Source organism: Ailuropoda melanoleuca, chromosome 1, assembly GCF_002007445.2.
Source record: "Ailuropoda melanoleuca isolate Jingjing chromosome 1, ASM200744v2, whole genome shotgun sequence".
NCBI lineage: Eukaryota > Metazoa > Chordata > Mammalia > Carnivora > Ursidae > Ailuropoda > Ailuropoda melanoleuca.
Window position 1 is genome coordinate 40600917 of NC_048218.1, and position 72089 is coordinate 40673005.

General features: G+C 37.1%; 2 non-coding genes across 2 annotated transcripts; both read right to left on the minus strand.

Annotated features, from left to right (window-relative positions):
• Positions 1-28274: 28274 nt before the first annotated feature.
• LOC117795560 lies at positions 28275-28344 on the minus strand. Its single transcript, XR_004619625.1, has one exon. It is a non-coding gene; the product is annotated as a small nucleolar RNA U2-30 (small nucleolar RNA).
• A 170-nt stretch (positions 28345-28514) lies between these two features.
• Positions 28515-28594, minus strand: LOC117795563. Its single transcript, XR_004619627.1, has one exon. It is a non-coding gene; the product is annotated as a small nucleolar RNA U2-19 (small nucleolar RNA).
• Between the last annotated feature and the right edge of the window lie 43495 nt (positions 28595-72089).

Consider the following 72089-nt stretch of genomic DNA (forward strand, 5'->3'; position numbering starts at 1 on the left):
GCCTGGGTTATGAAGGACATGATATATATGTCAAATATGTATTAAATCCTAAAAAAAAAGCGCTAATCAGTGATGTCTATTTATTGCCACTCTTTCTTTAATTAAAATTAAAATCTTTAAAATTATTATCAGAGACTCTCCATTTTTTAAAGTGAAGAATCAGTTTGTATTATTATTATTGTCATCATCATCATTGCTGTTGTTGTTACTCCTATTAATTCTGTAGTTCCTGATTTTTAAATAGTAAGTTGTTCCAATTTTTTAATTATAAAATACACATAACATCAAATTTACTATATTAACCATTTTTAGGTGTACAGTTCAGTGGTATTAAATACATTCATATTATTACACAGCTATCACTACCATACATGCCAGAATTTTGTCATTTGGCAAAACAGAAACTCTGCACTGATTAAAAGATAACTCCCCATGACCTGTTCCCCCGCCCTTGGGAACCATCATTCTACTTTCTTCTTCTCTTCTCCTTTTTTTAAATACCTCTATTCTCCCACACCCCAGCCTCTGGTTAATATTCTCATAATATTAGTTCAGGTTTTTCTTTTTCTTTTTGTTTTGATTCCACATGTAAATGAGATCATGTAATATTTGACTTTCTGTGCCTGACTTGTTTTACTTAGCATAATGTTCTGCAGTCTATACATGTTGTTGTAAAAGGAAGATTTTTCTTTTTAAAGATTGAATAATATTCTACTCTGTGTGTGTGTCTGTGTGTGTGACATTTTATTTATCCATTCATTCATTGATGAACATTTAGGTTGTTTTCATATCTTGCGATTGTAAATAATGGAACACTGCAATGAATATGGGAGTGCAGGTATCTCTTTGAGGTGGTGGTTTTATTTCTTTTGGATATATACCCAGAAATGGGATTGCTGGATCATATGGTAGTTATATTCTTAATTTTTTTGGAACTTCCATACTGTGTTCCATTAATACCTGTGCCAATTTTGTATTCCTACCAACAGTGCATAAGATTTGGGTTCCCTATTCTCCAAACCCTTGCTAATACTTATCTTTTGACATTTTGATGATTGCCATCCTAACAGATGTGAGGTTATATTTCATTGTAGTTTTGATTTGCATTGCCCTGATGATTAGTGATGTTGGCCATCTTTTCCTGTATCTGTTGGCCGTTTATATGTCTTCTTTGGAAAACTGTCTATTCAAGTCCTTTCCCCTTTTTTTATTTGGGTTATTTTTTTTAAATTTATTTTATTTTTTTGCCATTAAGTTGTAAAACTTCCTTATATATTTTGGTTTCCAAATATTTTCTTCTATTCTGCAGATTGCCTCTTCATTTTGTTGTTTCCTTTGTTGTGCAAAGACTTTCGTTTGATGTAGTCCCATTTGTTTCTTTTTGTTTGTTTGTTTTTTGTTTTTTTTGCTTGTACTTTGGGTGTTAAACCCAAAACATCATTGCCAAGACCAATGTTGAGCAGCTTTTCCCCTACGTTTTCTTCAGGAGTTTTATAGTTCCAGATTTTATGTTTAAATCTTTAATCCATTTTGGGTTTATTTTTGCATATAGTGTAAGATAAGGATCCGATTTCATTCATTTGCATGCAGCTGTTCAGTGTTCCCAGCACCATTTACTTAAGAGACTGTCCTGCCCCCATTGTGTCTTCTTGGTCCCTTTGTCAAAAATTCACTGACTAAATATGTGTGGATTTATTTCTGAGCTGTCTATTCTCTTCCACTGATTTATGTGTCTGTTTTTATGCCAGTACCATTTTATTTTGATTACTGTAGCTTTGTCATATAGTTTGAAATGGGGACATGTGATACCTCCAGCTTTGTATTTCAATAGTTATTCAGAGTCTTTGGTGGTGCCATACAAATTTTAGGGGTACTTTTTCTATTTCTGTGAAAACTGACATTGGAATTTTGGTAGGGATTGCATTGAATTTGTAGATGATTTGGGATAGTATGGACATTTTAACAATATTAATTCTTCCAATTCATAAGCATGGAATATCTTTCCATTTATTTGTGTCTTCTATAATTTCTTTCATTAAAGTCTTATAGTTTTCAGTGTGCAGATCTTTTACCCCCCTGGTTAAATTTATTTCTAAGTGTTTATTGTTTTTGGTATTGTGTACAGAATTTTTTTTTTTGGATAGCTTATTAGTGGTATCTGATTTTTGCATGTTGATTTTTGTATCCTGCAACAAAATTCATTTATTAGTTTTAACTTTTTTTTTTTTGTAGAGTTTTAGGATTTTGTGATATACCATCATGACATCTGCAGAGACACATTTTACTTCTCCCCTTCCAATTTTGATACATTTTATTTCTTTTATTGTGTTATTGCTCTGGCTAAGACTCGGTACTGTGGTTGAATAGAAGTGGTGAAAGTGGGCACACTTATCTTGTGTTTGATCTTAGAGAAAAATCTTTCAGTTTTTCACCGTTAAATGTGTTGTTAGTTGTGGGCTTATCATATATTGCCTTTCTTACATTGATTCCTTCTATTTTTAATTTGTTGAAAGTTTTTATCATGAAAGGATACAAAATTTTGTCAAACACTTTTTCTACATCATATGACTTTCATCCTTCATTCTGTAATATGATGTATTGATCACATTTATTGATTTGCAGATGTTAGACTATATTTGCATCCCGGGGATAAATCCCATTTGATGATGGTGTATGATTCTTTTAATGTGTTGTTGAGTTCAGCTTGCCAGTATTTTGTTAAGGATATTTACACTTATGTACATTAGGGACATTGGCCTATAATCTTTTTTCTTGTAGTGTTCTTGTCTGGCTTTGGTGTTAGGGTAATGCTGGCTTTATAAAATGATTATGAAAGTGTTCTCTCCTCATCAACTTTTTGGAAGAGTTTGAGAAAGACTGATATTAATTGTTCTTTAATTGTTTTGTAATATTACCAGTGAAGAAATTTGGTGCTGGGCTTTTGTTTTTCAGGAGATTTTTGATTACTGATTCAATATCCTCACACATTATTGGTCTGTTCAGATTTTCTATTTCTTCATGGTTTGTACTTACTAAGTTGTATGTTTTTAGGAATTTATCCATTTCTTCTAGGTTATCCAATTTGTTGGTATATAATTCATTATTATATCTGTTATGATCCTTTGTATTTCTGTGGTATCAGTTGTAATGTCTCCTCTTTCACTTCTGACTTTATTTGAGTATTCTTTTTTTTCTGAGTTAGTCTAGCTAAAGATTTGTCAATTTTGTTTATCTTTTCAAAGAACCAACTCTTACTTTCATTGGCTTTTCTGTTGGCCATCTACTCTATTTCATTTATTTCTACTGTGATCTTTGTTGTTTTCTTCCTCCTAACACTGGGCTTATTTTGTTCTTATTTTTTTCATTTTTTTAAAAAATGTATTTTATTTATTTAGAGTGCATGAGCAGGGGCAGAGGAAGAGGGAGAGAGAGAATCTCAAGCGGACTCTGCTCTGAGGGTGAAACCAGTGTGAAGCTCAATCTCACAGCCCTGTGATCATGACCTGAGCCAAAATCAATTCAGTGCTTAACTGACTGAGCCACCCAGGTGCCTAGGTTCTTATCTTTTCTAGTTCCTTGAGGTATAGGCTTAGGTTGTAATTTGAGATCTTTCTTTTTTGTTATGTAGGTGCTTATTACCATAAGCTCTTAGAACTGTTTTGATTGGATCTCATAAGTTGTGGTACAATGTGCTTCCATCTTTTTTTGTTTCAATGTATTTTTTTATTTCCTTTTTGATTTCTTCTTTGACCATTGATTGTTCAGGTACAAGTTGTTTAATCTCTACATTTTTTGTTTGCTTGTTTAATTTTCCAGTTTTCCTCCTGCTATATTGATTTCTAGTTTCATACCATTGTGGTCAGAAAAGATACTTGAGATGATTTCAGACTCTTAAATTTGTTAATACATGTTTTGTGGCCTAACACATGATCTATCCTATTGAATGTTTGTGTATACTTGAGAAAAATGGGTATTCTGCTATCTTGGGATGGAATAGTCTGTATATATCTGTTATGTCCATTTGGTCTATCATATAGTTCAAATCCAATGTTTTCTTATTGATTTCCTGTATGGATGATCTATCCATTGTTGAAAGTAGGTATTGGAGTACCTTACTATTAATGTATTTCTATCTATTATTTCTCCCTTTATACTTCTTAATATCTGCTGTGTATATATAAGTGCTATGATGTTAGGTGCATAAATATTTACAATTCTTACATACTCTTATTGAATTGAACCCATTATCATTATATAATGATCTTTGTCTTTTGTTACAGTTTTTGATTTAGGCTAGTTTGTCCGATATAAATGTAGCTACCCTGCTTTCTTTTGGTTTCTATTTGCATGGACCATCTTTCTGCATACCTTCACTTTTAGTCTATGCATGAAGTGAGTCTCTTATAGGCAGTATATAGCTAGGTCTTGTTTTCTTTTTAATCTATTCACATTATTTTATATCTTTTGATTGAAAAATTTAGACCATTTACATTTTTTAAAAATTTTTTATTATATGTTAGTCACCATACAGTACATCATTAGTTTTTGATGTAGTGTTCTGTGATTCATTGTTTGCATATAACACCCAGTGCCCCATGCAATATGTGCCCTCCTTAATACCCATCACCGGCCTATCCCAATCTTCCACTCTCCTCTCCCATGAAGCTCTCAGTTTGTTTCCCAGAGTCCATAGTCTCTTGTGGTTCATTCCCCCTTCTGTTTACACCCCCTTCGTTCTTCCCTTCCTTTCCCTACCAATCTCCCTGCTATTCCTTATTTTCCATAAATGAGTGAAACCGTATGATAATTATCTTTCTCTGCTTGACTTATTCCACTTAGCATAATCTCCCCCAGTCCCATCCATGTTGCTGCAAATGTTGGGTAATCGCTCTTTCTGATGGCTGAGTAATATTTCATTGTATATATGGACCACATCTTCTTTATCCATTCATCTGTTGAAGGGCATCTCGGCTCCTTCCACAATTTAGCTATTTTGGACAATGCTGCTATGAACATTGGGGTGCATATGGCCCTTCTCTTCACTACGTCTGTATCTTTGGGATAAATACCCAGTAGTGCAGTTGCTTTTTGAGGGATCTCCACACTGTTTTCCAAAGTGNCCTCCACACTGTTTTCCAGAGTGGCTGTACCAACTTGCATTCCCACCAACAATGTAGGAGGGATCCCCTTTCTCCACATCCTCTCCAACAATTGTTGTTTCTTGCCTTGTCTATCTTTGCCATTCTAACTGGCGTAAGGTGGTATCTCAGTGTGGTTTTGATTTGAATTTCCCTGATGGCTAATGATTTTGAACATTTTTTCATGTGTCTGTTAGCCATTCGTATGTCTTCATTGGAAAACTGCCTGTTCATATCTTCTGCCCATTTTTTTACTTGATTATTTGTTTCTTATGTATTGAGTTTGAGAAGTTCTTTATAGATCTTAGATACCAGCCTTTTATCTGTAGTTTCATTTGTAACTACAGATACAGATATCTCCTCTCATTCTGTGGGTTGCCTCTTTGTTTTGGTGACTGTTTCCTTTGCTGTGCAGAAACTTTTATTTTGATGAAGTCCCACAAGTTCATTTTTTCTTTTGTTTCTCTTGCCTTTGGAGATGTGTCATGAAAGGTTGCTCTGGCCGATGTCATAGAAGTTGTTGCCTATGTTCTCCTCTAGAATTTTGATGGATTCCTGTCTCACATTGAGGTCTTTCATCCATTTGGAGTTTATTTTTGTGTATGGTGTGANATCCGTCAGGCCCTGGACTCTTGTTTTTGGGAAGGTTTTTGATCATTGCTTCAATCTCTTCATAATTAATCAGTCTGTTTAAATACTCAATTTCTTTCTGTTTCAGACTTGGTAGTTTATAGGTTTCCAGGAAAGCATCCATTTCTTCCAGGTTGTTTAATTTTTTGACGTATAGTTGTTGATAATAGTTTCTAATGATTGTTTCTATTTCCTTGGTGTTGGTCATAATCTCTCCCCTTTCATTCATAATTTTATTAATTTGGTTCCTTTCTCTGTTCATTTGAATAAGTCTGGCCAGTGGGTTATTGATCTTATTTATTCTTTCAAAGAACCAGCTTCTAGTTTTGTTGATCTGCTCTACTGTGCTCCTGGTTTCTAATTCATTGATCTCTGCTCTAATCTTGATCANCTGTGGTTCTGGTCTCTAATTCATTGATTTCTGCTCTAATCTTGGTCAACTCCTTCCTTGTCAGTGGGTTAGGCCTGTTCTTCTGTTCCAGCTCCATCTTCTTAAGGTGAGAATATAAAAACTGCATTTTAGATTTTTCTATTCCTTTGAGTGAGGCTTGGATGGCTATGTATTTCCCCCTTAGGACTGCCTTTGCAGTATCCCATAGGTTTTGGACCGTTGTGTATTCATTCTCGTTGGTCTCCATAAATTGTTTAATTTGTTTTTTGATTTCCTGGTTTATCGAGTCATTCTTGAGCAGGATGGTTCTTAGCCTCCAAGTGTTTGAGTTTCTTCCAGGTTTTTCCTTGTGGTTGAGTTCCAATTTNGTTGGCAGGGTCCCATAGGTTTTGGACCAATGCATTTTCATTAGCATTGGTTTCCATAAATTGCTTAAGCTCATCTTTAATTTCCTGGTTTACCCAATCACTCTTAAGCAGGATGGTTCTTAGTTTCCAAGTGTTTGAGTTTCTTCCAAATTTTTCCTTGTGATTGCGTTCCAGTTTCAAAGCATGTGGTCTGAGAATATGCAGGGAATAATCTCAGTCTTTTGGTATCGGTTGAGACCTGTTTTGTGACCCAGTATATGGTCTATTCTGGAGAAAGTTCCATGTGCATTCGAAAAGAATGAGTATTCTGTTGTTCTGGGGTGTAGTGTTCTGTATATATCTATGAGGTCCATCTGGCCCAATATGTCATTTAAAGCCCTTATTTCTTTGTTGATTTTCTGCTTAGGTGATCTGTCTATTGCTAAGAACGGAGTGTTGAGGTCCCCTACTATTAACGTATTATGTTATCTATATGTCTCTTTATTCTGGTTAAGAGTTGGCTTGTGTATCTAGCTGCTCCCCTGTTAGGGGCATAGATATTTATAATCGTCATAACCACTTGTTGGATACATCCTTTACGAATAATGTAGTGTCCTTCTGTAGCTCTAACTACAGTCTTTAGTTTAAAATCTAAATCTGTCTGATATGAGAATTCCTACCCCAGCTTTCTTTTGAGGTCTGTTGGCATGAAAATTGTTCTCCATCCCTTCACTTTCAGTCTGTATGTATTGTTAGGTACAAAATGAGTCTCTTGTAGACAGCATATGGGTGGGTCATGTCTTTTCATCCAATCTGTAACCCTGTGGCATTTTATGGGAGCATTTAGGCCATTCACATTGAGAGTGATTATTGAGAGATATGATTTTAATGATGCCATGTTGCCAGTAAAGTCTTTGTTTCTATAGATTGTAAATTTCTGTTTTGTATCACTATTGGGGTCTTTTTGCTTTTATAGAACCCCCCCTTAATATTTCTTGTGGGGCTGGCTTGGTGGTCACATATTCTTTCAGTTTTTGCTGGTCTTGGAAGGTCCTTGTCTCTCCATCAATTCTGAATGACAGCCTTGCTGAATAAAGGATCCTTGGCCGCATGTTCTTCTCACTTAGTGCTCTGAATATGTCTTGCCAGGTTTTCCTGGCTTGCCAGGTCTCTGTAGATGGGTCTCACATTTATTTTGATGTTCCTCCCTCTTTTGTGAGGATTCCCTTCCCCCTGGCCGCTTTCAAGATTTTATACTTGGATCTAAGATTTGTGAATATTATTATGTGGTGTGGTGTTGGTCTGATCTCCTTGATCTTGGGAGGGGTCCTCTCTGCCTCTTGGACATGAATGCTTGTTTCCTTTCCAAGATTAGGGAAGTTCTCAGCTACAATTTGTTCAAATATCCCTTGTAGACCTTTCTTTTTCTCCACCCCCTCAGGGATGCCAATGATTCTGACATTGGAACGTTTCATTGAGTCAGTAATCTCCCGTATTCTACATTCTTGAGATTGGATTTTTTAAGCCTGGTTCCCATTTTTCCTTCTTTTCTATCATCCCATCTTCCAACTCACTAATTCATTCTTCTGCCTCATTTACCCTGGCTGCCAGAGCATCCAGTTTAGATTGCNATTCTTGAGATTGGATTTTTTAAGCCTGGTTCCCATTTTTCCTTCTTTTCTATCATCCCATCTTCCAACTCACTAATTCATTCTTCTGCCTCATTTACCCTGGCTGCCATAGCATCCAGTTTAGATTGCATTTGATAAATAGTATTTTTAATTTCTGCCAGATTCACTCTCATTTCTGCCCTTAGAGATTCTATATTCTTCTTAATATTTTCATTAATATTTTTTTCAAGCCTACACATCATCTTGACCATTGTTACTCTGAACTCCATTTCTGACAGTTTGGTTATATCCATATCCATTAGTTCTGTGGCAGAGGCCACAGTCTCTCTTTCTTTCCTTTGTTGGAGGTTCCTCCTCCTTGTCATTTTGATGAGGAGAGGTTGCGGGGATGTACAGAGCCCAAATTATTGACCAGGACCCAAGCAATGTGCACTTGTTTTATAGGGACGTTAGGGATGTGAGCTTCTTGATTTTTCAGTGTGCCTTCTGGGGGAGGGGCCTGCCACGCTGATACTCAGGCAACCTTGTTTGGGTAGAGTTGCCCGTTCCCTGTGGGGATGAGGGATGGGCACAATGTGAACTGGTTTTTCTGGGCTTTTGTTCCCTGGCAGTTTTCCCTGGTGGCTCTCTGTGTCTCTTCTGAGAGTCAGAGCAGCAGTGGCCATATCCTAGCCTCTCTCTCAGAACAGAGAGATTGCAGTCCACTCTCCACTGAGCTCTCTTGGCCACTTTAACTCTGTTTCTGTCCGGTGCTACTAAGAACCCTGCAGCATCCTGGGTTTTGCGCCCCACAGTCGCTCTCCCAGTCCTTGCTCCCAGGGCTGGCATGTCTCTGTCCTTTGTGCTTCTAACACCGCCAGCTGCCCCCAGTTCCCGCGCGTGCTCCTGGGCTCCCTGTTTCAGTGTGGTTCGCTCGTGCTCCGAGCGCAGGTTTTCCATCTGGTTGCATGCGCGCTCCCAAGCTCCTGGTGTCAGTCTCATTCCAGTGAGTGCTCTGGAGCTCCGGTTTTCAGTCTGGTTGCGCACGTGCTCCTGAATTCCTGGTATCAGTCCGGTTCCAGTGAGCAGGCCGTAGCTCCGGTTTACAGACTGGTCGCATGCGTTCCCAGGCTCACGGTCTCAATCTGCTTTCTCGTGGGTGTCGGTCCGTGAGTCTGCCCGGCTCCCCAGTGCAGGTGGCTACTGCTTCCCGGCGCCCAAGCATGGCGGCTCCCTCTCCCTTCTGTTTATCTTCCTATATCTGTGTGCAGATTCACGGCTTCCCGCTTGGTACCTCAGTACTCAGCACCGGAGATGTTGGTTTGTAGAGATCCAGATGTATCTTCCTATGTCTCAGGCTGATTTTGTGGGTGTTCAGAATGATTTGGTAGATATCCAGCTGATTCAGGAGACCAGCTGAAAAAAGGTCCCCTATCCTCCACCATCTTCTTCCAAGTCCTGTAGACCATTTACATTTAAAGTGATTATTTATAGGCAAGAGCTTACTATTGGCACTTATTCAATTGTTTTCTGGGTGTTTATGGATTTTTTGTTTCTTACTTACTCTCTTGCTGTCTTCGTTTGTGATTTGGTGATTTTCTCCTTTGATTCCTTCTTTATATTTTGTATATCCACTATAGATTTTTGCTTTGTGATTACCATGAGGCTTACATACAAACATACCAGTTATAAAATTCTATTTTCAGTTGATGACAACTTAACTTCAAATATATAAAAAAGGTCTACATTTTTTACACTCTTCCCCCACCATTTTATGTTTTTCATTTCATAATTTACATCTTTTTATAAGGTGGACCACTAACAAATATTGTAGTTATTGTTATTTTTAATATTTTGTGTTTTAAGCTTTACACTAGTGTTCAAAGTGATTTACACACCACCATTACAATATTAGAGTATTCTGAATTGGACTATATTTAGTGAGTTATATACTTTTTTATTTCTTAGTATAACCTTTTCATTTCAGCTTCAAGAACTCACTTTAGCATTTCTTATCAGGCAGGTCCAGGGGTGATGAACTTTAGCTTTTGTCTGTCCTTCAAATATGAATGACAAGTTTGCTGAATAAAATATTCTTGGTTGGGAGTTTATTACTTTCACCAGTTTGAATATATCTTCCCACTCAGTTATGGCTTGCAAAGTTTCTGCTAAAAAATCTGCTGTTTTATGGGGGTCTCCTTATATGGAACGAATTGCTTTTTCTTGCTATATTTGAAATTGCGTTAATCTCTTTAAATTTTGGCAGTTTGATTATAATGTGTATTGGTGTGGGTCTCTTTGGATTCATCTTAATAATTTTCTCTGGGATTCCTGGATCTGGATGTTTATTTCTTTCCCCAGGTTTGAGAATTTTCTGCCATTATTTCTTTGAATGGGTTTTTGCCCCTTTTCTCTTTCTGTTTTCCTTTTGGGAGTCCATGATGTGTATAGTGTTCCACTAATAGTATTCTATAAATCACTTAAACAATCTTCACTCTACTTCTTTTTACTTTCTCCCCTTTTTGTTCCTCTGATTGAATGATTTCCACTAACCTATCTTCATGTGTGCTAATCCTTTCTTCTGCTTGATCTAGTCTGTTGTTGAATTCTTCTATTAAATGTTTCAGTCCATTTAATGTATCCTTCAGCTTTATGATTTTGGTTTGGTACTCTTTTTATATTTTCTTTCTCTTTATTGGAATTCTCACTTGTTCATACATTGCTCTTCTGATCTCAGTAATCATCTTTATGATTGTTGTTTTGCATTCTCTTTTTTTGGGTTAATCACTTATCTTTGTTTCCTTAGAGTTGGTTTGAGAGAGAGAGAGACTGCATGAGCAGGGGTGGTGGTGCAGAGGGAGAGGATTGGAGAGAATTTTAAGCAGCCCAGCATGGAGCCTCACTGGGGCTTGATCTCACAACCCCTAGATCATGATCTGAGCTGAAATCAAGAGTAAGACACTTAATGGACTGAACAAACCAGGGGCCCCCTCTGAATTTTTTTTTATTAATACTATTTTATAAGAAACGAAATCATGCTCTAAATGTGGTCTTGCAACCTATATTTTAACATACATTCTATTTGAACATAGCTGTTTGTATAGATCCACTTTATTCTTTTTAATATCTGTATTTGTATACCTTTGTTTAACTGATTCTTTGCTGTCCGATGTTCTTTCCTCCGTCTTTGTCCATTACTAACATTTAATTTTTTTTTAATCTTATACATATATTTCACTCACTGGTGGGAATGTATCAATTTTATAAAATTCACTAAGTGAAGCTGATGTGTCAAATGATACAAAACATAATTTTAGTAGATTTTCAAAATTGCCTTTCAAAATGGTGGCATCCATTTATAGTTCTAATAACAATGTATGAAACTGTATGAGAATATTGATTTCCCTATTTCAATGATTGAATATTAGGTAGATTTAAAAATATGTCTCATTATGATTTTGTTTTGATATTTGTATGTTTTGGTATATGCATGTTTAAACATAATTTAATTAGTTAAACTGCTTATCTTTTTCATTTGCCTCTTTACATCTTGACACCTTTTTCTATTACTGTGTTTGATTTGTAGGAGCTCTTTTTCTGTCTTGGCTCTCTCTCTCTCTGTCTATGTATTTACATATATACATACACATGAAATTATTTATTGTATATGTTGCAATTGTTTTTTACATTTTCACTTTACTTTTAAAATTAATTTGAGTTATACTTTATAGATATAGGTTTTAAGTGTTTATGACACCAAATCTATCAATCTATTTTTAAAAGATCTCTTTACGGTTATAAACATCAAAAAGAATCTCTTCATTAATCCAAAAATGGAGAAATATTTTTCCACATTGAAATAAAATATAATACTTCTTGTTTTTTAATTTTATCTTTAGCATTAAGACTTTTATTCATTTGTAATTAAATTTATATATGCTATCCATTTTCTACTCTAGGCATTCCTTATCGTAAATAAAAGATTACATTTGAACCTTTATATTTATGAAAAAAATACACTAAGATTTAATAAGAAGTTTTTTCAGTATCAAACTCTGATAGTTTATCTAAAATATAATTTACCAAAATCCAAGTTATACTAAACTTTTCAGAATTGCATCTATTGAATAATTCAAGGTTTCTGCTTCAACTTTTGATTCCCGTTCTTTCTTGCCATTGGCATTTTTTCCTTCAATGAAATAGAGCTATTTCACATATTTTAAAAGACATTTCACCTTTATAAGTTTCAGCAAAGATAGAAATGAAAGACAATTAAGGGTAAAAGGTGGGAGAAGGAAGTGTAACCATAAAAAGTTCATTAACCCAACAAAGAACTAAGATTCATCCAGGAAGCTGATCACATTACTAGCATCTGCACTTCTTGGTGCCCACAAAACAATACTGTTGTGTACATTTTTCTGCTAAGAACAAAGGTTTACTCTTTAAAAACAATTCTACAATTTTACTATAAATAAACTAGAGCAAATTGTCTTGTTGCCAATTACCATTATAAAAAAAACATCTTTTGCTGTTGAAAGAGCTTGTCTAGATCATTTTCTTCTTCCTGTACCTGGCATAAAAAGTTACACACATTAAACAAGCATTGTGTTTGGGAACTTGCAAAAAAAATGCTTGTTTTTACAGCATTCTATTTCAATTCTCTTGGATCGTTCAGCATAATTAAAGTAAAGCTCTCAAACACAAACAGCTTGTCAAACACTTCTGGAAGTTTCTCCTGACTCAGGCCTGTGGTGGCAAGGACAGGTTATAAGCACTATAGATGCTCTCCATTTAAGGAAATATGTGCTCCAGGAAAGTTAATTTTGAAGAATCTTTAAATAAATTGAGTCATGCTTTCCTCTTGACTATATGTTTATAGAAATAAAATATGTAGGACCCTCACAATATAGTAATTATGATGATAAAAATGATGGTAATTATAATAATGTTATTGCATCACTATTTTAGGGGTTCTGGCATAATAATATCATATAATAATTGTCATTTATCAAGTGTTCGTGTTCCTCTCAATCGGAACTCCAGCCTGACTGTCACCATGGGGCTTCCCCAGCTAATGAGGTTGGATGTTCTAAGTACCCAGTTTGATGTAACTGTCTTATTCTCCTTTACTGCTTAGTATTGCCCTTATCTATTCATAGATTTTCCTTCTCTTCTTTTCATTTCCACGAGGTTTTTACTTTATAATATCAACAAAGTGTTTTTCCCCTTCAAAACTGAAAACACAGCTGTTGTGAATATTTGCTTTAGAACAGACAGCCGTCTTTTGAAGATGTAATATTCTACAATAAGAAATTACTTTTTGTTAAATACTTTACATTCAACATTTTAAACTTTACAACTATGACACTGGTCTCATCTTCCATTTCCAGGTGAGAAGCCTGTAAGATCAGAGAGGTTAAATAATTTAGGCAAAGTCACATAAGTAAGTAAAAAAAGCCACACTTCAAATTAAGGATATCTTATTCCAAAGACAGTGTGCTCACTTACTACATTGAAAGTGATCATTTATTATAAGTTTTAAAAAATAATTATCAAATAAGGGTTTATGTAAGGGTTTATGTGTTAAGGAATTGAGATATGCTTTGAATACTTTGGGTGATAGTTCATTGGAAAGATACACTGGAAAATAAGAAAGAAATGGAAGCAGCCTCTATAGTTTCAGGGCTGGATAAAAATCTATGGATAAATAGATTATCTTTGGATTCACCACAATAGTTTAGTGGCCCAAGAGCAGCTTTAGAAAACGGTCTTGTTTTTGATAGTCACTTTCTGTCCTTAGTATTTATTATGAGTTTACCTCTATGTTCTTACCAACAATAGCTGATCCTGGTGTGTGGATTCCTGCCAATGTCTCACATACAAACTCTCTGAGAGAAGGTCTGATTTTGTTCTAGTAGTCAAAATCCCACAGAGAGTGCCTTTATCCATCAGCATTTCGGGGTCAGCACCCACTCTTAGTCCAGTCAATCCAGAATTTCAGATCACATGACAAAATCATGACCATCAACCCAGCCCTTAGTTATTTTGCTAACATGGCAGCTTTTGGTGGGGTTAGCAGTCAAGGCATCATGGATTATTTAATCCTGAAACTGTAAATATAGGAACTTAAACTATTCCAGAGCATTCTAGCCCCCAAGGAAGCAAAGGACTTATCAAATGATGTATTTTCTGGACATATCAATTTCTGGACCTTTGTGTCACGAAGTTCTAGGTACTAGTCTTTTTAACTGGAGTTAACTGGAGTGGCTTGTAGGAGCTTCTTATAACAGGCTATATTCATTCTTTCTGGGCACTGAAGCTGATAACTTGAAGCAGGAATTTTCCCAGTTGGCGCTATAGTTGCCACAGTTTTCTGTGAAAAGCCCCGCAAAAGCCACTGAAAAAATTACCTACTTGAGGGCACTGGAAGGAACCATCATTGGAAGTAGCAGGTGAACTATCAGGTTTGAGGGTTGCCATTCTCTGATAATTCAGTGTGAGTGACTTTAATCAGTGTGAGAAAGAGAAGAACATTAGTCTTTCAAGATTTTCACATTAGAAGATGACTAGTTNTTTTCACATTAGAAGGTACGACTAGTTTTCTCTTAGGAAAGTTAGTTAAAATGTTCAGAAATTTTGGGAAGAAGATAAGGCATATATTGAAACTTTAAGGAAGCCGTTTCATTCCTTAGAATCTCTTTGTAGTATATAATCCTGGAAGAAATTAATAGAATTCAGACTGATGGGAGATGTATAAACTCTAGCCAAATAAACACAGATGCTAGAAATATTGAGAATGGGTTAGTTAACAGCAGATTGATTCTGTTGTCATTTTCAATTGATTGGGGCTGGAACCTAGCTTCTTATGAATATTTCTTTAAAAAATTACCAGAGGAAAATAGAATAAAATCAATATTCTATTCATTTCTCACAAATAACTTTATTGTCTTCAGTTAGTAATATCATTTAACTCAAAGAGGTGAGCAGATGTCCCTGAAAGCTCCCATTTGCCAGTGACAGAAGACAGCCATAAAGCCGACTTTTTTATTTGTGGTTAGATTCCAAAATGCTGAAACAGACTATAATAAAATGTGCTTTGGAGGAGGTTAAGATGGCGGAGGAGTAGGGGACCCCTTTTTCAGCCGGTCCCCTGAGTTGAGCTGGATAGGTACCAGACCAGCAGGAACATCCACGGAATCAGCCTGAGACGCAGGAAGATACATCTGGATCTCTACAAATGAACATCTCCAGCGCTGAGTATCGAGGTACGAAGCGGGGAGCCGTGAAACCGCGCACAGATATCGGAAGCTAAACAGAAGGGGGAGGGAGCCGCCGTGTCAGGGCGCCGGGAAGCGGTAGCCACCTGCAAGGGGGAGCGGACAGACCGCGGACCCGCACGCTTGAGACAGCAGGCTGAGAAGGGAGCTCCGGGAGCGCACGCGGGACGGCTGGCGGTTGGCGGGCCACCTGCACGGGGGAGCAGGCGGACTCGCGGACGGCACCCGCGAGACAACAGACTTAGAACGCGAGCTCCAGGAGCGCGCGCGCAGGGCGGCTGGCGGGCCACCTGCACCGGGGAGCGGGCGGACCGCGGACCCGCACTCTGGAAACGGCAGACTGAGTCCGTGAGCCGGGAGCGTGCACCACCAAGCATCTCACGGAGCTCCGGAGCTCCGGTGTGCTCACTGGATCGAGGCTGAGACCGGGAGCTCCGGGAGCGTCCGCGGGGCGGCTGGCGGCTGGAGGGCCACCTGCACGGGGGAGCAGGCGGACTCGCGGTCAGCACCCGTGAGACACCAGACTGAGACGGGGAGCTCCGGGAGCCCGCGCGGGGCGGCTGGCGGCTGGCGGGGTTGGAAACACAAAGGACAGAGACGTGCCGGCCCTGGAAGTGAGGGCTGGGACGCCGGGTGTGGGGCGCACAGCCCGGGATGCTGCAGGGTTGAGCAGCACCAACAGAAACAGAGTTAAAGTGGCCAGAACATCAGTGGAGAACGATCCGCGATCCCTCTGTTCTGAGACAGAGGCTGAATTTCAGCCGCTGCTGCTCTCTCAGAAGAGGCATAGCAAACCGCCAGGGAAAGCCGCCAGAGAACAAAAGCCCGGAAATACCGGCTCACAGGGTGCCCATCCCCATCCCCCCTCGCAAGGGACACAGAGACTCTACCCAAACAGGGTTTTCTGAGTACCGGCAGGCAGGCCCCTCCCCCAGAAGGCAGGCTGAAAAATCAAGAAGCCCACAACCCGGAGCGCCTGAGTGGCGCAGTCACCAAGCACCTGTCTTCGGATTAGGGTGTGATCACAACGCTCCGTAAGGAGTCCTTCATCGGGCTTCTCCACCGGGAACCTGCTTCTTCCTCTCCCACTCCTCTGCTTGGGTTCCCTTTCTTGCTGACTGTCTCTCTCTCTCTCAAATAAATAAATAAACTCTTTAAGGAAGAAGCCCACATCCCTAAGATCTCTATAAAACAAGGGCGCACGGCCTGGGTCCCAGTCAACACTTGGGCTCTGGACAACCCTGCAATCTCTCTTCATCAGAATGACGAGAAGGAGAAGTCCCCCCCAGCAAAGAAAAGATAATGAGTCTGTGGCCTCTGCCACAGAATTGGCCTCGGCCACAGAATTAATACATATGGATGTATCCCAATTATCAGAAATGGAATTCAGAGCAACAATGGTCAAGATGATGAGTAAACTTGAAAAAAGCATCAGAGAAAGCGTTGCTGAGAATATAGAATCCCTAAGGGCAGAAATGAGAGCGAATCTGACAGAAATTAAAAACTCAGTGGGCCAAATACAGTCAAAACTAGAGGCTCTGACGGCCAGGGTCACCGAGGCAGAGGAACGCGTTAGCGAATTGGAGGATGGGTTAGTAGAAGAAAAAACGAAAATAGAAGCTGGTCTTAAAAAAATCCACGCCCACGAATGTAGATTACGGGAGATTACTGACTCTATGAAACGATCCAATGTCAGAATCATCGGCATCCCTGAAGGGGTGGAGAAAAACAGAGGTCTAGAAGAGATATTTGAACAAATTGTAGCTGAAAACTTCCCTAATCTAGCAAGGGAAACAAGCATTCGTGTCCAAGAGGCAGAGAGGACCCCATCCAAGCTCAACCAGGACAAACCTACGCCACGGCATGTCATAGTGCAATTCGCAAATATTAGATCCAAGGATACAGTATTGAAAGCGGCCAGGGCAAAGAAATTTCTCACGTACCAAGGCAAAGGTATCAGGATTACGTCAGACCTGTCTACAGAGACCTGGAATGAGAGAAAGGCTTGGGGGGGCATTTTTAAAGCTCTTTCAGAGAAAAACATGCAGCCAAGGATCCTTTATCCAGCAAAGCTGTCATTCAGAATTGATGGAGAAATAAAGACGTTCCAAAATCGCCAATCATTAACCAATTTCGTAACCACGAAACCAGCCCTACAGGAGATATTAAGGGGGGCTCTATAAAGGTAAAAAGGCCCCAAGAGTGATACAGAGCAGCAAGTCACAACCGATACAAAGACTTTAAAGAGAAATGGCATCATTAAAATCATATCTGTCAATAATCTCTATCAATCTAAATGGCTTAAACTCTCCCATAAAACGCCACAGGGTTGCAGATTGGATAAAAAGACATGACCCATCCATTTGCTGTCTACAAGAGACTCATTTTGAACCCAAAGATGCATTCAGACTTAGAGTAAGGGGATGGAGTACCATCTTCCACGCAAATGGACCTCAAAAGAAAGCTGGAGTAGCAATTCTCATATCAGATAGACTGGATTTTAAACTAGAGGCCATAGAGAGAGATACAGAAGGGCACTATATTATTCTTAAAGGAAGTATTCAACAAGTGGATATGACAATTATTAATATATATGCCCCCAACAGGGGAGCAGCAAGATACACAAGCCAACTCTTAACCAAAATAAAGAGACATATAGATAAGAACACAGTAATAGTAGGGGACCTCAACACCCCACTATCAGAAATAGACAGAACACCCTGGCAAAAACTAAGCAAAGAATCAAAGGCTTTGAATGCCATACTCGACGAGTTGGACCTCATAGATATATATAGAACACTACACCCCAGAACCAAAGAATACTCATTCTATTCAAATGCCCATGGAACATTCTCAAGAATAGATCATGCTCTGGGACACAAAACAGGTCTCAGCCAATACCAAAAGATTGAAATTATCCCCTGCATATTCTCAGACCACAACGCTCTGAAATTGGAACTCAACCACAAGGAAAAACCTGGAAGAAACTCAAACACTTGGAGGCTAAGAACCATCCTGCTCAAGAATGACTCGATAAACCAGGAAATCAAAAAACAAATTAAACAATTTATGGAGACCAACGAGAATGAATACACAACGGTCCAAAACCTATGGGATACTGCAAAGGCAGTCCTAAGGGGGAAATACATAGCCATCCAAGCCTCACTCAAAAGAATAGAAAAATCTAAAATGCAGTTTCTATATTCTCACCTCAAGAAACTGGAACAGCAACAGAGGGACAGGCCTAACCCACTGACAAGGAAGGAGTTGACCAAGATTAGAGCAGAAATCAATGAATTAGAGACCAGAACCACAGTAGAGCAGATCAACAGGACTAGAAGCTGGTTCTTTGAGAGAATCCATAAAATTGATAGACCACTGGCAAAACTTGTCCAAAAACAAAGAGAAAGGACTGAGATTATTAAAATTATGACTGAAAAGGGAGAGGTCACGACCAGCACCATTGAAATTGCAAGGATTATTAGAAACTTTTATCAACAGCTATATGCCAAAAAACTAAACAATCTGGAAGAGATGGAGGCCTTCCTGGAAACCTATAAACTACCAAGACTGAAACAGGAAGAAATAGATTTCTTAAATAGGCCAATTAACTATGAAGAAATTGAGTCAGTGATAAACAACCTTCCAAATAATAAAACTCCAGGCCCAGACGGTTTTCCTGGGGAATTCTACCAAACATTCAAAGAAGAAATAATACCTATTCTCCTAAAGCTATTTCAAAAAATAGAAACAGAAGGAAAGCTACCAAACTCATTCTATGAGGCTAATATTACCTTGATCCCCAAACCAGGCAAAGACCCCCTCAAAAAGGAGAATTACAGACCGATTTCTCTAATGAATATGGATGCCAAAATCCTCAACAAGATCCTTGCTAATAGAATCCAACAGTACATTAAAAGGATTATCCATCATGACCAAGTGGGATTCATACCTGGGATGCAAGCATGGTTCAACACTCGCAAATCAATCAATGTGATACATCATATCAACAAGAAAAGACTCAAGAACCATATGATCCTCTCAATTGATGCAGAAAAAGCATTTGACAAAATACAGCATCCTTTCCTGATTAAAACCCTTCAGAGTGTAGGAATAGAGGGTACATTTCTCAATCTCATAAAAGCCATCTATGAAAAGCCTACTGCAAGCATTATTCTCAATGGGGAAAAGCTGGAAGCCTTTCCCTTAAGATCAGGAACACGACAAGGATGCCCACTCTCGCCACTATTATTCAACATAGTACTAGAAGTCCTTGCAACAGCAATCAGAAGACAAAAAGGGATCAAAGGTATCCAAATCGGCAAAGAAGAAGTCAAACTGTCTCTCTTTGCAGATGACATGATACTCTATATGGAAAACCCAAAGGAATCCACTCCCAAACTATTAGAAGTTATAGAACAATTCAGTAAGGTGGCAGGATACAAAATCAATGCCCAGAAATCAGTTGCATTTCTATACACGAATAACGAGACTGAAGAAAGAGAAATTAGGGAATCCATCCCATTTACAATAACACCAAAAACCATGCGTTACCTTGGAATTAACTTAACCAGAGACGTAAAGGACCTATATGCTAGAAACTATAGATCACTTTTGAAAGATATTGAGGAAGACATAAAAAGATGGAAAAATATTCCATGCTCATGGATTGGAAGAATTAACATAGTTAAAATGTCCATACTACCCAGAGCAATCTACACTTTCAATGCTATCCCGATCAAAATACCGAGGACATTTTTCAAAGAACTGGAACAAATAGTCCTTAAATTTGTATGGAACCAGAAAAGGCCCCGAATCTCCAAGGAACTGTTGAAAAGGAAAAACAAAGCTGGGGGCATCACAATGCCGGATTTCGAGCTGTACTACAAAGCTGTGATCACAAAGACAGCATGGTACTGGCACAAAAACAGACACATCGACCAATGGAACAGAATAGAGAACCCAGAAATGGACCCTCGGCTCTTTGGGCAACTAATCTTTGATAAAGCAGGAAAAAACATCCGGTGGAAAAAAGACAGTCTCTTCAATAAATGGTGCTGGGAAAATTGGACAGCTACATGCAAAAGAATGAAACTTGACCACTCTCTCACACCATACACAAAAATAAACTCCAAATGGATGAAAGACCTCAATGTGAGACAGGAATCCATCAAAATTCTAGAGGAGAACATAGGCAACAACTTCTATGACATCGGCCAGAGCAACCTTTTTCACGACACATCTCCAAAGGCAAGAGAAATAAAAGATAAAATGAACTTATGGGACTTTATCAGGATAAAGAGCTTCTGCACAGCCAAGGAAACAGTCAAAAAAACTAAGAGACAGCCCACGGAATGGGAGAATATATTTGCAAAGGACACCACAGATAAAGGACTGGTATCCAAGATCTACAAAGAACTTCTCAAACTCAATACACGAGAAACAAATAAACAAATCATAAAATGGGCAGAAGATATGAACAGACACTTTTCCAATGAAGACATACAAATGGCTAACAGACACATGAAAAAATGTTCAAAATCATTAGCCATCAGGGAAATTCAAATCAAAACCACACTGAGATACCACCTTACGCCAGTTAGAATGGCAAAGATAGACAAGGCAAGAAACAACAATTGTTGGAGAGGATGTGGAGAAAGGGGATCCCTCCTACATTGTTGGTGGGAATGCAAGTTGGTACAGCCACTCTGGAAAACAGTGTGGAGGTCCCTTAAAAAGTTAAAAATTGAACTACCCTATGACCCAGCCATTGCACTACTGGGTGTTTACCCCAAAGATACAGACGTAGTAAAGAGAAGGGCCATATGCACCCCAATGTTCATAGCTGCATTGTCCACAATAGCCAAATCATGGAAGGAGCCGAGATGCCCTTCAACAGATGACTGGATTAAGAAGCTGTGGTCCATATATACAATGGAATATTACTCAGCTATCAGAAAGAACGAATTCTCAACATTTGCTGCAACATGGACGGCACTGGAGGAGATAATGCTAAGTGAAATAAGTCAAGCAGAGAAAGACAATTATCATATGATTTCTCTCATCTATGGAACATAAGAACTAGGATGATCGGTAGGGGAAGAAAGGGATAAAGAAAAGGGGGGTAATCAGAAGGGGGAATGAAACATGAGAGACTATGGACTATGAGAAACAAACTGAAGACTTCAGAGGGGAGGGGGTGGGGGAATGGGATAGACTGGTGATGGGTAGTAAGGAGGGCACGTATTGCATGGTGCACTGGGTGTTATACGCAACTAATGAAGCATCAAACTTTACATCGGAATCCAGGGATGTACTGTATGGTGATTAACATAATATAATAAAAAAAATCATTAAAAAAAATAAAAAAAAATAAAAAAAAATGTGCTTTGTTCCTAGAAAACTATGCAGCTTGTGTGACTTTTTATACACTACATTTTTTTTTCCTTCTCTCTTCAGGGATTTTTCTCAAACTTAATTTTCAACCAGCTCTTGCTGAACAGATCTCAGTAAATTACACCACCCTCTAGCTTGTTAGTGAGTCCGGAAGACAGATTTATATTTAACATCTTCTTCCTCATTCTCCATATTATATTTACCACTAAATCATCTGCATTCTCCCTCTAAATTGTGCTTCATGCCATTCCCTTATGTCCATCTCTACTTCCGCCTTTCTAGTACAAGCAAAAAGGCAATCATTTCTTGCCCAAACTACTGCAGTAACTTCCAAATTCATCATCCCATTTTCTCTCTTGATCCTCTCCAATCCAGTTTTTACAGAATAGCCAGAGGATTATTTTTAAATCATTAATTGAATTTCATGCTCTTTCTCAACTTAAGAATTTTAAGTGGCTTTGCATTGCAGTTAGAATGAAATCCAAACTCCTAATTTTTGGCTACAAGATCCCAGTTGAAATGTCTTCCCCATTATGATTATGTTGGATGGATAATTTTCATTTAATTCTTCAGATTCAGATATCTGGGTGGTAACAAAGTGAGGTCAGGGCATTTAGACCCTTAACTTCCTGCAGTTGGTTACCACGCTCCTTTCAGATGGATAGCAAGTTATTGCACATTCTCATAACTGCTCACTCCCCTGCACCTTCAGGCTCAGAGGTGGTAATGGTTTTCCACTGGTTGTTAGCTCTGGAGGAACTATATCTTCCCTCATTATTTCCTTGCTTCTTGCCCACTCTTTTGTAAGTAGTCCTTCATTAAACTTTTTACAAATTAGCCAGATTGCGTGTGCTATCTCTTTTTTGTTAGGAACATGACTGATTAAATATCTGGTAGTGGGGTGGCCTGAAAAATGGATTGGGTAGCTCCATAAATTTAAGAAATACATAGATAATCTTTTGGTAGGAAGGAATAGGACACCAATAGTCCATGGCTTACAGTGTCTTTATGATTATTCAAAATTCCACCCATATGGCACAGGCTTAAGTGAATGTAGAAATCAAGGGAGTGGAATCAAATGCTGTGGCACTTGGTCTTATGGTAACAACAGTGATTATAAAGATTATGAATTGGTTGGCTGTTTGGAAGATCCTAGAAATCATGCAGGGTGAAAAGAACAAATTCAAAGTCATGAAAATATAATCTAGAGTACAAGATAGAAATCAGAAATCTTCAAGGGCATCTTTGAATGAGTCCTCTTATTTCCTGTAGTCACAGGGCAGATATGGCTGAGGACCAAGCCCAAGGCCTGATTATCAAGGCTGCAGAGTTGTAGTGCCTGTTCAAGGCTTAATCCCATGGGACAAAGGGATCTTACCTCCCTATCCCGTCTGAGAGAAGAGATTCCCCTTGAAATGAAACTTTTAATGACTGCTACTGGTTGCAATGTCTCACAAAGAAGTGCCAGTTCTCCCAGGTATGCACCACCACTGCCCTTCATGGCTCCTCTACCCATAGAAGTTAGATCCCAACATAGACCTGATGGACACATACAAAGCCTACTCTGAAGGGTAAAGCTTATATACCCAAAAGGTTGTAGGACCACATCAGTTTGTATTAGCAGGAATCAGAAGCATATGTAAACTTGGGTTCTATGGATGTTATTTGATTGGACAAAAATGACTGATATGCATATGCCCATGTTAAATTACAGAATTTAATGTGCTGGTTTAAGCACCTAGGAGTGATTTTAATCAATTAGGTTGGCTAATTATAGGCTAGAGACATTGGTGGCCTATCATCAAAAAAGTGTTAAAGCTGAAAAGTACCTAGTGTACTGCAAAAGGAGTTAAAAGGCCCAGAGAGATAGCAATATTGAATTCATGTAATGCCACAAACTGCTCAGGTATTCCTCTAACCATACCTATCAGGAGAGCCAGAACACTTTCTCAACAGCACATTTTTTTTTTTTTAAATGCCTTAGGTGAAGGGTTACTAATAGTCACTCCTGTGGTCTGGAGATCATGTTTGGGAAGCTCTTTCACTCAATTTCCTTAACTAAATAAATCCCAACTTTGGGCTTTGTTGATTTTAGTGATAGTTAAGCATTAATACTCTGAATGGCAGAATTAAAGGGCAAAGAATAAAACCCACTTCCAATATCCCAACATCCTGGTAGTACTTACTCTCATTTGACATAAGGTTGTGATCTAAAGCCTTAGAAGTCAAAAATATGGATTTTGTATTTATTTTAAACAATTTGATGATTTTTTTCTTGTGTCTTTTAAGTCATAGTAATTAAAATTTTTTTCTTTGGCTTCTTAGCCCTTAAGACCTTTCTTCAAAGTCCAATTTGTGAAATTTGTATTGTGTGTGTGCATATTCATATAAATTTCATATATATGTATACTTCAACTGAAGTTAAAAGAGGGATCTAGATAAAAGAGTGTGGAAAAGGTTAAGATTTTCTTTAGATAGGCTCTAAAGAGCATGATTGGAAATCCACTGGTCAACTGGTCAAGGTGATTGGCTTATTATGTTTAGAATTGTCCTTTCCCTTTTTAAAAGAAAGATGATGAGTTATTGCTATCACAGGCACTATGTCCTTCAAAAACTCATCGATAATATTTAGTAGCTTGGTAATTGTTTCAGCCAATTCCTTAAGAAGCTTGGATGTATGTTATTAAGGATGTTATACATCCTTAAGAAGGGATGTATGTTATTAGGATCTGATAATTGGATGGAATCCAGTTTTTAGTGTAATGTTTGATATGAAGCTGTCCTGCTTTTACCATCCTATGATATCTAATTATTGACTGGTATAGGAAATTAAAGGAAAGTTGCTTTTGTTTTGGTAGTCTCATTGGTAGATATTTTTCCTTTTGCTATAGGCCTAGTAAAATGAAAGTAAATTTCAAGTTTATTTCTCAGGGTTCCCAAGAAGAGAACATGCATCATATAAAATACTTTATAATGTGATATTATGAATAAGATTAATGAAATTTATCAAATATGTCAGGATTTTCTTATGACAATAGATTTTAATTCACGAGAAAATCCTAACCAGCTTGCCTGAAATCAAGTTTTCAGAGGTTAACATGATAGCAATAACAATAAAAATGATGACTAATATTTGTGGAGCATTATGTACTGAGCCCTGTAGGGTAAGTACTTTATATGGATGATCTCATTGAAGTCTCAGATCAAATTGCTATGTGATATTACACTCAGTTTCACAAATGAGGGAGCCAGGCTTAGAGAGGTTAGGTAAATTTCCCATGGCCATAAACATTGTAAAAGTGGCTAAGACAGACCATGTTTAAATCCATAGTCTGTACCAAACTGTCTCCCTATTGATGGTGCTTCTCTCTAACTGTGGTGGTGAGGACAGCAGGACATGGAGAAATTTGGCCGTTAATATTCTGAAAGAAGTAGGAAATACATTAAAGGAAATTTAGAAGCCAACCAGTAAAACCATCATATTTTGTTGATGAAGAACATGAGGCACAAATAGTATGTCGCACCCATGTTGCCTGGATATACCTCTTACAAATTAAGGGAATTTAGGCCTTTCAATTCCTCAGTTTTCTCATCTATAAAATGGGAATGATAATAATAGAACGTACCTCAAAGAATCACTTCAAAATTCATTACATCCTTGTAATATGTATTTAGTTTTCCCTCTTTCTAAAGTGTAAGAACAAGAGAATTCAGGAAGTGTAAGGGTTAAAAAGAGTAACTAAATATACTTGTTACCCACAATGCATCACTTTGTATTCTAGTTTCCAGAAATGTTAGAATAAAGAATACATAAGCATTTGGCCAGGAGCATACATAGTAAAATAAAATTTAGATTCAAATTGTTAGCAGGGGTGAAAATTCTATATTTTCTTTTCTTTTGGTTTCTTGGAGCTAATTTGTAGACAAGAGGAGGTTTAGTACCTCTATGAGGATATTCCACCTCTCCAAACTATATAGCTACTATCTTGGTTAACAAGAAATGCCGAGTAGGCAGTTCTTGGCATTGGTTTATCTATGTAATAATGCCAGGGTTGCTATCTCTGAAATTATATTGGCCTTCCTTTCTTGGTCTCAAGACGGTTACTGCACGTCCAGAAATCATGGACACAGTTAAAGCAAGAAAAAGGGGGGAAGGAATGGAACCAGCCTCCTCTGTCCCTCTTATTAGGCAAAGCAAAAGCCTTCCAAAAAGGCTTCCCAGGACACTTGTGTTCATTTGCCAAAACCAAGGCCATCATGTTTCCAACTAGCCTACCAGTGTAGGCAGATAATGAAAGGTAAAGAATAGACTAGTCAACAGTATTATTCAGATATATGGTTAATTATATGTTGACCACATTTTTATATTAGCTAGGATGTATATTAATGGAAATGGGGAAACTGACCTTACAGAATATTAAATTCTAGCATATATGTCAGGTAATTTATGGTCATTGTTTAATACTCAAAACACCTTTGAGAAAATAGATGAATAAACTGAGATTCAGAAAGGTGAATTCTATTGCAAATATCTTATACATAATATTCTTTGAAAGTGGGCCTGACTGACTTGAAAGTCTGTGTTTACAGTTGGAACATGAAAAAAATGACGGAAGCTGTAGCATAACAGCCACAAATTTAATGAATGCTTATTAAATGTGAGGCATCACAAAAGTTAACATATTTTAAAATAAATTATCACATTTATCCTCACATTTGTCTTCAATAATCTTATGAAATATTTTTATCCCTATTTTAGAGATAGAATGAAGTCAGAGAAGGTGGCTATCTTTTTCAAGTTTACTTAGCTAAAAATCTGGGCCTGGGGTTGGTATCTAAATCTAAGTAATTTGCTCCCAACCACTAAAGCAGATTACTACTTGCCATCTATATTTAAGAGAGTGTTGTCTAACCTCCCATCATAACATGTGATGATTCTAGAATGAGTACAGAATATGCTTTCCAGGCAGGTGTTGGAAATGTACACTTGGGTTTTTCCTCATTTATCTGTTAAAATTGTCAGGATAAAGCGCCAGGCAAAACAGTTTTCAGAAGGAAAGGAAGTATATGTAAGGTCAGGGATGTCTGGCGTAGATCCCACTTTTGCCTGATGATCTGGCAGAGTGTGAGGTTGGAAAAGACGGTTAAACTGAGGAGGATCCTTAGAAGGAATTTATTTTACCCCTCTGACTGCAGTGCCATATTCTCTATTTAAATTCTTTTTAATGTAAATAAGACAATAGAAAACAAACAAAAAACCACCAACACCTTAAGATCAGTATTTTTTTTTTAAGATTTTATTTATTTATTTGACAGAAAGAGAGTGTGAGCAAAAGCAGAGGGAACAGCAGAGGGAGTGGGAGAAGGAGACTCTCCACTGGGCAGGGAGCCCAATGTGGGGCTCAATCCCAGGACCCTGAGATCACAACCTGAGCAGAAGGCAGCTGCTTAACAAACTGAGCTACCCAGGTGCCCCAAGATCAGTATTTCTTCACAATTCAGTAATAGCTTTAAAATTCTCTTCAGTGTATTAGAAAATTCCAGAACCAGCATCTTCATGTAAGTGAGAAAAAGGCAAGTATAAGGCGTCGTCTTTGTTAACTATCAGATGTTAGTATACACTTAGCAGGGGACTTATAATGGTCATGTGGGGGTGGAAGGATGAGAATTATTTTTTCCCCACATAGGTTCTCTTTAAAGAGGCTTTAAAGTCTTATATCCCTTTAAAAGTATTAATGAAGTGTTTCAGAAAGATGTTTCAGCACAGTTCACTGAGCAGAGTAAAAACATTTGCCCATGGATATCAAATACATAGGGAAAAAAAGCACCTACAATAACTGATGGCAACTACCAAAGGAAAAAAAAAGTTAAAAACAGGTGTGAGATTTTATTGCTAGCACAGCTACGATGACTTTATAAAATGAATTTTGTGTCTCAGGTGTCTGGCCTGAACATCTGAATAATCTTATTTCTTAAGGTGTCTGTCAGTGATCTGTTCATAATTTGTTTGGTCCATGCTTATGGATGAAACTGTACCCTTTAATGATCAGGAAAAGTGATTTTTTGCTAATCCCGAAGAAGAGGTAATTAGGCATTTCAAGTTCCTCTCGTTTCCATCAGTTTAATAACCACTCCTTTTTGTATCTTGAAACTATAAATATATATGAATATATGGTATTATATTGTAATTTGTAACATGGTTCTATGTCTTCTTTTTCCTTCTTGCTATAAGACAAACATATACATATTGAATCTCTGTGTTTTTCAGAATAATTCAAATATTTAAAACTTTATTCTGAGCTTCTAGTAATAATACTTTTAATAAGGACACAACTTCTTTATTCTAATAATAATTACAAATAATAGTCATAACTAACATTTACTGAGTTATTGCTAAGTGCTAGTCTCCTTAAATATTTCATAAGCCTAATCTCACTTAGTTTTCTCAGCAACCTAATGGAATATGTACACTTATTTTTTTTTCTTGAGCTCAGCTCAAGTGCAGAAATCTTCATAATTGCAAACGTCAGTAGTAAAACCTTTCCATCATTGCTCAGAACTGATTAGTCCTTCATATACACACATATCCTCTCCACCCTCACCCCAGTCTCATTCATCAAGTCATCAGTTACACACTGTCACCTTCACCTGCGTGCATGCACACACACCCATGCACACACACACCCACACACCTACAGCCTTTATTGTTCTAAATTACTTCTGCTTCTCAGAACTATGGAGATCATGCATCAGGTAGACTGGAAGGTCTTCTGATGCTCACATTTGGCTGTTTTCATCATTGATCCTCTTCAGTAAGAGCAGATCTCAGAAGGCACTTATTTTTATTTCACAGATGAGAAGATGATCCGCAGAGCGATATATAACCTAGCAAAGATCAACTAATTTATAAATGGAAAACTTACAAGTCTAGAGCCTCAACATATGAGACAATGCTAGAGAAATTTAGATTGTATGGGTATCTGAATTTAAAACTCTTACTTTAAAATTGTGAGGCTACATTGAATTATAACAGACTCCTGTTGGGAAAGTGGAAATAATTATGGACATTGCTCCTCACAGTTCGTAGCAATGCCTTTTGTGTATCTGGTACTCCAGTGAATGTTTGATGAACAAATAAATGAATCAGTAATAAAATACAGAGGAAAAACTAATGCCATAGTAATTTAGAACAATTGTTGCTTTATTATCTTCAAGCATATTCAAAGTATTGAAGTGTGGATATTTGTTGATACTACATAGTATGATTTCAGTGTTTTGCATTGTTGACTCTATGTGAATTATCTGTATCCATTGTTAATTTTTCTGTTGAAAATGTGTAATGTGTTTTGTATCACCTTTATCTGGATTTACCCTGGTTGACTAAGATACTTAGGAAGAGACACAGGATCAAAGCTTTTAGGTGGTAGGAGTTTAGAATGAATTGCCCCAAAGATGTGCCACTTTGGCATGCAGTTTATTTGAGCTTAAAACAGTCAAGGCCCCAAAACTCAGGAAGAAACTTTGACTTTTCCCCTAACTGCCTAAAGGAAGTTAGGTAGAGGACCTGCTGCAGAAATAGAGCTATCACCATAGATAACTACATTATAATATGAACCAGAGGTGGTAGACAAGGAGGAATTTATTTAGCGTCTGTTTGTTAAAATTCCTCTGGATGTCTCACTGTTTCTGTATGGCGAGCAAACATTTATTCATCAAACATTACTTTTTCATCTCTTGTGCATACCTTTCCTTCCTTTTGAAGTCCCATGCCTCTACCCCCTTATCCTTAGTTCAGGATGGTGTATATACCTTGTTTTACTTTTCTATCCTTGAACCTTTCATATATGGGGTTCCTATACACCCAAAATTAAAATTGATTTTCTCAGGGGTGCCTGGGTGGCTCAGTTGGTTAAGCATCTGCTTTCAGCTCAGGTCATGATCCCAGGGTCCTGGGATTGAGCCCCATGTCAGGCTCCTGGCTCAGTGGGAGCCTGCTTCTCCCTCTCCTGCTTGTGCTTGCTTGCTCTCTCTCTCAAATAAATAAATAAAATCTTTAAAATAAATAAATAAATAAATAATTGATTTTCTCCTGTTTATCTGTCTTATGTCAATTTAACTCTTAGACCAACTAGAAGAATTTTGAAGGGTAGAGAAAACTTGCTCCCCGGCAAGCTTATTGAGTAGAAACCAAACAAACATTCATGTGGAAGCAGGATAAGTCCTCATAGTGTCAGGTTTCTCTATTCGCTTGTTGTCCAGAAGAACAACTTTATGAAACTGCTCCTCATACAATTTTTCTTGCTTCAGGAAATCAGATCATGGTCTCAATCTGACAGTGTGGCTTTCACTCAGATTTTGGGCTATCCTTGGCAGTGCTCCCGTGTTGTGCAGATAATTGAGAATTGACTAAAATATATACATTTTCCTTCAGGGTAATCAATAGAAATATGGCTGTAAAGAAAAATTAAATTGCTTTCTCCTTGAGGTTTGAAGAAATTGAATTTATAAAACTTTAATATATAGTATCAAATTCTTTGGGAAAAAATAAGAATACAACACTGATTACATCACTTCACTTCATTTGCTCCTCATTGTTTAAAGTCTAAACAACTTAGCTTGCTATTCAAGTCTTCCAAGCCCTTGCCCCAACATTATTGTCATCCTTAAATCCAACTTCTTACACATATATGTTATTGCAAATCCAAATTGGACTATAATAATTTCCTGGACATTCACTGTTTGCAATTCTTCATCTCTGTAGGCATTCTCTGACCACTCTACCAAAAATATCATCTTTTATTATCTTTTATTTCCTTGCTGTCTTTTTTCTTCTTGACCCTGCCTTCTTTATTTTTTCTATAGCACTGGCATTATATTATATGTTTGTTTATATCTGTCTTATAGCACCTAGAAGACTGCTCAATCAGTATTTGTTGAATGAATGAATAATTTTCTAAACCATCAAGTAGAAGCACCTGTGTGGCTCAGTCGTTAAGTGTCTGCCTTCGGCTCAGGGTGTGATCCCAGGGTTCTGGGATCGAGCCCTGCATGGGGCTCCCTGCTCTGCTGGGAGCCTGCTTTTTCCTCTCCTACTCCCCCTGCTTGTGTTCCCTCTCTCACTGGCTGTCTCTCTCTCTGTCAAATAAATAAAAAAAAAATCTTAAAAAAAAAACCCATCAAGTAACTTCAATTCTCCATATTGANCCATCAAGTACCTTCAATTCTCCATATTGAAAAAAAAGCTTATTTTTCAGTAGCTTTAGAGTGGTAGGTGGGTCCGTTTGTACNAAATCTTAAAAAAAAAACCCATCAAGTAACTTCAATTCTCCATATTGAAAAAAAAGCTTATTTTTCAGTAGCTTTAGAGTGGTAGGTGGGTCCGTTTGTACTTAGCAGTCTTAGCAGTTTAAGCAATGTTTTTTGTTTGTTGTTTTATTTTTTTTAGTTTTATTCAGAAATTACTGTGTCTTTTAGAGAAACCTACCACCAGTTTTACCAAATTGACCACCATCAATTCCAAGATGTCTTATACAGTTTTTTGTGCCTAACAAGGATTTTTGGTCAGTTACTGCCTTGCTCTCAAAGAAAGCCAGATGTGACTTGAATGCGAATGAAACTCTCTGATCTGGTATTACNGGTTTTTTGTTTGTTGTTTTATTTTTTTTTAATTTTATTCAGAAATTAAACAATTTATGGAGACCAACGAGAATGAATACACAACGGTCCAAAACCTATGGGATACTGCAAAGGCAGTCCTAAGGGGGAAATACATAGCCATCCAAGCCTCACTCAAAAGAATAGAAAAATCTAAAATGCAGTTTCTATATTCNCTTACAGTGTGTTTTTATTTTGTCCCTTGGTGGTGGCCTGTGATGACTAAGTAGCATTATGTACCAGTGGGAGGTTGCAGGTCTATTGATATAGCAACCAAGAGACTTTATATCTATTTGAAACTTGAACTTTATATCTATTTGAAACTGAATTAACCCACGTAGAGATGAGCATTATTTTTTCTAAATTAAAAAAGAAAATTAAATCCTATGAAAAGTTAAAAGAATAGTATAATGGGTACACATATATCTTTCCCTTAGAAGTTCTAATTTTTATCATTTTGTCACATTTGCTCTAAAATTTCTATCAATATATATATTTTAAATTAATACCTTTTTTGCTGAGATAGTTGAAATTAACTTGCAAACATAATGACATTTTGCTCTAAATCAACATGCATTTCATAAGAACAAGGACTTCTTTTTTTAATGAGCACAATATGACTTTCATATCTAGAAAATTGCATATTAACACAATTATAATATCAAATATACAGTTTCATTCAAATTTCTCCATTTGTCCCAGCCACACATGGTCCTTTTAATTGTGTGAATGTGGCTTTTAATATTTGTTTGTTTGCATCTAATCAAGGATCTCAATTTGCATTTAGTTGTCATGTCTCCTTAGTCTCCCTTAATCTATAGCCATTCCTTTGCCTCTTCTTTTCTTTTCCCTGTTTTTATTTTGCTTTGTGTTTTTCTTCTACAAACTTGACAAGTTTGTCAAATCCAGGGCAATTGTTTTGTGAAATATTCTACAGTCTGAACTTGTTTTCTCACAACTAGTTTCAGGTTAATTTTTTTTTTTTTTTTTTTTTTTTCACANTTTTTTTTTTTGCACATAGCCATACTTGGTATTGCATACTTTCCATTGCACCATAATGCAATGGAAAGATACATAATGCTAATTTGATCCATTACTGATGATGCTAACTTTGGTCCCTTGGTTAAGACACTTTCACTATTGTAAAAATGCCTTTTTACATAATGCTAATTTGATCCATTACTGATGATGCTAACTTTGGTCCCTTGGTTAAGACACTTTCACTATTATAAAAATGCCTTTTTCCCCCTTTGTAATCAATACAAAATATGTTAGGTAAAACTTTGAAAATGTGAGGATCCTTTCATCCTATGGTTTTTAGCATCATTTGGTGATTCTTATATAAATCAGCTCTTACACTGTTGTTTGCAAATTGATGATTTTCTTATTTTATCATTCCTTCAAAATAGCTAGCATTCTTTTGTTACAGAGGTTTTTTTCTCTCTCCCACCCCCATACATTTAAATTTTTTTTTTAATTTTAAGTAGGCTCTGTGCAGGGCTCGAATGTAGGGCTTGAACTCATGACCCCAAGATCAAGACCTGAGCTGAGATCAAGAGTTGGAAGCTTAACAAACTGAGCCACCGAGGCACCACTTGACTCTTTTTTTTAAAATGCAATGTTATAATTTATTTCCTTAAAAAAAAATGTTCCAGTTGTCCCAAATTTGGCCAGTTGGATCTTTGAAGCTATTCCCTATGGTTTTTTGTTATGTCCCCATTAATCACTGGGTATTTTTTTGCTTTCTGATACTATAAGAACATTTGGCTTCACCAGTGATTTTCCTTGCCTCGGCCATTTCTCCAAGGAACTCTGGTTCCTTTATGTGGAGAATGGTATTTAGAAACCAAGATCTTGGCACTGGATGAACACAATGATGTGAGGGTGGGCATGAGCAATTTTCACCTCTATTATATACAGTTCAGTTCCATTCTTCTTACTCTTGTTCCCACTTGTTTAATTTTGGATTTCATACAATAATAGCATTTTCTTCTCTTGTATTTTCTTCAGCTAAGTATTTAACTTAAAATGCTGCTACCTAAAATTCTACATGATTCCTGAGGATTGGCAGGGTATGAGATTCTTTCTTCATCTGACAGCGTGAAAACTCTCAAATTCTGCACTCATTCAAGTCTTTTTCAGTCACCTCTGTTTGTCTTTCATCTGATTTTTTACAGATGTTCTATAGTTCCCAAAATAAATAGGGATACTCAGTGAACCACAATATCTGAAAGATAAAGCAAGTGCTTACCTGTTTGCTTTGCCATCTGCTCTGTTTTGAATTGGATAAGTACATATTCAGTCCCCCCAAACAGCATGCATGTCTCAAATTCCCACAGTGACTGGCTTCAGTTCCATCGGGTTGATTCTTGTTATTTCATTATAACTGTTCAGATTTATAAACCCAGCAATTAAAAAAACTTAGACATGTTAATACCTATGTTGCTCTTAACTACCATGACAAAAAAAGTGCGATAGGTTTTACAAGACATTGTTTCATTGAAGGGACTATTATTATTTTAATGAAACATGTTATACATGCATATTATTTTAAAAGGTTTCTTTCTTTTTGGATTTGTCAGGCCTTCATTTACAAATAGAAGATTAACTATACTTTAATTGTTCCAAATGTGATGATGGTGAAAAGCAAAATACAAATTCCAGCCTTTTCCTTCCTCTATCAATGTTTCTATGCAAAGATTAAGAGTGTCTGTGACTAGTTCTAGAGTGATAATTTCAATTGGCTCAGGTCCATTAACTGCAGGGAAAAACACCTGGCAAGGAAGTTGGTAGCAGCCCATTCTTGTTAACCTTTCAGCCTTCACAATAACTATCAGCAGGCACCAAGTAAGGGCCTCTAATAAACTGGCATTGAAGCTGCTGACAGCTGATAACTTTTTATGGGTTTCCAGAACTAAGTGAAAGAAAATGTTCTGATTAATTAGAATCAAAGAATTTTTAAATTCCTTAATCCCAGAATTAGATAATTTTTAGACAGGTAAAATGGAATAAAGATCAATGTGTCCTCTCATAAAACATTTTCCTATAAANGGGGCGCCTGGGTGACACAGCGGTTAAGCGTCTGCCTTCGGCTCAGGGCGTGATCCCGGCTTTATGGGATCGAGCCCCACATCAGGCTCCTCCGCTGTGAGCCTGCTTCTTCCTCTCCCACTCCCCCTGCTTGTGTTCCCTTTCTCGCTGGCTGTCTCTGTCTCTGTCGAATAAATAAATAAAATCTTTAAAAAAAAAAAAAAGATTCAATGTGTCCTCTCATAAAACATTTTCCTATAAATGGATTTTCAAAGTATACTATTTTTGCTACTTTAATCCAGTTTAATTTTCAGCTACTGTGCTCTTTTATTTTAGTAAAAGGGAAAACAGCTAAGAGATGGGAAACAGTACCAACTTCAGAGGTAGTTTTAACTAGATTCTTCTTACCTGTAGTCTAATTTTTGCTAGTTAATTATGGAAACTCTTTATAATACCCCATAACTGTGGGAGATTAGGCCTCATCCTGCAGGGCCAACACTAAAGAAGAGTATTTAAAAGTTTCACTGACACCGTTCTCTTTAATCAGAGGGTAAGAAGAAAGTTTATGTATGGTGAGCCCCTGCATTCTCTCTACTCTTGCTTGAAAAATGGGGAGCCAAAGACAGATCCAAGATCTCAGAGCAAGATCCATTTCCTCTTTCTTAGTACCCAAACAAGTCCCATTATCCAGAACTCCACCTTGTTCCCAGAATCACATGGAAACAAAAGTCAGCCTTGGGTAGCATGTCTAAGATGAGAAAACCTGGACCAGCCTCACAGAATTTCTCACAACTCAGCTTTGAGGGAGAGCATTTAGTGGCTTCCTGTTCTTTTTGGAGACTGCATAAGTAATAGAAAGAGAGCCAGACCTGGAGAATTGCTAAGGGAGGGAGCATGAGAAAAATGCAGAGGCAACCTGCCTTCATCAGTCTGAGGATTGGATGGGAACATGCTCATCTCAGAGGGTACAGACAGGAAGAGCTCCTGAGTAAGGACCGATACCATCCCCTCATTCCTTGATACCAAGGCATTACATAAGAATACTAGATTTATGGCAAAACCCCTGGAATAAAGGAAATGGTTTGACTTGATTAAGATTTTATGTTCATCACCTGATCAAATAGAGACCCAAAATACAAAATTAAGTTAAAGTATTGAAAAATAAGCAAATTTACAGTTCTTGTCCACCTGAGTTTTGTGGATTAAGCTTCATACTGATTACATTTAATATTTATGTTATTTGTGTGTCAGCTTTAATAAATTCTATTAGAACATGAGTTCCCAAATGATAGTGGTATATCTTTTTCCTTTCTGACTTCCAGACATCTTGAAAATAGTAGTTACTTAGTATTTGTTCAGTAGTATCGAATGGCTTAATCCAAAACATCCTAGTAGCAAATTTTCTTGGTTAACCAACTTTTTCATCCACTATTTTCAAGGCTGGTGTTCAGATATGTTTATTAATTCAGTGGGTCTTCAGATATAATCAGCTACAGTTCAACATCACTAATCCAAAGACTGCATGAAAGAGAATCAAACCAGAATATCCTAACAACTTGGGCACATAGATCTCCAGGCTCAATATCTGATATATCTCTACTTTTGAAGAACTGTCATCACTTACATTCCAACATACTTGACTCATCTAGCCTTCTTTCTACCTTTTTGTCCATTCCTGCTCAATTTCTTTTGCTGGTTTCTCCTCTCTTAATCTTATGCAGTCTCCAGGCTATAAATTCCACCTGTGTGCTGATGACTCATACATTTATATATCTGGTTCATCTTTCTTTCCTTAGCTTCCAAGTGCCTCCTTAACTTTTGCATCTAGATGTCTAATAGGATCCTAAAACTTATCCTTTCTAAAACTGAGCTCCTGATATATTCCCCCAAGCCAACTCCTCTAGCATTTTGCTGCTGTCTCAGTAAATGACGATTTTCTAGCCCCAGCTTCTCAAACCAAAATGCATGGTGACGTGCCTGACTACTTCTGTTCTCTTGAACCTCATATCCAAGTCCACAGGGAAATCTATCCAGTTCTACCTTTAAATATACCTGGAATCTGACTGTTCTCATCATATCTACTGCTATCATATAGGTCCAAGACACCATCGTCCCTTAGCCTGGATTATTTTAGCAGCTTCCCAGCTGGCCTCTCTTGTCCAATCTTGTACTCCTATAGATGATTTATCAACACAGTGGCCAGAGTGATCTTATTAAATTATCATCAGATTAGGTCACTCCTCTGCACCAAATTTTTCCATTGCTTTCTCAACCAGTAAAACCCAAAAGCCTCACTGTAACGCTTTCCATGTGATCTGGCTCCACATGGCCTCTCAACCTTCAATTTTTCCTCTTAGGATTTCAGCAACTCTGGCTTCCTTGTCCTTTCTCATGCATATCAGACATACTTTTGAGAAGGCTTCTGCACTGAATACACTCACAGTTTGGAATATTCTTCCCTATTACATTGACATGGTTAGCTACCTCACTTCCTTCATATTTTTATTCAAAAATCATCTTTTAATAAGACATTTCTGGCCACTTGTTCTAAAATTTTAAGGCTTAATTTCACATTTCATAGGGCTTTCTCTGCTTTATAATTCCTTCTTAGAACACATCATTTATTCACATATATTTTACTTATTTGTCTTGTTTATTGTCTGTCTCCTGCTTGACAGTGTTTTGTTCACTACATGATACCTGGCCCTACAATAGTGCTTGGCATATAGCAAGTACTCAATAAATATTTGTTGAATAATTATTTAGTAAATAATGAGTATTTACTAAACCATCACCAGAATCTTTTTTACTTATATTAATTTATGGCCACATTAAAAAAAAAACCCTATTTCACTAACAAAATTTTTCAACATGGGTTTTATTCTATTCATCACAAAACCCAGTATTAAAAATACTTCTGTAACACAAGTTCGTATACGATAAAGTATTACTTTTCTCCTAGTAAATATACTCTCTTAGCACAATGCTATCTGGAAAAAGCTCTGTTAGTAATTAACATGAAGGTTATTTTGCCTTATTATAAATTGGTTCTTTATCCTAGAATGGTTTCTGGACCAAATCATAAAATAAGCATTTTGCTTTTGAATGAAGGCTGTGTCTTTGTAGACAATCTTCTGTTTGCTGCTTTTTTTTTTTTTGACTTATCTTGTTCTCTTTTGCTAGAATTTTTAACCTCTTCATTTCTATCCGTGGAAACCTACATATTAAGGGTGAAATATTTTTAATACTTCCTAAATGAATTTCCTTATTAATAAACTGATTTTTTCTCTGCAGGCTGCCCACTATCAGGGAAGGAGAGATGGATAATACTCTCTCTGAAAGAAGGAGAATATGATGTCGGAGACAAAAGTAATGGAATTTTAATCTACCTTCCAATGCTTCAAAGCCCCACACAGAATGGGGAGGAAGCTTAGTGCATGTGTAAACAGGAAAACTAGGGGCAGACAGGCTGTAGCCTTGCTCAGCATTTGGTAATTCTTGAGGAAGCTAATGTTCCAGGGCTGCTCTGGCCAATGTGCAGCAGCTCAGCATAGTCAAAAGAGTGGGTGGTTCAGTTTGGTGGAGAGAGGATATCATTGACATGTGCCTGCTTCTTTTAGTTTCAGAAAGTATGGACACTGGTTTAGAGACTACAAAAGAACCTAGTATGGTGAGAACAACCTGGGGCCAAGGAAAAGACAGATGTCGCACCAGCTTGGAGGGATCTGCAGAATCAGGAACATAGGGGAAGCAGTGTCAGCTTGGAGGGTTAAGAGGTTCAACCAAGCTGAGAAATTTAAGATCACAAGAGTTCAGCCATCTAACAAATAGGCAAACTCAGCTAACACTCCCAGAGATTAGTTTCAGGCTAGGAACCGCCCTGTCCCAGTGCCCAAGGTCACTTAAAGTGTCCCCACTCGTATACAACACACCTGGGGTCAGCAAATTTTAGCCCACGGGCCAGTATAGCTTGCTGCCTGTTTTTGTATGTCCTATAGGCTGAGAAGGGTATTTACATTTTTAAGTGGTTGAAAAAAACGCGAAATATTTTATAGCAGCCCTTGAATGATATACGAAGATAAAATTTCATATAAAGCATTCATAAATAAAGCTTTATTGGAACACAGCCATACTCATCCATTTACATCTTGACTATGGTTACTTTCCTCCTGATGGAGTTGAATAGTTGCAGTAGTGACTATACGGGGAATAAAGCCTCAAATATGCTATCTGGCCATTTACAGATCAAGTTTGCCCACTCTTGCAACATACCATCTTGGAAGGTAGCCTAAGGAGAAAGAATCTGAAGAACTGAGTTATAACCTGAAAGCCCCCCCTTGAAAGACTGATTTTTCCCCAAGAGACCGTTGAATTATTGAATTCATTACATTTAATTGAGACAAAAATTAGGATTAGCAAGAAATTCTGAGTAATGCCAATTCTTCCACATGTTCCCAAATTGTTCAACGGGACATCTTTAGTCATGATATATCTCAGACAGAGGGTGGTCTCCAGGCCATTTACAGACCCAGTGCAGATTTATCCACACGTCATGCAATGGTACTCTACAGCATGTATCCAACATACAAATATTTTATTAGAACCCAAGCTTATGAAACCTTTGGACAAAACTGTGAAATTGTTTTGTTTTCTATTCTCTCTCTTCTCACTTCCAAATCTGTTGGCAGCCGTAGTTTCATGCTCACGGAGGTACCAACTTCATTCAGGCTGTATTGTTGATGTCATGTGTTATTCCTGGCTCTCCTCTCCTACTCTTCGCAAGACAGTGGAAGCATCTTGTTTGTTATTAAAAATTCACATTACTCTGATTTTAAAGGAGAAGAAATTGAAATGGATAAGAATTGATGTTGATTAAAGACACACCTGGATCTATAAGCCAAGTGGAAAGGAGTATGGAAATAATCACCAGTCCTTAAGCTGAATCTTGAACTTAAACATTACTGTTGATTAGGGGTTATCATTTCTCTTATTAGTTACATTACAGTGATATCATTAATAAGTGTTCCCTATTATGTATTTTCAGTGTTAAGTAGAGTCTTTTTATTTTACTTAATCCTTAAAAACAATTCTCAAGTCTGTATAACTTCAAAGCCTATACTTTTAAATTGAGAATAAGTTAAAACTCCTAACCACTACTTAACTCTACTTTGTACATTTGAAATACATTTCTTTTTGTAAATGACTTAGTTTTCTTTCTCTCTCTCTCTCTTTTTTTTAAAAATAATTGTTGAGTGTTCTATACATAGGTCCTCAAAGGCTTCAACAGCCTACTCTCTTTTTCTCTAACCCTCAAGGTTAAATAGCCCAGTTTAGCTATGCCAGCATTCTTCTTGGTAGAGGAGATAGCAACTCAGTGTGCAGAGTTAACCTTGAAGTTATTTGATGTTAAATCAGTTTTACTTAGGGATTTTTTCCCACCCCTCCCCCGAGGTCCCTTTTATTCTGTCATACAATCTGCGGTCAAACTAAATGATGCATTTAAATAAAATGACCAAAGATAATGACTGTGAAGAGGGAGAGACCAGAACAATTGCCGGTGTAATGTCATTCTGATCTGAACGACCCTGGTATGTTGGAGTCATGATGCAAGTGGTGTCAAGTGATGGTAACTGGCCACTTTTTCCCAGCCAAATTATGGAAGTTTCTGGTGGGCCGGCATTTAAAGAAAAGTTGCCCAAGGGTAAAGTGGTTGTTAGAAGACAGGCTCAGGAATGGTCACAATACTAATTATAAGTAGAATGTAAGAACAATGTACTCAAGTTGATCATTAGTCTGAATGACATTCAAATCTGTTTCTTACTGGAATTTATATAGCATGGTAAAATAATGAGGAAGAACAGTTGTGGTTACCAAATTGGCTTGGCTATCCTGTGAAATAGATAATTGACAAGATGTTTTTCAAAGACAATTGGGTTTATGAACTTAGAAGTTGGGTTTTTGTGGTGGAAAAAAGCAATTGCAGAGCTTTCAGACTACATGAGTCTAATCAAATAATATCTTTTCTTCCCTTCTTCTTCCTCTATTTCCCTTCCTTATTTCCTTCCTTCTCCCTCCCTCCCTTCCTCCCTCTCTTCCTTCCTTCCTTCCTTCCTTCCTTCCTTCCTTCCTTCCTTCCTTCTTCCCCACCCCCCCTTTACTAAGTTGAGAGTATTTTAGAGGGTATTATTATTTGGCTAACTTGGATAAAGGGAGATCTTATAATTTTACTTTTACCTTCCAGGTTTTAATCATATGAGTTTAGCACCTATGTATACTGGATTTCAATTAATTAATCTCCAAAAGAAATGGTCTACGCTTTACAACTGCTTTTTGTCACTTTTTTCATGCATCATTGACCAGAGTTTTTTGCTTTATTTTTTTAAAAGATTTTTCATTTATTTGACAGAGAGAGAATGCGTGTGCACAAGCAGGGGGAGCAACAGGCAGGGGGAGAGGGAGAAGCAGGCTCCCTACGGAGCAGGGAGCCCAACGGGGCTAGATCCCAGGACCCTGGGATCATGACCTGAGCCAAAGGCAGACACTTAACTGACTAAGCCACGCAGATGCCTAATTTTTTTGCTTTATAAACCACTAGAAAAACACCAGAAAGTTTGTTTTCTTAAAAATTTTTTCAATGATACTCTACATTTTCTTATTTCTAAGCAGAAAGTTCATAAACCTCCTACTTTCTTTTTCTCCCATTTAATATGCTACCTGATCTTAATGCATGAATATGGAGTCTATTGAGACTAGAGTTTGATTTTGTGATTCTTATACGGCCTTGAATTTTTTTCCCTTAATAACAAGAATAATATTTTTGTTTTATAATCAGAAGCCAAAGTTAATGTACACTATCTATTAAAAATTTTTATTTTATTTATCTGAAATATTAATCCTACATTCTATAGGGAAGAAAAAAGATAGTTTTCCCTCTACTCTTCTAAGTTCTCAGCTGGGACCCCTATAACAAAAGACAGATTGACAAGAGGAAAAAAACCTCAGAAGTGTATTAGTGTTGCAGGATTTCTTTTGCTTTGGTGCCCATGGTTCTTGGTCACGCTGCTTTGAAGAATGAAGAGGTAGACCAGACCAAGAGTGGTGGGCAGCAAAGCAACGTTTATTAAGTGATAGTACAGAGCTCCCAAAGAGGTAGGGGACCCAAGAAGGTTGCCGCCGGAGTTTCTAAGTCTAGTGGGTTTTATGGGGTCTTTGGTGCGGGTTGTTTTAATCTGATTAACCCTCCATGCGCTTTTTGTCCTGATCAGGTTGTGTCCATGCTCATCTACTTGTCAGGTAGTTTTTCTTGTGGGAAAGGGTGGAGGTCTTCTTCCGGGGTGGTATAAAATCTTTTTAAGGGTGGTTTCCTCTTAGGCTGGGGCCCCTTCTCCCTGCCCGCCTGCCTTTCTTTGGAGTATCTGTCACTATTAGTATATATACCTCATGTGTATGTGGGAGATACCCAGGAGAAAATGACAAACTCTTAGATGTGCCTTCGAATTTAGGCTTAAATGCCATCTTCAGCTAAAGACAAAGGGAGAAGTGAGTGAGGAAGCCAGTTGTAGGGAGGTAACCAGGAAAAGTATGGTAAATAAGAGTAAGGTCTATTATTCAGATTTAAGTTGTTTCCTTCTCCATCAATAGGAGTTTCCAGTGAGTCATCCTTTTCTTTTTGGTATATCCTTACATGTGGGGACTTTCTTATAAATGTAAATTTCCCTTACAAAAGGGTAACTTCTGTTGTATTTTCAGAGCTTCTTTTGTGTCTGCTGTTTCTCAAAATAATCAGTTCAAAATAATCCTTATGTCAAAGAGGTGTATTTTGGGGTGGCATATTTTCACACCCTTCACTCCCTTTTGGTTTTGATATTTTTAACTTATTTTTACGATTACAGGAAAATAGTTTTGAAGTATTTTCAACAGAAGTTAAAAGCAGTTTATAAGAAAATTTTCTAAATAGGATATTTGAAAAAGTGGATTTAAATATTAAATAGTAACTAGTGAATTGCAACTAAATATAAAAACAAAACAAAAACAAACAAGAAAACATTCAACTCTTCCTCTGTTTGGTGACTTCTTGCATTTGAGGTATTTCAAGTCTTACTTAAAGTACTAAAGTAAAATTCTGCATGAATTCCTCCTAATTTTGGTACCGCTGATTGTCTCTACTTTCTGAAATGTTCTCACTTCGTCCTTACAGCATACTATTCTTGATTTTCTTCCTGTCTCTAAGTTCTTCCATGTCTTCATTTTCCCCTTCAGTGAGTACTTTTCTAAGTGTGATTCTTTGTTCATCTGTATGTATAATAATCAATAATAGGATTCCTTCTAAAAATGCAGCTCCCCCCCGCCCGCCATTCTGGCTTTCTAAAGAGAAATCTCCTAGTGTGGAGCCTGAGAATCTGCCTTATAGTTTCTCTGTGTGCTTTAAGCACAGTAAAGTTTGAGATTTGCTACCTTAAATGATGGGCTATTTCAGAATTTTCCCACAATTTGCCTCAGTCACACCAGAATTCTCTCTACTGTCCAAAAATGCACTTAACCTCTTCTGGCCTCCATTCCAATCGCACTCCTGAGGCTCAGACTTCTGTCTCTCATTGGATGGCTCACAAAAGCATCAAACTCCCCTTGAACTTGGTCATCCTTCTGTTTTTCCTTCTTTGGTGATTGGCATCACTTATATCTGGACAGCTGCCAGAGCCAGAAACTGGGAGGTAACTCCAATTTCTGTCCTTTCCCCTAGATTCATTCACTAATAGTCTCCCATTTATTTTGCCTTCTGAATCTTTGTATGTTTTACCCAATTATCTCTAGTACCACTTTCAATACCTTTATTGGCCCCTGTTATCTCTCATAAAAAGTATTACAACAGTAATTTTTCGGGTGCCTGGGTGACTCAGTCGGTGAAGTGGCTGCCTTTGGCTCAGGTCATATCCCTGGGTCCTGGATCAAGCCCTGCATCAGGCTCCCTGCTCAGCAAGGAGCCTGCTTCTCTCTCTCCCTCTGCTGTTCCCCCTGCTTGTTCTCTCTCTCCCTCTCTCTTTCTCTCTGATAATAAAATCTTAAAAAAGAAAAACAGTAATTTTTTATGTTTCCCCTAGTCCCTAATAAAGTCCCATGCATTCGCCTTCTAAGATTTTATTCTAATCCTGTCCCTTCTCTGAATAAAAGCTTTCAATAGTCCCCATTTGTTTTTAGTGTAAAATATCACCTCCTTAGTGTGGCTTACAATGCCCTTCATGATTTGATCATTGTTTGTCTCTCCAGTTTATTTCTTAGCACTCCCATCCTCATGCTTTATAAATTTGGTCATACTAAATTTCTTACAGCTTCTTCAAGATTCCATGCTATTTCTTGTCTCTGGGCATTTATAGAGTACTCTTTCATCCTGGAGACCTGTTCCCCACCTGGTTTACTCTGATAGTTTCTGGTGTTGGAAAGATGTTAGGGTTCGAAGCCAATGGCCAAGAAAGAATTCTTGAGACATCTTTGGTGCAAAAAAGGTGGTTTTATTAAAGCATGGGGACAGGACCCTTAGGCAGAAAGAGCTGCATTGGGGTCACAAGGAGTGGCCAATTATATACTTTCAAGTTGGGAGGAGGCTAGGGATAGTGTAAATCTCTAAGGAATTTTGTCAGCAAGGTATCCAGGACCTGGAGGGGGCTAGCAATTATTGGGTAAAGGTCATTTACTACCATCTAATAAAATCTTAGTCATGAGACCCTTCAGATGTATATCGGTGCGTCATATGCTTGGGGGATGATTGCCAACATGTATCTTGGGGAGTAAGTAGTGATAAAGGAAGTTTCCGAAGGAATTTTTATATGTTTAAGTAGGCTTACGGGATCCTGGGGTTCAGCTAAGATTGCCTTTTGCCCTTAGCAAAGTATTAACATTGAGGCAGCTTAGCTCGTAGAGGATTGTCACTGCCTGTTTTAAGAACTTGTGAATGGCCTGTGAGTAGTAAGGAAATTTTCTTTTGCCTTTGTTTCCCACATCAGTTTCTACTTAATATTTAGGTCTCAGTTCTTCTGTAATGCCTTTCTCCCCACCTTTTGGCTTCGGGCACAGCTTCACAACAGTGACCCAAACAAGAAGAAAGAAGTTGTACTAGCCAACACTATTTTAACATTTTATTTCACTCATACTCTTTACAGAATTGAGTCAAATTGTCACCTATAGCTGCAAAGGAGGCTAGGTATAAATGTATCTTCCAAAGGGAATGAGATACGAAGATAGTTCAGACATCATGATTCACCACTCAGATTAGACAAATAGCTGTTAGGAACAAAGTTAGAATTCTGTTATCAAGAAAGAAGGGAAAATGCTTAAGAGGAGGAAATCAATTATGTTTATCAGGCTTTCCCTTAAAGATTGACACCCCAGGGAAATGCTCAACTGGCCTCCTCCTTAATCCAGCCCTAGTTATCTCTACCCTCTCCCCAGAACCTCAGTGCTGTTTCCACTGTAAGAAGCAGACACCTGCAGAGCTCTCCCAGTCAAGGTTAATGTCTAGGCATCTTGTGTTTGCTGCTGCGTAAGGGAGCCTTTTGCTACTTTGCATGCTACTTGTTTCCAGAGCTGAAGAAACACTGCTTAAAAGGATTAATTTGGCTGGTGCTCCAGAGAATTTGGAAGGTAAACAACTGTTTCTTTTTTGTCAATATGGCAATTAAGAACAAAGAGATTAAAGAAGAAAAGTAAATGCAGCTTTTATTTCTACAGTAGACTGATAGGCTAGTGAGTCACTGAATAGGTAATGAGCACCAGACTAGTTTGGGATTAATAAATTCAGTTCATGGATAAAGGTCTCTCTTCCTTCAACTTCTTTTACCCCAAAGTACCCAAACACAGCATAGACTAAAGCTTTCCAATTTAGAATTGGGAATTTGTGTTCATTTGATTGTGCTTAAAACACGTTTTTTATGCCAGGGACACATTTCTGCATGAAAATTTGGTTTCAAATGAAAGCAAATTTTTCTACAGCCAAAAGTGTTGTTTTTTTTTTTATTTTATTATGGATGAGAAAAAATATAAATATATCGTCATCTTATTAGAGTAAATGATCCAATAAGAGTGTTACTAGTTGATATGAAATCATAACAAAAAAGTGAAAACTGGTTTCAACTCTGTTATCAATTTACCTATCAGTGAGCTTGGCCAACTGCTTAATCTTTCTGAAATTGTTTCCTTGTATTTTAGAGGGTGGCCTTCTTCACCATTGGTTTTCAGGGCTGTTATACTTCATTGTACTCCCCTATTCTTAAGTTAGTGCCTCACACTGATAGACACTGAATAAATACTCATTAAAGGGGATACAGAATTGAAAAGCAAATGAAATACATATGTGAAACAATTGTGAATAACAATACAAATATAATTATTTTTATTTTCTTCCATGATATATCTTGTTTCAAATTTTACTGTCAGAAATTAATGGGTAAATTAAAACCACATTATAGAAACATTAAATTTGCAATATTTCTAAGATTCCATTTGGCAGTCTATTGAGATTGACCTTACCTATAAACCTTCAGAGTTATTTATAGGCGTGAATTCCATTTATAAACAATTGGAATCACTTAAAAAGCAACTTTATAATCTTAGATTTTTTTTTCTCACTCCACAGGGTAAAAGAACAAATGGAATATCTTTTGATGTACAGTGGCTTTCACTGTCCGTCATTAACAGCTAAATTAATCAGAAGCCAAATTTGCTAAAACGTAGCCACTAAGAAGGGAACAGACTTACTGGAATATAGTTTCAGGAAAAGATCATGATGGGGTTTTCCTTAAGTGTTTGGATTCCTGGTAGATTTGAGATAAGTTAGCTTTGAGACTTCTTGGGTGGTATTGCTGAGAGGAAAGTGCCATTGCATTTGCTGTATCTCCAGCTGAGAATTCCAGAACACCCCCCTACAGATACTTATGTTTGTGTACCAATTACCTTACATGGTAAAAACTGTAGGAAAAGCAGAGGGAGCAGTGAACCCAAAGAGGAAAAAGGGACATTTTTCAGGGGAAATTGTGTTTCAGAAATCCCTCTAAAAAATCAGGGGAGGGGTGAAAACCTGGTTAAAATAATTAGACAAGGAGCCCATTAGGCTGAGGTGGCTTTAATGCCTCAGTTGCTTACATAAGCAAACTAGACTCTAAGCCTGTAATACCTCAAGGTTTAGAAATCAAAACTTAAGGACAACCAATCACAGTCAACTAAGGCAACCCAGATAGGGCAACTGCTTAAGCTGTAGTCAATCAGTTTTTCTTTTCTTTCCTCCTGCTGCTTCTCTATAAAAGTCTTTCTTTTGCTCCTCAGAGGAGCACTCCTAACCATTGCCAGTTTGACACTGCCTAATTCCAATGAATTTTTGCTCAAATACACTCTTAAATTTTAATATGCCTCAGTTTATCTTTTAATGTTTTGAAATGCAAGTGTTATTTTAGTGGTTACTGTTGCTTCTCTCATCTGCTCTTTCAGAGCAGCAATAGTCGAATTTAATTGATGATAGGTTTAAATATACTATAATAAGGACTCAAAATTATTATGAAAAAGTCTAATATTAAGCAAATGGTGAGCTAATGCCCATAAGATAGAGTCAAAATTGCAACAACTGTAGACAACGGTATTGTCACTATCCAGAGATCATTCTTTGTATAGAGAAATGGAATACTACCCACTTTGGGGTGTATTTTGAAATACTACCCACTTCATTTTCCTTCTTGGTCATTGTCTTTTAACACTGTAGTCTTCATGATTAAATGAGACATGAGTATGAGGGCCATTACCCTGGGGAAAAATGGAATAAAAGAGAATTCTGAAAGAGTCAAATTTTTGACTTTATAGCTTCAAAGTAGGCTTTTATAATTTTATAGTAGATATTAAAATGAAAGCTGAAATATGTTTGAAAAGCAAATGATAGACACTATTCAGACAAAGAGGTTTGTAATGAAATAGGAGAAGTTGCATTTTAATATATATCAAGGAAACTGGAGCACTCAAACATGGAGCTCTTGCCAAAACCAAAGGTTGAGGAGAATGAACAGTGAACCATTTTCTGTATCATGAAGAAGATAAAAGTACAACTAGTTGAACTGAAAGGAGATAATTGAACTTGATGTGACTGGGGTTTGGATACCAATGGGATGCTGAACAGATGACAGTAATTCTCCTAGACTTGCATGTACTAGCTTTGGTTTTTGTTTTTATTAGGTGACTAAAAATATCACTCATAGTCCTGTCAACCCAATAATACATATTCATACTTATTCTGTTAGTCATTTTTATCTGTACATATTTCTGTATAATTACGTCTGTATCTCTATCTGCACTTGTACCTATACCTGCAACTCTGTTTGCATCTGTATCTACATCGGTAGCTCAAGCTGTACCCGTATCTGTACCCGCATGTCCTGGGAAATTCTAGGAACGTGGTGACGACTGGAAAGGAAACTGAAAAAACCCACTGTCAATGTTTATAACAAAACTGGGTCATGAGCTGTTTCTTCGAACCTCAAATTTAAGCAGTGGAAACAAATCAATGGCCACAAAACCTGTATGACAACAACATTTTCATTGAAAATTTATGGTAGTAATGGAATGACTGAAGGACTTGAGCATAGGAACCCACAAAACAGCCAACAAGTACTCACTGGAAAGTTGAAGGAGCTGGGGCTGGTGAGGCCCCATAACTCTTGAAACTGATTAACCATAATTTCCTTCCAGGGGAGGGTCCCTTATTAGGGAGAAACTGCCAAAAGTAGAATCAGTATTGGTCGGGATAGGGACAATAACAAGAAAGAGCAAAGGACATCTGCGTGAAAGTGGGAAAGGGAAATAGAACTGGAAAATCACAGAAAGCGAGCCACCATATATATATTTTTTAACACTACCTGCAAATGCTGGAAGAAGGAGCTCTCTGAAGTTAGAAAATACCATTTGAACCAAGGTCCCTTCTAAAAGTCCAGGAAAATAATTTCACATAAAAATGAACAAGAAAAAAGTGTTGTGGCTAAATCCCATTAAAAAATATCAAAATACAAAGAATGAGAATAAAAGCATGCTGAAATGATATTCCTGTAAAACAGATCAAAGTTATAACATGCTATGTCAAATAAGTTTAAAGAGGTAAGTGTATGTGTGTGTATTATATGTATTTTCTCCACTGAAAAGGCCTGGGAACAATGACAACATTGTCAGCATCAGTGCATATTTCTGGTAATCAAACCGTGTGCTGAAATATCATAACTTTCAAGAGAAATAGAGAAATGTACAAGATGGGTTTGTTAGATCTGTTGTACTGGCTAACAAGGGAGCTATCAGAGACTTTTTATGATCCTGTCAAAAGGAATTAAGCATTAACTTAAAGAGTTTCCCACTGGCTAATACAGTTGACCCTTGAACAACACAGGTTTAAATGGTCGACTCATACCTGGATTTTTTACAGTACAGTAATATAAATGCATTTTTCTCTTCCTTATGATTTTCTTAATACGATTGTTTTCTCTAGCTTACTTTATTGTAAGACTATAGTATATAACATATACAAAATGTGTGTTAATCAACCATTTATGTTATTGGTGAGACTTCTTGTCAACAGCAACAGGCTATTAGTAGTTATGTTTTGGAGGAGTCAAATTTATATGCAGATTTTTGACTGTGCTGGCGGTCAGCACACTAATCCACATGTTTTTCAAGGATCAACTCTATAGGACAATTTGAACTCCAATAAGCATAAGAAATACATGTATTGAAATCAATATGTTTAAATACATAGGTTTGTTAGGGTGAGAGAGAGTCTGCTTTGTGTGAATGGAGTACCTGGATTCCCCATGAGAAGATTTACCTGGGGATATATGTTCCAATAAAGACAGCCAGAAGGAAAGTAGCAAGCACACAGTAGTTTATTAAAGTGAAAGTACACTGCCAAAGTGGGAGAGTGGGCAGGTTCCATAAGATGGGCCTGTAGATTGTTTTGGGATTGGATATGATTGGGTCTCTCCAGTTGGGGAGGACCTGGACTATAGTTGGGACGGTATCTACTGGAGTAGGCTTCCAATCATTTGGGGGAACTCCTCCCACAGGTTGAGAGGGGGAGGGTTTGACCCTACAAGGTTTCTACCTACCATCTTCATGGCAGCCTTTCTCTATGGGCAGGACTCTTCCAGCAATGCACATGTATTATAATGAGTCTAGGGCTTACCCTGGAGCAGAGGTGGAAGAGGAGAACACATGTTCTGCACCTGTGGCTCTTTATCTATCAGGCCTAAGGTCTTGGAAGCTACAAGGTCAGGATGTTGAGCTCTCCAGCTTATAATATGTAGATTTTTAAATTATTATTATTATTACTTTTTATCACCATCCTTGCCACCAGCTCCAGTCTCTGTTATTCCCCTTCAAGGACTTGGGACTCTGCATCTGGGTGTTTCTTCCACTGCTCGTATCTAGGTTCTCCCTAATAGGTTTATATCTTTAGAAGTGTAAGGGATCAATACTTACCTTGAGAAATGGTATATAAAGGGAAAGAATAAGGCATTTATATTTCTTTCTTATATGATCTGTACCACTGGCTGACCAAATGGTTGAAAAGTCAGTAAGGCCAATCAGCTATTTCAAATTTTTCTATAAGTGAAACAAGCACTGTATTTAACAATAGGTATGAGGTTAACCAGCAATGCATTCATTTATTTATTCTGATGAACTAGTCCAATTAGTTGTTTTATCTGCTTCTGCTATTAAGAATTAAGACTAACATAACAATAATAATAAAAAAAAGAATTAAGAAGCTAAGGAAAAAGGTTTGGTTTAATGTTTTTCTGTATATTACTGAATATATTTGAGAATAGATGGTAAATTTTTCCCTTGAAACCATCTTTGACATATGCTTAAAGTGTTTTGCAACCTGCTGTAGGACGAGAGATTTGTAAAAGGCAGGCCCTGATACTGAGGTCTTCTATGGCTTGTGGTAGTGCTGGGATTAGACAAACATCCGTTTTTTCTGGCAGAGATTCAAGTGACTTCTGAGTACCTGAGTAGTGAACTAGCCCAGCCTCTTTGGAATGAAAGGCTCTCCTTGAAGGACCTGGGTGTGTGCATCTATTTTTAAAAATAATTGTGTTAATCTTTAACAGTGGCAGAGCTCTGATAAACTCGTGTTAACATTTGCAGGATATTCCCCAGTAGATTTCAGTTTCTGCTTAACATTTTTCTTAAAATAACACTGTTTGAGAACAATGTTGCTATTCCAATCTGTCATTCCCTGGGGCAAAAGAGCATGGCTGAGTGTCCATGGTTGTATTTCCTGCCTCTTATCATATATCTGGAGCCTCTCTCCAATAAAGTGTTTTGAGCCAATGCACCCTTTTTGCTATTTATGTGAGACCTATAGTTCAGCACATTGTTCTTCATCTTGCTGCTTTCACTCCCTTAATTAGTCAAAAGATATTTCAGGAATATATTGAATATACATCAAATCAGTATTATACCTTAGACATTTCTTCAGTCCCTCCAGTATATAACAGAAAAAAGAAGTGAAACCAGAGAAATTATGACTTTCCAAGGTTCACAAAGCAAGTTCACAGCTGATTTTTTTTTTTTATAACTCTATTCAGGATGTAGTTTACTTTACATTGTTACGCATGTAACAACAATGAATAGAACTCTCCCTGGTTTGTTAATGGCTTTAAAGAGACTGAGTTACCAATATTGATCTTTTCTAAAGTTATGTACAGAAAATCATATTACTATTTGTGTAACTGATATTTTTGTCCCAGATACAATACCAAATAAATTGAAACATGTTGATATTGTTGCACTGATATTTGTACCACAATACATTCATGTTTGCTCTGCATTACCAATACTTCAAGTATTAGCAATACTGGGAAAAACAGATGATACCATGTTGTAAGAGAGCTTTAGTTACAATTGTAATGAATGTTTGATTACCAAAGTTGATTTCTGTTGTAATCAAGTAGCATCCTTTTTCCTGACCCCTTGGCAGCCTTGCCATGCTGACTGATTCTTTCTTGGAAAGGCAGATTTTCCTTGTTTTGGTAGCTAGTCTGGTTTTCCCCCACATATCCTGTGAGAACTTTTGCTCTGTCTCTTTCTCCTATCTCTTAAAATTAGCAATCATTTCCTTGTATATCGAATTTAATATGTCCAAGCTTGAAAACTCATTATCTCCTCAACATCCTGAACCAACCTGCCCTCCTTATTTTCCTTTTCCTGTTAATGACACCTCTTTCTGCCAGTTCCTCTGGCTCAAAGCCTAGGAATAATTTTTTCTTGTCATATATTATTATTCCCTTACCTTTGAAATTCAAAAAATTGTCAAGAATTGCACATTTTCCTTTGAAAAGTTTTCTCATCCATCCTCATTTTTGCATTTCTTTCTTACAATCTTAATTCATCTCTTTTATTAAATCTTTCCAGACCATTGCCAGAAGGAACTGTTGGTCTCCTTACTTCTGAAAGTCTTTGTACATTACTCTACAAACGTGCTTAAAAGTTCACATGCTTAGAGGCTGCCAATGGTCCCCACTGGCTAATGGTGGATTTTTGTCAAAGCATAATAATTTCTTTAGGAAATGGCTCCACACTACTTTGCTAATTGTTCTTTTCTTTCACTTAACTACAGGTGCCTAAATTTGCTTCTCAATTTTAACGTGCATATAATCAAATGTAGTTTTGCTCTCTTCTTGAAAAGTATTGTTTTTTTTTTCTTTTTTGGTTCTGTACTGTTCACTGTCTGCAATGTCTTGTCTCCCCAACTCCTCTATTATAATCCTATTCCAACTGCAAAGCACATCTCAAAAGCCAACCTATCCATGAAATTTTATTTGCATGAGTTTTATATGTTCTTCTTTCAAATTCTCAAACATCTGTATGTATATTGTGCATAACGCTTATATTATGCATAACACTTAACACTGTATTACTTCACATGACAGTTTCTCAAATAGAATGTAGGAATTTTGAAGATGGGCTAAGCTTTATTTTGCTTTCTATCCCCCGTAGGCCTTGCACAACACTTCACATGCACGAGGTGTTCAGTAACTATTTTTAGGTGAAATTATTCTGCATAGTTGAGTCACACTGGTAGAATAAGCCACTAGTAAAAAGACTTGAGTTCATAATTAATGTTTGTGATATTTCCTGTAAACTGGAAAAGCTTAGATTCTATTTAGCAGTGGCCTTTTCAGAAATGTTTGTATGAATTCCAAATATCAAACTCTGCCCTATTGTTAAAATAACAGCAGATTTCAAATCAACTTGATGTTTGAGATTAAAAGAGAAAATGCTATGTAGTAATGAATATAAAGAAGATTAAACCTTAAAAAAAAAACACACACACACACACACACAGGAAAACCTAAAATGGTGAAAATAAGTAGGAATGGGAGTGTTTCCGTGGCTGAACTGGATTCTTTTACCAACTTATTCAACATATTGCTTGAGAAATGCTGTGTGTTCTCAGAGGTTGTCTTAACTTGTCACCACTCAAGCAGAGGGCAAGTTGTGTCTGTTAAGTGAGAATTGCTGGAGCTTTAGACTGACAGGAAAAATGCCCCTGGTGTGCTCATTCAGCCATTCACATTTTTTTGTGCTGTTGTTATGTGCCAAGAAATGTGTTATAAATGCAGAATTGAAAATCATAACCTTTTTTTAAAAAAGATTTTATTTATTTATTTGAGAGAGAGAGAGCACAAGCAGGGAGAGGGACAGAGGGAGAGGGAGAAGCATACTCCCCCCTGAGCAGAGAGCCCGACGTGGGGCTCCATCCCAGGACCCTGGGATCATGACGGGAGCTGAAGTCAGATGCTTAACCGACCGAGCCACCCAGGTGCCCCCCAAAGCGTAAGCTTCTTAAAATCTTCTTAAAATCTAGTGAGGAGAGAGAAAGATAAATAATCATGAATCAAACAATATGACAAGTTGTTAACTGAGGAAGCTATGGAATCCAAAATATAGTAGGATCTGCTTAATAGAACAGGCAGGGGAGGACACTCACATTCAGCAATGTTCCTCAGTCCTTTTCTTTTTTCTTCCATGATCACTGCCCCCCACCCCACCCCCACCCAGAGCTTTTTTTAGACTCTTTGTTCCCCCATCACCATGAAATGTTAATGCCGTAGAAATATTATATGTTCCTTTATGCACTGTGGCACATTGGAGAGCCACAAACCATTGTATACTAACTTTTTTCTTTTGTCCCTGAAAAACAACTTAGCTGAGAATGCCTGACATAGAAGGCCTAGATCTTGCCAACTAATGTGAATGCCCTGGGACCAACTTTGGCAATCTTGGTGTCATACTGCCCCCATATTGTTGTCCCTACTTTGCTCTCAGTTATTTTCAATTGATTATAATTTAAATATTGCAACTTGGTGGTTTTGGGGCTGACCTCTTTACATTTAGTAAGTTGAGATTTTGCTTTTAGTAACAGAAAAGTGAAAACTAACAGTAGTTTATACAAGATAGTTTCTTGCTCACTTTCCTTCACATAGAGAAAGGCCAGAGATAGGCAAACCAGGGCTGAGAGTACGACTCTGCTCTTCCACTGTCTTGAAGGATTCAGACTCTTTCCAGTTCAAACTGCTTTGTCAATTCTACACTGTGGACTTCGTCCAAGGTGGCTTCTATAACCTACTAGCAGAATAAAGGAACATAGAAGCTAGCAAAGGCCATGTGACAGCTGTCTGTTAAGGTAGGATTAAGGAAGCTGCCACATAGCATTCTGACTCATGGCACACTGGCCAGGACTTAGATATGCCCCCAACACCTGGCTACAAAGGACACTGGGACATGCTGCCTTTATTCAGGTGGACTTGTGCCCATTTTTATGGAAAATGAGAGGATAGAAAATGGGGACCACTAGCGTTTTGTTACTCCTTGCCAGGAATATTTGCTTTGAATAAATTATTTGTGCTAAATAAATAAAATTGTAGTATTGATTGGATTAAAACACAATGCATTAAAATGGCTTACAAAGATTTAACCAATCAAACTTTTAAATATTCTTTTTTTTCCCTATGTAGTTCTTATCTAGGCATGATTTTTATACTTAGTAGACAGATGCAGTTATTTATTTTTCATTTAGTGTTATAAATAAGCATTTTTCATGTTGCACGATCCTCACAATTTTAATGGCTTTATATTTATTATAATGAATATTTTCATGCATATTAACTTTTTCTCATTTTTCCCTTCCTATTTTCCCTCTTTTATCTTCTCATCAAAAGATAATTGGGTTAAAGGGTACAATTATTTTATATGTCTTGGAATACCTTGAAAAATCAGTTTTCCAGAAGGAATCTGACAATTTATTATCTTTTATAAGTTATGTATGATAGCACCTGCTTGATTACCAAATTTCCTCATTTTATTGATTTAAAAAGGTACATTACTCTTATTTCATTGTGTTCTTTTGGTAACTAGCGGAATTGAACATTCTTGTTTTTAAAGATTCTGTGTGTTTATTTGAAAGGGAGAGCATGCAAGATAGAGTGCAAGGGTGGGGAGAGGCAGAGGGAGAGGGAGAAGCAGGCTCCCTGTTGAGCAGGGAGTCCAATGCAGGGCTCCATCCCAGGATCCTGGAATCATGACCTGAGCCAAAGGTAGATGTTTAACTGACTGAGCCACTCAGGCACCCTGAGAATTGAAGATTTTTATATAGATATTTTACTTTACTAATGTTAATTTAAATTGTTCATATCCTTTTTTACATTTTAGTGTTATTTTTCATATGAGTTTGCATAAGCCCTTTTTATACAGTACAGATATTGTTTTTTTTTAAATATATAAAATTTGCTGAAAACATTTGTATGGATCTGTTTCCCTTCTTATAAAATCATTTTTATTATCATTATAAATATATATATTTATATAATGTTGTCTGCCAATCTTTTCACATAGCTTCTTTATCAGCATTTCTTCTCTCTTTATATTTATGATGTAACACTTATAATACATAAATATATAATAGATATTTGTGTGCATATATGTGTATAAGTGTAACCTGAATTATTATTCTGTTCTCTGTTTTTGCAATAATCTCCACTGATTTAATGGTGTTTTAAAATTTGTTTTTCAATGATGAATAATATTAACTCTTATTTTACCTGTTATATCCTTTTACTCCAATTTTACTCCTCAAACTACCTTCTTTATATTGGCCTATGACCTAGCAAACAACCACTGGTAACTTTTTAATCCCTGTTCTAGAGCCTAAAAGATCAAAGAATAATAAAAGGGAAGAAGAATATTTATGGAGAATCTGACCTGGAGAGATGCACGGCAGAGAGAGGGGAGATAGAATTAGGAAGGAATGACTGAAATGATTCAGATACGTGGCAGCTCTCTTTTGGTTGCTCTTCACACTTAAATGCATATGAGCATTTAAAGTTTGTTCCTTTGAGTTATGCTTATCTTTTTAACATCTTATGNGTAACTTTTTAATCCCTGTTCTAGAGCCTAAAAGATCAAAGAATAATAAAAGGGAAGAACAATATTTATGGAGAATCTGACCTGGAGAGATGCACGGCAGAGAGAGGGGAGATAGAATTAGGAAGGAATGACTGAAATGATTCAGATACGTGGCAGCTCTCTTTTGGTTGCTCTTCACACTTAAATGCATATGAGCATTTAAAGTTTGTTCCTTTGAGTTATGCTTATCTTTTTAACATCTTATGGCCCATACCGAATTAAAGTAACATTGTCTGACTTAAAATTAAGGACCTGTTGCTCACTTTAGAGTCCTGTTACATGCAAGTTTGCCCTCTTTGTTATAAGAATAATATATAAAACAATAGGTAGGAGCCAATTGATATGAATTTATTTACGTTAGGCAATCATGCTTCAGATAATTTCTTTGAAGCTGCAAGTTGAAGTTTCATCTACTAATTCATCCAAGATGCAGCTTACATCAAATAGTTCTTGAGTTCCACAGTTCCCTTTGTAAATATGCAGGCTCAATAGAAGGAATGATGCTATCTTGGTTTGAAAATATTTATCTTATTTTCTTACATAATTTTTGCAGGAAAATTAAGTAGACGGGAGGGCTGATTATTTTGGCCATTTGATTTCCAAGTCTATCCAAGAGGAGGAGCAACCAAAGATCAGATTTATTATAAAATTTTGCAAAGTTCAGCTGACAAATTCCACCAATTTTTCTTTCCTCATATTCTCTGTCGTAAGGAATTCTTTAGAAAAATAAAAATTTAAAAGGATAGTCAAGATGCATGTCAAACATCAATGAAAAGCAAATATTAGAGCAGACATCTCTTAGCCAAGGAAACATTTGTTTTAATAAATTTCCCTCTCTGATTAGTTTTCTCTTGAACACCTCTAAAATAAACGCACACACAAAATCAGCCTTCGGGGTTTTCTGTTTGCTGTGATTGTGTGGTTCAATCCATTAGAAAGCTAGCAGTACATAAGGCTTCCCACACTCCACTCGAGGAATCACAATTTCACAGTTTGGTTCCCAGCACTGCCTTGCAGGGCTGCAATCATAATGAGTTTCTGGCTCTGGACATGCAGGCAGAAGTCTCTTATGTTGGCTTCTCAAAGGGGAAGGAGAGAAACACTAGAGGAAACAGCAATTATATCACTCTATAATAACACAAAAGCTATAGAATTGTTCCCAATACTCACATGTACGTTACTGATATAACGTGTCTCTTTTTCCCTCATATAATGATTTCTTTTTTTTTTTTTTTTCAGAATGAAAATGGTAGAAATTTGTACAAGCGAAACCATAGGAAGAAGCCTGGGAAACTAAGGTATTGTGCCTTATATATTTAGAGCATTATTTAGCTGGGGTCTTAAAAAAAAAAAATGACCAAATCCAAGAATTTAATCAGCTATGAAATCTCTGATATAAAAATGTTTTATGGATAAAGTATATCTATTTTAAAAACCTGTCTTATTAAAAATTTTATTATGAAAATAAAGCAGTTTATAGGACATAATCTCATCATATGCAGGGCAATAGGGCATATTAAGTTTATGTTTTGTGGTATTTTTTTTAAAAACAAGGTCACTGAGCAGCCAGAAGAGTCTGAAGTTATTGTAGCACGTGCTACTCCAGTGCTCTGGAGACATGTGACATCAGGCTCCTCACTAGTGCTCCTTCCAACCCGAGGCGATGTGATATATGAGAAATCGCACAGGCCTTGAAGTCAGCTAAACTTGGGGACGCATTACAGCTTCTCACTCCTTCTGTGTCCCTGGATAAGTTTCTTAACTTGTCTCTCCCTCTTGTAAAAGTGTAAAAATTGAGACAAATACTTACCTTGCCAGGTCATTGTGGAGGTCTGTGATAATGTATTTAAAGTATCCACCGTAAACTAGAGGGTATTATGCTAAACGAAATAAGTCCGTCAGAGAAAGACAAATACCATATGATTTCACTCATATGTGGAATTTAAGAAACAAAACAAATGAACATAGGGAAAGGGAAGGAAAAATAAAATAAGATACAAACAGAGAGGGAGGCAACCATAAGAGACTCTTAACTGTAGGGAACAAATGGAGGGTTGCTTGAGGGGAGGTGGGTGGGGGATGGGGTAACTGGGTAATGGGCATTAAGGATGGCACTTGATGGAATGAACGCAATCAGTTATATGCAACTGATGAATCACTAAATTCTACCCCTGAAACTAATAATACACTATATGTTAACTAAATTGAATTTAAATAAAAAATTAAAATAAAGTATCTGCCATAATAACTATAACCAGCATGGGGATTTAATAACTAGTGGGAAGTACTATTTTTATCCTCTTTTCTCTTATCTATCCTACATTATTTTCATGGATCATGAGTGGCAAATATATCTTAATTGTACATACTTGCATTTTCACCCTCATCCTCTTTCCATACCCCTGAAGACACCAGATTGATAATGGCACTGTATTTCACTGTATTTGAACAGTCCTAGAATCAAATTATCTTACTAATTTGCTGAGGGAGATACTGTCTTATGTTTTGTTGTTGTTGTTTGGCAGGTGTTATGATTTCCAGGACACATTACATGCAAGAAAAGATACATTTGTTTCATCATTTCTCAATTTTTCCATTTGAGTTTTATTACAGTTTAATTTTGTACAATACTGAAAGAATAAAGTAAGTGGGAATTCATTTGTGCTATCAGTGTTTTGAGGGCTGATACTGAGAGAATCAGGTTCTATTATGAACAGGTACCTAATTCTCACCTGGTTAGTCTCTACTCATTTCATTAAGAGATCCCGAATTCAAAGGGAAAAGAGTCCCCAATGGGAGTCTTCTTTTCCTGTGCTGAGAAAGTCCAAAACCAAGGGTACTTATGAATATACCTACCTATGAGGGAATGGGGAGAGATATTCTACCTTAAGCACTAATTCTGTACTGAACCAAAGAGGGTCAACAGTTAGTGTTAATCCAAAGCAGAAGTTCCCAAGGATAATTTCATTAAGACAGGTGGGAAGAGTTGTATCAAAGAGTTGGAATAATTGTCTTCATTTTCCTGTTATCTTGTTTTTAGTGTTATTGAAGGCCATGATTTAGGTCTCTACATAGACTAATGAGATCTCTTTGCAATTATACTCCTCACCTAACTTGCCAATAGTTTTCAATGGTGTTGCTTTTTTCAATAAATAGTAAATTTTTAGTTCTTTTGTAGATTTTGTTCTTTTAAGACTGAGAATTACTTCCATAGAAGATAGATATAAAACAATGTACATATGTATGTATTTAGAAATGAGTACCCTCATATTGAGTATGAACAAATCTCTCTTTCAGAAAGAAAAGAAAAATATTTAAATTTAGGGTGATCTTTTTCTTGTTGTGTATTATCCAAGATTCTGAGATGGCCCTCAGACATCCCCCTCCTGGAGTACATGTTCTGTAGTATTGCTTCCTTTTGGATATGAATGGGACCTGTGAATAGATTGGATGTCACTCCTGCGATTAGGTTACATTATATTATAAAGATGAAGGGGATTTTCAGGTGGAATTAAGTTTGCAAATCAGTTGACTTTGAGTTACTCACAAGGACTTATCCTGGGTGGTCCTGATCTAATCAGGTGAGCCTTTAAAAGAGACTGGGCTCTTCTAATGTTAGAGAGATTTGAAGCAGCAAATGTTCTCTTGTTGGCCTTGAAGAAGCAATTGCCATCTGATAGAGAAGATAACATGAAAGGGGCAACAAGTGGCTTGTTAGAACAACACCTGGGTGACAGCCAGCAGTAGAGCAGGGACATGTTTCACAACTGCAAGGAACAAGATTCTGCTAAGAACCAGTGGGTTTAGAAGAGGACCTTGAATCTCAGATGAGAACACAGCCCCAGCCAACAGACACCTTGATTTCACTCTGTTAGCCCCTGAGATGCCCCAGTTAACCAGTGTCCAGACTCCTGAAAACTGTGAGATGAGAAAGTTGTATAGTCATAAACTGCTAAGTCTGTAGTGATTTTTTACATAGCAATAGAAGACTAATACACTGGGCTAAGAAAAAATTTGAATCCATCATTTTCTTCTTTATATAAGAAAAAAAAAATCCCCCACCCCTTTAAAGTTAATTATTTCACCTTGGGGGTGTTTTGATTTCATCCTGTATCTTCAAAGTCATTGTGTACTCATATCTCTAAAGAACATTTAACCATCCCAGACAATATAAGATAATCTTATATATCTTCCATGTCTCTCTTTAATTATCTCTGAAGCTTGTGCTTGCTTTGGCAGCACATATACTAAATATCTCTGAAGCTTTATCTAAAAGAGTTGTCTATCTATAATTGCTTTCTGAAATTTACCTTCTGTCATTCACTGCAAACTAGCTTGCCCCCATTAATCTACAGACACATTATTGCTGTGTTGATGTTCATAATATTATTGTTAATGAGTCCAGTAGAGTTTTCAGTTCTTATCTTCCTTGACCACTCAGTAGCATTAATGCATTTATTTTTCAAAACAGTTCTTGTGGCTTTCATCACATTTCACTTCTTCTCATTTTCTGATTTCATCCCTGACTACTTTTTTTTTTTTTTGGCATTAAGTGTTGGTATTATTCAGCTCCATTTGTCAGCTTAAATAGTATCCCTGAACAATCTCCTTTACTCCCTTTATTTCAATTGCGATATATATGCTGATGATCAGTCTCTGGACCAGATCTTTCTTCTTTGCTCCAAACCTTTGTGTCCAGTTGTCTATAGGATGCCTCCATTTGGATGGCTTAGGTATCTTTAGTGCAATATACATAAAGTTCAATTCATATCTTACATCCTGATTCGGTTTTTTACTACAGGATCCTATCTTAGTGAATACAATCTCCCTGGTTACCCAATTTAAGGGACGTGATGTTTTCTTAGATCTGCTGTTAGGCTTCTCCCTTTCCCTTATCTCCATATTTATTCATTTACCACATTCTGTTAGTCCTACTATATCATATTTATATCCACTTTTAAGTGTTAGAAGGCACCAGTATCTCTTTTCATATTCTGTAATATCCTCAAAGCCAGTTTCTCTTTTCAATTTTCCATGGAAGACATACTGGTGTCAACAGACACATGGAAAGATTCTCAACATCACTAATTATCAGGGAAATGCAAATCGGAACCACAATGAGGGGTGCTTGGGTGGCTCAGTTGATTAAGTGTCCAACTCTTGATCTCAGTTCAAGTCTTAATCTCAGGGTTGCTTGAGTTCAAACAAACAAATAAACATCACCAAGGAGATACCACCTTATAGATGTTAGGCTAAAATAAAAAAGACAAGAAATGACAAGTGTTGACAAAGATGTGGAGTAAAAGCAACCCTTATACACTGTTGGTGGGAATGTAAATTGGTGCAGCCACTGTGGAAAACAGTATGGAGATTCCTCAAAAAATTAAAAATGTAAATACTGTATGATCCAATGATTCCACTATTGGGCGTTTACCCAAATAAAATAAACACACTAATTTGAAAAGATACTGACACTCCTATGTTTATTGCCAGCATTATTTGCAAAAGCTAAGATACAGAAGCAACCTAAGTGTCCACAGATAGATGAATGGATAAGGAAGATATGGGATAGATAGTAGATAGATAGATAGATAGACAGAGAGATATATAGATAGATTTAGTAATATTACTCAGCCATAAAAAAAAGAATGAACTTTTGCCATTTGAGACAGAATGAATGCACTTGGAAGGTATAAGTCTAAGTAAAATTAGTCAGTCAGAGAAAGAAAAATATCATATGATTTCACTCATGTATGGAATCTAAAAAAACCCAAAATAAACAAAAAAGCAGAATCAGACCTATAAATACAGAGAACAAACTGATGGTTGCTGGAAGGGAGGGATGGGGGGCTGGGAAAAAAGGATGAAGGGGAGAGGGAAATACAGGCCTTCAGTTATAGAATGAATTAGTCACTGGAATAAAAGAGCGTAAGGAATATAATGATATTGTAACAACGATATATGGGGACAGATGGTAGCTACACTTGTATTGAACACAGCATAATGTGTAAACTTGTGAATCACTATGTTGTACACCTGAAATTAATGTAACATTGTTTGTCAACTATACTCAAATAAAAAAAAAAATCGAGCAGCATTAGTGAAGCAAATTCAATAGTATGTACATTTTAAAGTTTTATTTGCATATCTATGATTTAAAAGTATAAAGCAATGATTTTAATAAAACAATCAATACAGAAATAATTTCTGTTATGATATTGCTTNCATTAGTGAAGCAAATTCAATAGTATGTACATTTTAAAGTTTTATTTGCATATCTATGATTTAAAAGTATAAAGCAATGATTTTAATAAAACAATCAATACAGAAATAATTTCTGTTATGATATTGCTTGTTTTTCAATTTATGTGCTTTATAATGTAATCCATCCATATTATCTTAAAAAGACTACATGTATGCTAATATATAGAAAGGAGATCATTGAAGTAATTATCTAGATTTTTTTTAAAGTTTATTTATTTATTTAAGTAATCGCTATACCCAATGTGGGGCTCAAACTCACTCCAAGACCAAAAGTCCTATGCTCTTCCAACTGAGCCAGCCAGGTGCCCCTAGATTGTTAAAGTAAAACAAAACAATGAGGCAAACCATCTTAAATTTGAATTAAAATGGCAAAATTTCTATTTGTACATTTTATTTTACAATTTTACTTATTTTTTTTGAAAAAATAATTTTCTGGGTTGCCTGAGTGGCTCTATAGGTTAAGCATCTGCCTTCAGCTCAGGCCATGATCCCAGGGTCCTGGGATCAAGCCCCACATCGGGCTCCCCCCTCAGTGGGGAGCCTGCTTCTCCCTGTTCCTCTGCTTTCCCCCCCCCAACTTGTGCTTTCTCTCTCTCTCTCACTCTATCAAATAAATAATAAAATATTTTTAAAAATTCTATTTTCTTAGTCATCTAAAGTTGAAATCCCAAGCCAGTTTTGAATTCCCTCTCCTACACTTCCTGCTTATGTGTGTGCCCAAACTTATATCCAACCTGCTACCAAGTTCAATAGTTTCTATCTCAATATCTCAAGATGAATCCATCCAATTCCCTTTTGGCTTTCTCTTCCTCTATCTTCTCAATATAGCTCTTTCATTTTTTTTTCCTTCCTAACTAGTCTTCTCCTCGTTCAAATCCATCATATAAAAAGATTGGTTCTGCCATTTATTTACTGTAATGCAAAGATTTTCCATTGTTGAGTCAGGAAAACAGTCCTCAAACTTGCTAGTCACGTGCCTGCATAACATGGCTCCCTACTATTTCATTAGCTACCCCTCCACTTCTTCCGTACATGAACCCAATAGGAAACCAAACCCACACACTTCAGCCAAACACATCCAACCTTTATATTTTTGTTATAGTATCTGCTAATTCTTCTCCGTTTTCTTATCAGTCTTTCTAAAATCTTACACAAGCATCTTTTGAGAAAGCGTCTACTTTCACCACGCAGTCCTTGATCTCCCAGCCTGAAGACACCAGTCCTTTGAATCACATCAACATTCTCTACCCTCTCACATCACTTATATCCTGATTATTAATATAGATATTTGTAGGGTTATCTTATTAACAACCCTTTCCTCACACCCAGGAACTAGATCACAATCATCCTGAGAGAATAGTTTCTTTTTTTAATTTCATCCCCCATAAAGCCTAATTTGGCATCTTATTTTTGTTTGTGGAAACAGACTTGAATTTTTGTTTATTGACATACATTAGAAGAAAGTATTCCATTTATAAAATGATGTAGAGTGTTGAAATAAGGGGTGGAAGTAAAGAGCTGTTTAGTTAGGATCAAGTATATGAAGAAAACTTAGTGCTCAACTTAGGAGTTCTATTTTAGTTAGATTCATTTTTCTCTTTTAACCTTTCTTCATTTTTGCTATATATGTCTTCATGTAGATATAGCAATAACTATTTCTCTTCCCTAATATCAAAGAATTCTTCTTCTATTTGATTTTCCCCAGGGTTAGGCAGAGTGATTTAGAATAAACTAAATTTGACTTGAATCCTACACATTTCTGAAAATGTCAAAGTTTTAAATTGCATACCCCTGTATAGGATTTGTGATGTCTTGACTTACTTCCAGATTCTGCTTTGAGCAACAAAACACACCATGCTTAAAATCGAGCTCATTTGAAGAACACTGAAAGTAATGTCAGGAAGAGATATTACTCAATATCACTTCCTCTTAGAAAGATCTCAACATGCTCAACATAACTATCTGCAAACTTCTAGGCCAAGCAAATGAATGAAATTGCTATCAGTCAGTGAGTTCTCTAAGGGAGGGAGGGTGATGGTGTGAATGGAGGGTAAAGGCTCTATTATCTCTGTATGTTTGTGGGGTCCTTTCAGCAGCTGCACTTCATTTCAGAAAGTCATTTCATTAATGGCTTTTGTCGGCAGACATTTCTATAAAATACTAACCTGGACGCATTTAATCTTTACATTTTTCGGAGAAAGCTACTTAATTTGGGGCATGTTCACTTCTGTTGAAATGTTGCTGTTGAAAGCTGCATGTAGATCTTTTGAGAGCCCACATGCTTGAATCTCTATTTTTAAATTTTCATGACAGCTTTTACACTCTCCTGAGCATGCAGGATCTAAGTTTCTACTGAAGCATGTAATTACCAGCAATGACTTAGCACCCGCCATGTGGTGCCAAGTAATGGCAAGTGGAGGCAATGTCAATAAGAGAAAATTGGCAAGCTGGAGATAGCCAAGTGAGATACTCAGAGACTCACATGCTCTGGCATACATTCCCCCTATTGCTAGTAGCACAAAAGAACTTTATTCACAAGGAATTTTATGTACTCTACAAGGTGCCCATACCAGAGAAAATAAAATGGCTGCTTTATTGTTTAGAATGAAGACATGGCTCCATTGATGATTTGTGTCCCACTTTTCTAAAACTATTCTCACCTAACCTGTCATTTTACCTCCTTCCTCTAGTACTTGATTTGCTCCTTTGGATTAGGACAATATCTGTAGAAAGCAACTCTTAAAACATCTAGCTATGACATGGAAACCCTAGGAATGGGGTTGGAGATGAACCTGTAATTTAGACTTTGGGATGTATGGGATTCACCCGAGGAAGTTATGAAAATGGCAGATTCCTGGGCTCATTCCTCAGGGATTCAGATTCAGTAGGTCTGGAATGACGCCCAGAAATCTGCATTTTTTTCTTGAAGCACTAAGTCCTGGACTAGATAGGAAAAACACTGCTCTAACTTAAAAAACAAAAACTATCAGCTTCCTTCTACTCCAAATGTGATCTGTGGACCAGCAGGAACATCACCTGGGAGTATGATAGAATTGCAAAATCACCGGCCCCACCCCACTTGTTGAATCAGAATTTGCATTTTGACAAGATGCCCAGGTGATCCCTATACCCATTAGACAAGCACTGCTTTAGCAAACACTTTGGATTTAGTTACAGATGCTTACTAGTCAGATTGGCTATTATTCTGAAGGAGAGTAGGACCCGGAAGAGGAACATTTGGATGGAAGGGTGGGCTACAGCCATGAGGGCATTAGGTGGGAAGACAGTGGCAGAAGGCTCGAGGCATCTTGAGAACAAGCCGGGGTAGAACTGGCTATGAAGGTAAGCAGGGCAGATTTCACAATAATCCAGGGGCCTTTCTGTCTAGTATTAGAAAGCACTAAACCATTATTGCTTATTATTCCATTAAAAATATTCTATGTAATTCATTTATACTTTGGATTTTGTTTTGATAAATTATTATAGTTTGTTCATTATGCTTTAATGCTTGACGGCTAGGACAGATAGACACTTTCTGAGCCCTCCTTGTTTTGAAGTTTGTACAGATTGACACAGTCATAGTTGTTGAATAATTCAAGGTGGAAATATCTGATATTCTTTAAGTAGCTGTGATCTTTAGGCCTGTCCACAGACGCATTTGCCTGAGTCAAATGATCTCCAGATTAAAGTTTCAAGCAAATCATAGAAGCTATGTTCTTTGAATGAGTCTTGAATCTGGTGAAATGAATTCAGCTATTTTAAGCATCTATAAAGCAGAATAAATTATATGATAATAAATTAAATCACATAACCTAATGAATGTACTTCTTGTCACTTAGCAAGATAACTATTACAAGCTAAATACTAAAAGCTGTGTATTTAATTGATAAAAGCACATTTACTGCATTAGAAATACATAAAGTTACCCTGTAATGTCACTACCACATAGAGTTCTGTCTCATTAATTCCAAAGAGACATATGCAAGTTTTATGGTGATTTTGATACATTAAATTTCTTGGTGTTTTAATTTGGAATTTATAATCTTTTTTGCCAAATAATTATTTAATCTCACTAATGCTAGCTTTGTAATAATTAATTGGTATTTAATTATAATATAACCAGTAAAGTTATAATCTCTAAATGAAGTTTTATTCCATTTAAAATAACTGCTTGTTTTAATTTAATTTTTTTTCTGAGTAGTAGTGGGAGTTTTTATGCAGGGCATAATGAATTTGGTCATTCTTCCTAACTAAGCAAGCAAGTAATCTCCTTTCAAGGTTAGCAAGGGATTTAGGTCTCATTCTTGATGAAAAATACTTTGAAGTTTTATTTCCTTCTATAAAATAAATCCAAATCACATACTTTCTTCCTTTGGGAACCCAAATAGAATAATTACTTAGTTTATGACATTATAATTAATGAGTAAAAAGATAAAAACATATGAAATCTAAGAGGTGTAATTCTACTTGCAGTGCACTGATCTAGACAGTATTCTTATCCCTCAATGGAAAAGTAGCAAGAATCATACACATTTATTTTTGATGTATCATTCTTTCCTTAATTTCCATAATAAGAAGAATCACCTGGGGTAATTGTTTAAAATAGCACTTTCTGGGGCTTTCTGGGAAATTCTGATTTACTGGGACTGGGATAGGGCTGGGAAACACTGTTCTCATACTAAGAAACAGAAAACAGGAAATTCAGAATCGCTTGTGCTGAAGCAAGAGTATAGATCTGTGCTCTGAAACTTGGCTGCACATTAGAAACCCTCTTTCAAAAATCCTAATGGCCAAGGCACATCTAGACCAATTAGATCATAATCTCTAAAGTGGGATGCAAGGGTCAAAATGTGTAATTTGGACAGTACCTCATAAAGGGTCTAAAAACCATACCAAGTGGATATTTTCAAGGTGATAAAGTTATGGGGTCACTGCCTATTCACTGAGAGAACCTAAGAAAAAAAAATACTGAATTAGGAATCTAAGGTGGTGGTTTTAAAATTTGAACTTCTAGCACAGGGAAGACTAGTTAAAATAGATTGATTAGTTCCACCCTAGAGTTTCTAATTAGTAGGTCTAGGGCGGAGCCCAAGATCTTGCATTTCTTTTCTTTTCTTTTTTTTTTTTTAAGATTTTATTTATTTATTTGACAGAGATACAGACAGCCAGCAAGAGANCGCATTTCTTTTTTTTTTTTTTTAAGATTTTATTTATTTATTTGACAGAGATATAGACACCCAGCGAGAGAGGGAACACAAGCAGGGGGAGTGGGAGAGGAAGAGGCAGGCTCACAGCAGAGGAGCCTGATGTGGGGCTCGATCCCATAACACCGGGATCACGCCCTGAGCCGAAGGCAGACGCTTAACCGCTGTGCCACCCAGGCGCCCCAAGATCTCGCATTTCTAATAAGTTCTAGGTGAAGCTTATGCTGTTGACCCAGGCAAACACATCTGAGAACCAATGTTCTTTTTTTTTTTTTAAAGACTTTATTTATTTGACAGCGAGCGCACCCACAAGCAGGTGGAGCAGCAGGCAGAGAGGGAGGCAGAGGGAGAGGGAGAAGCAGGCTCCCTGCTAAGCAGAGAGCAGGACATGGGGCTTGATCCCAGGATGCTGGGATCATGACCTGAGCCAAAGGCAGACACTGAACTGACAGCCGCCCAGGTGCCCCAAGAACCAATGCTCTAAGGGAAGAACAAGAGATGTCAAATGAGAGCATGGTGGGACCAAATTAGATTAAGCTCAATCCTGGGTAAAATGTTAATCTGCTAGAATACCTCCTACATCGGATTCTAATAAAAAGAGCTAACTGTTATAGAGTACCTACTATGTGCCAGATGTTGTTCCAAACATTATGTGTGTGTGCATATATACATATAGATAGATGCAGTCATTTATTTTTAAAAATAATCCTACATGACAGATGTGCCATAATGATTTGTTTTTAAATAGGCTCCACAGCTAGTGTAGGGTGGTGCCTGAACTCACGACCTTGAGATCAAGAGTTGCATGCTGAGCCAGCCATGCGCCCCTATGATGGCTTCTATTTTACAGCTGTGGAAGTTGAGGTACAGGGAGGTTAAGTAACTTATTCAAAGCAATGCAGTTAGTAAATGGTAGAGCTGGAATTGGAATCTAGATGGTCTGTCTCCAGGGTTCATGCAGTTAACCACTATTACACCGAGGGAGGTGAAGATGGACAAGATTTGTTCAAACAATAGATGTTTGTAGGAAATTGAGAACCACTAGCTTTATCTCTTTCACCATCTCCAAGGGGGAATTCTACAAAAATATTTTAGGAAACAAAATGTCTGGACCAGAAATCAAAGTAAAACGGAAGAAGGTAGCCAGATCCAGAAACAACCTTACATATGTAAGAGTAGGAGGACGACCAATTTGGGAAGGAGTCTAAAATATTATAGCTCAGTTGTGCCTTTCTGAAAGAGTATGGAAGGTAAATAAACCACTAGGGGTACATCCTACCACTGCAGAAAAAGACGTGACATAAATGCTATTCAAGGGCTGAAACCTGCATCTGCTGAGGAATAACCACGTCTGCAGAGGTTTTGGCTTTCGTCAGGCCAACAAGAATACAGGCTTTGGCAAAAGCTATTGCAGTTTCATTTTATGAATCTTTAAGGGTGATTTTCAGTTAGAAAGATGCCTGCACTTATTTTTTCATTCAACCATCAAGAATTTTCTACTCTATGCTCAGCATCTAGGCACTAAGGATTCAGCAGTGAACAAACAAGAGCACGTTCCTGTTGGGATGGTGCTTATATTCTAGTAAGGGGAGTGGTAACTCCTTTAATCAATGAAATACTTGTAATTTAGATGTTGAGAAAATGTTTTAGAGAAAAAGCAGGATGATGGGGGCGTGCTGGGAATGGTGACAGTGTGTACAGTAGATGAGAGTGCCATTTGCTTATATAGTCAGGGAAGTCTCTGATGAGTTGATAATGAACAAAAACCTCAAAGAAATGAAGTGTGAGGGAAAAGAATAAATGAGACCTTAGAGCTCTAGAACTAGCCACCTGGTTTCACAAAATGAAACGCAGGTGCCCATGTCATGCATGGTTGGGCCCAATGACAATGCATTCCTTTTTTTACCTGAAGAAACCAATGTCCACAGGAAAAAAATAACCCAAACATGACTGTAGGCTGAATTTTCTGAGGACAAGGCTTACCTTCTCTACATCTGGCAAGTGGGCTGCATGGGTTTCTAGCCAATGTAATTCCTATGAGCTACAAATGGAGGCTAACTGAAAAGATAGATGATAGATAGATAGATAGATAGATAGATAGATAGATAGATAGATGATAGATAGATAGATGATAGATAGATGATAGATAGATGGATAGATAGATAGATAGATAGATAGATAGATAGATAGATAGATACATAGATAGATACATAGATACATAGATACATAGATAGATCAATCGATCTAGATATTCCAGGCTTTGCTTATCCTGGAAGAGAAGGAACTGTAGATAGTGCAGTTCAAAGTTTTGAACAGAAAATTCTCTATCAGTTTGACCCACCAACATAGGTTTCTTTGGATCAACAGGAACATTTTACTGCTAATGTACAAGAAAGAGCAAGAAGATATAACATTACATGAGCATATTACATTCTTTGACTCACTGAGCTGTGTTTTCACTGAAAATTGGAATGGGAAATTAAAACATTTCATATTTAAAATAGGTAGTGATGGGGTTTGAAAGGCTGGTTTAGTCAATCAAATACATTGAATATAAGAGGGTGAAGTGGAAAATGCACATATATTTCTTTTGTTTTGTCTGATTTCATTATCCTGGGACCAGGATCAAATTTGCACATGCCAGTAGAGGAAGGTATCATTGTGTCAGACATCCTATCCCAGCCACTAACTTTGGGCATATTTCTAAAGTACTTTGGGAGTAGGTAATAAATAGTTTTGTGCCATAAAATCAAATTAGGGCTAAGTGTGAATGGAATCCCACTGGCAAACTGTAAAGATAGTTTGTGATTTTTTTTACCTGCAAAATTCTATGATCTCTTCCTGGAAACAGGACATGGGAGAGACATTGGCATGTCTGTTGTTATTGTTTGTTTTATGGATAAGCATTAGATTCCAGCCAGAGAACCACACCATGGTGGGGAGGATAGGGCCGAAAGCAGGTACTAAATGGAAAAGGTGGAAAGAGAGGCAAATGGGAAGTGTACCCAAGAAGAGATGCAGTTATACTATTCCCAAGAGACAGTCAGAGTATGAAAGTATTGCTCTTAATTAGTTCTCTCAGATCTCATGATGACGAATGGCTGATGTTGAGAGAAACCACTTGAATCGTTTTGTGCAGAGAAACTGGTAAGTTAAGGGTTCTTCCTAAAAACATTTCTTTATAATGAAATTCTATCTGTCACATCAACTTACTAGAAGCTAGCTGGAGCTACAGTTTGGCTTACAAATTGTAGCCTTTATTTGCCACTTTGGGTTTTTTTTCAGGTAGCCTACAAGAAATACTACCATGAATTGAAAGGGAGAATGTTACCCAAGTCTAAGTATATTTAAAATGGAGAAAATCAAACAGAATTCTCTGACTGCAATGGAATTAAATTAGAAATGAATAAAAATAAAATAATCAGGAAACCCCAAGTACTTGGAAATTAAAATATCCAATGTCAACAATATGTGTGATGGCTTGATAATTCTTGGCAGCCATATGCCAGGAGTTCTAAGAGATTTTAGGAGGGTTCAGTGACTAGGACCGGCTGGAATATGGAGGCCCATAATCATGATTAAAACAACCTGCTAACTTTGATTTTTGGCCAAATCTGAGTAACTATACCATATTTCCCTTCTATAAACAACTAGAAAAACAGACAATAGATGTGAAACTGATGTTTTCGGACATTGGACAAAAGGTAGCACAGTACTGTGATGAAAAAAAGGAGAATAAGCAAGATAAACCCTGTGATTGCCCTATCGTTCTACCTAGATGCTCTTCTGTAAATTGCTGCATACATATGTGTGTGTGTGGGGGGGGAGGGGTATTGGGACCTGAGAAGAATATCGTGGTCTTGCTAAGCTAAGAAGACAGAGATTGGAGTTGAGGAAGACTGAGTGGTTAGCATGTGCAGTGCAGAGTACTGGAGAGGAATGTAGAGAAGATTCTCTTTGGAATGTTGCAGAGTACCAATCTGGGCATGCATAAGTGAAAGTGCATGAAGCCAATCTAAAACTCTTGGAGGGTTATAATTTGAATAATTTCCAGAATGTACGCAGGCTGAAAGATGCTTAAGCTCTGACCAGCCAGGTTGGAGCCAACTAAGAATATCTGGGGTGTTTAATTAAGATCCTAGAAGAATCAAGCTTTGCTAGTAGACCGAGAGTAAAGACTGTGCCTGACTAATCCTGAAAAAGCTTAAAGACAAGCCTTAAAAGGATAAAGCTGACTCACAAGTTATTTAACTACACCCCACAAAGTTTAACATTCTTTACAGAAGGACAGCAAAACCTGGAATATGGATAAGAGTCAGAAACAGTCAAGCCAGAAAATGGTGAAATAATGTTTTTAAAGTGCTGGTTAAATAGAACAAAATAAAACACATTATTAACCTAGAAGTCTCTATCCCCTGAAAAGAATATTATATCCTTAATAAATGAAGGCAAAATAAAAATATTTTCAGACCAGAGAAATGTTAGAGATTTTATTGCCAGAAGACCTGAATAAGAAATGTTAAAGGAAATTCCTCAGGCAGAAGAAAGTGATGCCAGATGGCTACTCAGATTTATAAAAAAGAATAAACAGTGCCAGAAACTGTAAATACATGGGTAATTTTAAAAACCCCATATTTTTCGGGGCGCCTGGTGGCTCAGTGCCAT